Source organism: Sphaerodactylus townsendi, linkage group LG12, assembly GCF_021028975.2.
Source record: "Sphaerodactylus townsendi isolate TG3544 linkage group LG12, MPM_Stown_v2.3, whole genome shotgun sequence".
In the NCBI taxonomy this organism is placed as follows: Eukaryota; Metazoa; Chordata; class Lepidosauria; order Squamata; family Sphaerodactylidae; genus Sphaerodactylus; species Sphaerodactylus townsendi.
In genome coordinates, this window is record NC_059436.1 from 30,552,329 (window position 1) to 30,604,955 (window position 52,627).

The 52,627-nt window shown below is 46.0% G+C and overlaps 1 protein-coding gene across 11 annotated transcripts; it reads left to right on the top strand.

Moving 5' to 3' along the window:
* Nucleotides 1-789: 789 nt before the first annotated feature.
* Nucleotides 790-39,081, top strand: PAX8 (paired box 8). Of its 11 annotated transcripts, none has more exons than XM_048513462.1 (13): nt 790-894; nt 1,182-1,314; nt 13,619-13,681; nt 14,407-14,614; nt 15,964-16,164; nt 16,477-16,565; nt 17,826-17,951; nt 24,384-24,550; nt 24,850-24,970; nt 25,302-25,505; nt 27,822-27,923; nt 35,435-35,527; nt 38,765-39,081. In XM_048513462.1, exons 2-13 carry the CDS (start codon nt 1,290-1,292, stop codon nt 38,833-38,835), a joined length of 1,470 nt encoding a protein of 489 aa, XP_048369419.1. In that variant the 5' UTR covers nt 790-894; nt 1,182-1,289; the 3' UTR covers nt 38,836-39,081. The 11 variants fall into 11 exon arrangements, with proteins under 11 accessions (XP_048369419.1, XP_048369422.1, XP_048369421.1 ...); XM_048513465.1 differs by having other exon boundaries at nt 35,438-35,527; XM_048513464.1 differs by having other exon boundaries at nt 15,967-16,164.
* The last annotated feature ends 13,546 nt before the right edge of the window (nt 39,082-52,627 follow it).

The following is a 52,627-nucleotide window of genomic DNA, read 5'->3' on the forward strand; positions in this document are numbered from 1 at the left end:
ATGGCATCCTCAACTCCTTGAAAGATGGAATACAAATGTAGTAAATAGTAGATGACATTATGAAAATAACACGTATGTTCTCTTGAGTTCTGGAGTGAAGTTTCCAGTGGATGGAACCATTTTTAGGCTTGGAATCCTCCGGCTTCAATAGCTCTATTTTCTAAGCAGGCACTTCCCAAATTCCACCCAGCCTTTTCAAAGCAAGTTATGATGTGTTATATATTATATAGCTAATCCTTCTTTATGCGTGACTATATGCTGAGATGGCTCTCATATATAGAGTGAAATCCATGAACCAACCCATGCAAATCTGAGGATACATGCAGAAGAGACACACATGCTGGGCACCAGTACAAACTGGCACAAATGCACAAATACAAATGCACGGTGAGACCTGCACATGCTAGCATCTGATACAGGCAGGTCATTTTATTCCTGTGCTGACCTGCTCCAAATAGGAATGTCCCAGTTTGGTACTATATGGATCAGGCCATCAGCTGCCGGTCTGGAACTGAGCAAGGCAGCCGGAACCGCAGAGTGGGCCGAGCAAGACAGCAGCCACCAGCGCAGATTAATAAGGTCCTCTCTGGATGGGCCTTCCCGCTTTCCTGCCTGGTTTATGAAACAGCAGCTCCTGAGCAATTCTTTTTAACTCTTAAAGGCACTCAGCCATGACCCCCCTGCTTTCCCTCCCCCTCCAAAACCCCAGGCAGCCAATCCAGTGCCTCTTAGCTTTACCAGGCAGCGCTTGGAGGGGACGGCTTGGGATAAAACCCGCTTGAAATGCCACTCTCGCTGGGGACAAAACTTCCAAAGCCATCCAAGGCAATTCGGGATCGCCTTGGTCTTCTTCCCCGGGACGATCTGGCAGGGACGGCCGAGAGCGCCGACCAGGTAAAGAGCGACCCAGGAGCCCCCAAGCTGCACCTGGGCAGGTGAAGTGGGGGGCGGGGCGGTCGGTCGTAGCTTGGTAGGGACCGTGATCGAATACTGGGGCGGATGGAGAGTAGCCCCCACTAGACAGGATTTGGGGCGCAAGCACCCCTCCCCCAATTCCCCTCTCACCCACGTCTAACCCGTCCCACATCTCAGCAGGTGCCAGGCAGCCTTTGTGGTTGTGTATTTCGAAGCCTCCCCCCCCCCCCCACCGGCTCTTGGTCATGCGCCTCTTTCTTCCCCAGCAGCTCCAGTTGGGGGGCTTGGCACTCCCCCAACCCGAGGACAGACGCCCGTCGGCCTAAGGGGGTTCCTGCGCTCGGCCCAAGAGCCCCCTCCCCAGCCAGAGAGCCATGCCCCATAACTCCATCCGCTCAGGTAAGCTATGCGGCGCAGAGCCGGGGGGGGGGGGTGGTCCGGGCAGGGGAAGCGCTCATGGGACCCCGCTCCGTGGCTTGGCGCCAAACCACGCGCCATGTCGTGGGAGGCCAAAGGACCCTCGACGCGCCGTCCCCTGCCGAGGAGGCTCCGCCTGCACGAGCCCGGCCAACGTGGCCACCACGGGCCTACGCCGGCCTTGAGTCGCGGCACCCCCGCGGAGGGAAAAGAGGCCTGCCAGGCAGGTGGCTCTGCGCGCCCCGCGCCCCGTCGAGGCCTCCGGTCCAACGCCCAGCTCGGAGGGCGCTTTTGGCCGCCCCTTGAGCTCAAAAGCCACCAAACGGGCCCGGCCCGGCTCCACCAGCCGTCCCTGTCCCAGCACGGGCCGCCCGGGGGCTGCCTTCGACGTCCAACTCCCTGCTCACCCTCCCAAGACTTAATTCGGGGGTGCGAGAAAGGACTGCAGAGATCATCCAAACCAACCCCGCCGGCGGTTCAAGCAAGGCAGCCTCCTCGCAGTCGCAGCGAAAGCGGGCTGGAGACATGCCTTACTGCGGGGGGGTGGGTGGGCTCTAGTTAAGGCCGTGGTCATCTAGGGTTGGAGCTCGGGGTGGAAAGAGAAGCCTGCCGAAATCTCTCTTTGCAACTTCGCCAAATTTCCCTGATCTGGGTGTGTGTGTGTGTGTGTGTGTGCGTTTCGTGTGTGCGCGCGCGTGTTTCTAGGAGATTCCCCCATTTATTTGACCGGACCGCGCAGGATAATGGATGAAAAGATGAAGGCAAAGAGCCAGTGGCGGGTCAGGTCTATTGATCCTCAGTCAACAACGTGAGACCGAAATCAATATTTCGGTTTAATTGCGAGGAAATATGAAATCCAGGAGCGGCGCTGACCGCGGGGAGGGCCGGCCGAGCCCTGAGATCTCCATTAGCCCAGCTCTTCTGCAATTGTTGTCTTTTCTTGCCGAAGATCGTTTCTGACAATTCAGAGGCTGAGAAGTTCGTAAAAATTAAAGAGGGTTAGGCTGGTTCCTATCGCCTGGACCCTATATGTGACAGTGTTTTGTTATCAAGATTAAGCTGAAGGCTGAATATGATATGTGCGTTTCAGGTACAATAATTTTTATTCTAAGGATTTTTTAAAAAAAATAGCACGACCGGAACTAGTGGGATAGTCATTAAAAAAAAACTAGGATTTGGTTGCCCCGGGGATTAACCCGTTATATTTGGTTCTCAGCCGATTGATTCCCAGTTTTTTTTAATGGTTTTCGTTAAAAAGGGAGTTGCCACAAATTAAGTTGGTGTTAAAAAGCCAAAGAGTTCCGGCCCTCTGTCCCCAGATACTCTGCAGTTTTGTGATTTTTAACTGCGTGAGATTATAGGGAAAAATCGGATTCCCGGCAGGTCAATTTCACCAGGCAAATGGGAAGCGATTTGGGCAGCTGAGAGGACGTGCAGATTTGATTGATGATCCTGTCTCGCGAAACCTGTCATTGTCGCTGTGCCCGCTTCAAGTCCCGGCTGTCCAAGCTGATGTGGAAGCCGAGACCAACTCGGTGTGCGAGACCTGCTCCCAAGTCAATGTGCAGGAACAGCCCAAAGTTCTTCTCGGCCACTGCAGACGAGGAAGCCGTGGCTCCCTTGACCTCCAGATCTTGATGCGTCCCTTAAACGCAGGAGGCAACAACGCCCCTTCCCTCCCCCCCCCCCAGGACTCTTCCCCTTCTGAAATAGACGAGCGGGGGGGGGGGGTTCAGTGTGGGGCGTACCCCCAAACTCGTCCTTAATCAACAAAGGATCGCACCTTCCAACCGAGCCGTCGGTTCGACCGGCCGGTGGTTTCAAAACGCCCTTTGCGCTTCGCACCACGAAGCATTTTGTGCCCCCTGCCTTTCGCCCGGCTGCGTTTCGCCCTCCGGGTTTCATGCACTGATTTCCCTATTTGGGCGCCCTGTGCCCGTCGAGGAGGAGCACCCTTCCAGCCGCCGCCGACGGAGGGGACCGCGAGTTCCGGCCCTGCCCGGCGCCCCTCCAGCTCGGCCGGCGCCCTAGATGGCCTCTGTGCCCGGGGGTCGTCGGCTTGCAAAAGAGGGGGCTGCTGTCGGGCGTTTTCTCATTCTCCACCCGAGCCCAGCGCTGCCATCCGGGGCGCATTTCTGTGGGGACTCAGCCCCACGGAACAAGGCTGAGGGATCCGCCCGGAAGGGAAAGGGACGGAGGGGGACTTCGGAGAGGAGGGCGGTGGCGGCTTCCGAGGGGCAGGATCTGGCCATTTGCGGCTTTTGCTAGGCGACCTCCCGGCTTGCAACCGGCTGCGACTGTTCATGGGCAAGCCAAGTCTGTTTGCTGGGAAAGCCATCTAATAGGCCTGCAGAGCAAGGCCAGGACTTGGCTATTTAGCAGGGTGGCAGTTGGCCAGACCAGGTTGCAGAGTCGGCCGCCCTGGAGGCACAACCCAGAGGGGGAAGTAGGCCTTGCCTGTGCTTCTCTGCTCTCCTGACTTCTCTTGCCCCCACCCCCCCACCACCACCACCCTTGATTATGACAAAAAATGATAATAATTGCCAGCCTGTCAGACCCAGGGCAAAATTCTAGCCAAACCTTTGACAGGTCTGTTACTTGGGGACAGGATGGGGAGACCAGAGTTGCTAAATGTTGGGCTGTCACCAGTGGACCCTTTTAATTTTCATTAGAAGGTTGATAGCCTAGAGAAGTGATGATTTTCTGGGAGCAAAGGTCATCTGAGCCCTACTCATGGATTCTGGGGAGGCAGCTTGAGAGGTGCCCCCCCCCCCTCAGGATCTGGGTGTGAGCAAGGAGTACTGTTGCCCCTTTAGTGTGAGAGAGAGAGAGCTCTCCCGGGACAATTCCTATGGTCTCCTACAGCAAGGCGAAGCAGTCTAGTTTACTGTGGAAGAAAACAGTGGCCCTGTAAAACAGTGGCCCCTTAATGACTAACCACATTTAGGCCACAGTGAGCTTGCTTGAGTCAGAGCTTGCTGTCATCAGGGGCATAATCAAAGGGAAAGGATCAGGGACTGGGCTGGGGCTCTGTGGCACGGTAAGGAAGAGCACGCCCCCCCCCCCCCATCCCATATCACGTCTTCTGCTTTGGGCACAGGAAAGACACGGATCACCGATCCGCTTGCCATTTCCTGGCAATGGCTCTCTGTGCTGCCACAGCGCCCCTGACGTGCATTCCGGCTGATCGGGATTGTTCCAGTTCTTTGCATCCTGCACTCCAATCTTGAGTGCCTGACATCTTTCTCGGCATCTCCCACACTGTATAAATCCTTTGTCAAACCTGGGTGACTCTGCCAGGCTTATACAAGAGATCATAACTTGTTGATTGAAGCTCAGTCCACCCAGAATAACTCCCACCTCTTACAATCTGTGGGATGCAATCCACATCTCAAAATAGGTATGCATTGAAGGGAGGGGCACCATTCTTTATCCATCCCACTGAGATATGACTGGCTTAGAAGTGTAACAGTATTAACTAGGCTGTGTGCAGTGATCTTGACCGCTTTGATTTGGAGTCTCCAGGCCAGCAGTTCATGATTTAAAAGCTTGCAGTCTTAAACGAGCAGAAATTGGTCCCGTTAAAAAGACAGCTGTCTCTTGTATCTAGCCAGCTAGTGATCTACTATACTGAGTGAAAATGTTCAATGATCTTTATAGTCAATACTGATGCTTTCAATTTTATTTCAGTAATGGCCAAGCTGTGTAATTCTAGCTCCTCCTTGATTCTTTCCATAGTTGTATTTTGGTTTTAAGAACCAGGTGGGCTAGGACAATCAATTCTGGATTTCCTCCATCTCACTGGTGTAGAAGGTGCTTCAAAAGAGCCCAGGAGGCATCACCATTTGTGTCTTCAGGGAGCACCCATTTTGAAATAGTTAATCATAGAACAGTGCTTGACTGGGTACCTCCTAACATTTTTGTTGAATCTCTCAGTGTTTTGTGAGTGGACATAGCCACCATGGCAGCCATTTTGGAATTAGACTCACCTCTTCATTGGCAGCCATTTTGTTGTGGTGTTCCCTTCATGTTCTCAACATTCTAAAAGGGCCCACAAATCGAACAAGATCTGGGGACCCTTGGGGCAGAGAGTTTCACAGGTGGTATAGAACAAGTTTCCTAAATGGACAAATCCTTGTATTTTTCAAGGTGGGAATTAGGCTTCACATTCTAACTTTTAGACTGTATTGGGAATTCTGCATGTGTGTCTCTTCTGTTTTATAGAGATACATACACCTGACACGAATACATTAAAAGAGACGTTGTCAGGCAAGCCAAATTTCACCAATAAGATGGAAGACAGGAAGACTCTGATAAGCATGTCAGGTCTGAATATTCAAAAGAAAACAGTGGGAGCATGTAGGAAAAAATTATTTTTAAAATTGAAACAGTGACAAAACAATTGTCATAATTTCTTGATATTTCTATGTCTCTTTCTGTCTGTCTCTCTCTCTTTCTCTCTCCTGCATAATTGTTATTGCTTGCATGATTGCTCTGGCCTCATATTCCATCTCCCCTCAGAGGCATTCTCAGTTCTGCTGTTATTCTTGTATTAGTGCTGAACCCATTAAAGCTAATTTGTTCACCCTAATCTCCATTTATTTTTCCCTAGTTGATATTAGATTTGCCTCTCTATTGCTCTATCCTGATTTTCTTTTTGTCTTCCTAATAGATCCCTCCCTCCCCTTTTCTCTATTAATGGTATCAACTTCCCTTTTTCCATCCTCCAAATCACATTAACTCTTGACTGCCCTCCTTCCACTGCTCAGACCCCCCTAGCAGGCAGCCTTTGGGTGTTACGCTCATGGGGGGGAAACTGGGTACCTCCAACACCCAAAGCCTTCGCACAGCTAAGCTTGCCTGAGACTGGGATGTCCTCACAGGGTTGGCCCATCACCATTTCAGGACTTGTCAAGTGATATTTTTGTAAGGTCCAGCTGTTATCCATTTGTTGCGGGGAAATCTAGACATCTTCCCTCCAGATAGCTCTCTGTTGCTGGGGATATTCTGTTTTCCTAGTCCTCAGCTTCAGTATGTTGTTCCAGAGAAATGTGACTTACTGTATGGTCGAAGGTTTCACGGCTGGAATCACTGGGGTGTTGTGGGGTTTCTGGGCTGCATGGCCATGTCCCAGTAGCATTTTCTCCTGTTGTTTTGCCTGCATCTTTGGCTGCCATCTTCAGAGGAGCCACTGATGCAGTTGAAATGCCAGGAGAAAATGCTACTGGAACACGGCCATGCAGCCCACAACACTTCAAATGTGACTGCTAGCAAAACACAGAAGATCCTTTCCCTGTCCCAATCTTTAGGGAACAAAAATATCTGGACTGGAGATTCAACAGAAGACAGTGTCTTGTAGACATTTGGCTGGGGTGTGCATCTGGAATAGCCAGGCAGACACAACTTTTGATATGCCTGCCGGGGGAGTCAAAGCTCCCAAGAAGTACAGTTAGGGTACTACACGCCTCTCGGGGTTCAAAACTGTCTTTAGAAAGGCTGACTGAATGAATCCTTATTGCACATCCATAACCCTAGGTCAAGATCTGGCTGGCAAGGACTCAAATGAATATTCCTATCTGTTAGTCATAGATAAGTGAAAGAGAGACCAGCGGAGCAAAAAGGAGGAGGCAAAACTTTAAAAAGCTATTTATTTGAATACTTGAAGCTGAGGCCTCATACTGAGGCCATTTACGTCTGAAAAGGCCAGCATTGCCTAAGCAACTATTCATGTCCCCAGGTAGATGTCTGTCACACGCCCTATACGTGTTCAAGTGCTGTAGAATTTTATAGATATACCTACAGCAAGTAGTAACTTCCTACCTGCTAAATAAGGAAATGAGAAATATCTCTGGACATTCACTTACAACCTTGAAATTTGTCACACTGCAGCCACAGAGTTCCAAAGACCAAGGCTGCTGAGTTAGAACATGTATAGATTTGATGCTATTAAACTTGGGCTCGCCTCGAGTAACCAGTTCATCACGGTAACTCCCTACACAGCTTGTAGTAGACCATTCCTTTTCCAATTTACTGCATTTTGAGAGTGGTCCACACCTACTCTGATTGGATACTTTTATTTTGGACCAGATATTCCCCCTGCATTTTGTGCTCATCAAAATAATGCCTTGGGTTTTCCCTTACTTTTAAGATTATATCACCTCTACTTTTCTCCTGCTTGAATCCACTGTAGATCTAAATTTCAGTCAGCTGGCAGTAACATTTCCAGCAGCTGACAAAAGTGGGTTTTGGTCTCCTGACAGCTTTTGCTGCAATGAATTTGTGAAACTTTAAATTAATCTGTGGCTGCCACAAATTAACTTGACTACCCTTCTGGATTCCCCTCTCCCCCACCCCTCCTTTTTGAGAGAACACTTACCAATGAGAAGATGTACAGGAAACAAAAATATTGGGCCATGAAGTCACCTATGACTCCAGTCCTAAGAGCCCACATTTGATATTATTTACTCTGAAGAAATTGTTTTTGAGTTTGATCAATAAAAACTAGGAGGGGGGGGGGAAACGATATTGCTTATACTTTATTTAAAACATTTAAATACAACCACAACCCTTCACAATTGTTGTAGTTTCCATTATAAAACAGCAAATGGAGCGATAGAAATCAGAAATCAGATTAAAATCTGGCAGCAGAACGAAACACATACCTTTAAAACATAGATTAAAACTGTAAAATAAACAGATTAAAACTGTGAAATAAATCTAAAGCTACAGTAGCTATCAAAACAGGATAATAAAACTGGAACAGAACTAGGTAAAATTCAGCTGAGACATAGGCTCAAAATGATAGTTAAAATAAACATTTAGGCTGGTTATCAAAAGTCAACCAATGTGGTACAGCAGCTAGAGTGCTGGTCTAAGAGCTGGGCGACTCAGGTTCGAATCCCCATTCTGATGTGAAAACTTGCCGGACCAGTCAAACAGTCTCAGCCTAACGTACGTGGTAGAGTTATTGTGAGGATAAAATGGGGGGAATGATGATTTAGTTACTTCATTTATACCCTGCCTTTCTCCCCAATTGTGATGTAAAGCAGGTTGCATTGTTCTTCTCTTATCCCTTTTTCTCTCTCACAACAACCTTGTGAGGTGATATTGGGCTGAGTGTGTGTGGCTATCCCAAGGTCAAGCTCCCAGAGCAAAGTGAGGATTTCCACTGAAGGGCTCTGTTACTGACGAACTCTGAACAAGGTAATCCCACAACCTGCAGTATGAAATGGTGGAGTCCATCCTAGCACTTTGCCACCAAATTTCCACCTCATCATCTTGCGTGTATAGATGAGGCCTCAGTCTTACATGGACTGTGCTTCAGTTTCTTGACTGTGCTTCAGTTTCTTCCAGTCCACTATTTCCCGCAGGCACTAATCCGTTTAGGATGGCCACCGCCTCACCTGACTGCCTGCCATGAAAAAGAGAGAATTGCAAATCAATTGACCCTCGTCTGTTTCAGAGGTTGACAAATGACTTGGTGTTTGTTTTCAGTTTTACAGCTCAGGGTTTGGTGTTTCTTCTGAACTACATTTTTGCCTGCTTGTGGTGGATTATACAATTCTCAAATCTTTTCAGATTTTCAACCACAGTTTGAACGTCAGCAAATGAATTAAAAACTGTTGCTGTTTATTCGCTAACACTCTGCCATTTGCCTTCGTGTTAGTGCTCTTTAAATGTTACACCAATGCTGTGGCATGAACCCGTGGGAAAATCACTCCCACCACTGCTGCTGTGATGTCTAAATAACTTAATCGTGGGCTGGGTCCTGGACTGGGTGCCGTTTGTCAGCTGAAGTTGGATTTTTTTTTTATCCTACCCCTACTAATCAGCTATGGCTCACAAAAGTCTAACAGCGTTTGGGTATTATTATCAGATGAAGTAAATGAAATACACGTCAACAGAATAGTTTATATTTTCTGCACTCTCCTCCTTAGGTAAAGCAAAATACGCATGTAGCCCCAAAACTGAGTTGGGGAGCTGGTGGGAGAAGGATGGGAGCATATCACAGCCAGACTGCTGACTTACCACTCACTTACCTAGAAAAACACTGTCTGGGCTTGCAGCAAACTCAAAGGCCGTGCTTCCCTTGTTTTATCCCACAAGTAGACTCTTCCATTTGCCCGTTCCCTAAATATACTTCAGCTGCAATCGTTCCCAAAAGATTGTACCAAACCAAAAAAAAAAAATCACAGCCAAGGGGCAGAAAGTGGACAAGTAGAGGTCGAGGTCATTTGGATGCTCCGAAAAAACCCCACCCCACTCTGTTTGGTCAATTCCCTACCGGAAAAACGAGGCACAAAACTGGAGCAAGACCCTCCATGTAGAACAGCCTCAGTCGTGTGTGCAATAAATGAATTTTCAAATTATATGTCATTCCTTTCCACCAACTTTTGCATTCTTGCCACCGCAGTTCCTTTTTCACTTTCATTCTTATGGTAAATCTGATACAGGAGGAAACAAGCGACAGAGGTTCTGCATTTTAAAGGCATCCCATATTTGTAAACTTTTCACACTTCCTTACTTCGCACTAATGTCCATTTTTGCAAATCTTTTGAGCATCACAAGGCCACATTGTCAGTGGCAACCTTACATCTGCATAGGGAGCAGTTATGGGGGGGGGTGTCTTATTTTGGAGAAGATAGGAAGGACAGCAGCTCAGAATCAATTGGTATAAAAATTGTCAAGAACTTCCATTTATGGAAATTTCTAATGATGTTGACAAGGACCAAGTCATTTGTGCATTTTCGATCAGAGTATTCCATATCTGAGCATGGAAGAGCTCAGTAGCAGATAATCGGTGGCTGGCTAGTTAGGCACGTTAGGGAAAATTTTTCTCCAGGTTTGCTCCAGTCCCACCAGGCATGACTTCAAAGTCATACAGATCATTAATGGCCATTCAACAGCTCTTTGAGCTGCCGCATTGCAATAGTGGGATACCTTTGCCTTGGAGACTATTGGCAGGACTGGACATGATGCAAAAGGAAGTCCTCCTTGCCCTTTCTCCAGCCATCCTCTGGGCAGACTTATGGAAACAGAGAGTGACTCAGTTTGATGTTTCCAAATCAGGTGAGAAGTTATTAAGATTGGCAGTGATTATACAACTAGGAGGCTGCAATTAGTGACCAGATGCTTGTGTGGGTGAGGGTAGAATTGGTTAGTGTTTAACTTGGGGAATTTTTTAATGTTATTCTTTGCGCACATGAACTTTGAGGATGGGGCACGAAGAAACTGAAATTGAAAATTACTGGTAATAGGTGGAGAAGGAAATACATCTCTCCTCCTGTTCTGTGGGGCTGGAATGTTTGTGAGCACAGGTCACGTGTGGCATCTTTGCTGTTTGCATTGCTTGAGATTGGCCATGTAGTGGGGTGTGTCAGGTGAGCCATTTCCTCCAGTACTTTCGTGCAACCAGGGCTTGGATTGTGTTGCTGCTATGTGGCACCCTTCCCCGTTGATTCTCCCAGAGTTACCAACATCCTTTGGTAGAATCAGCTATGGGATCCTTCTGGACTTCCTCTGGTCTGGGAGGGATTGGAGGATCTGTTGGTCCTGCTCAGAGATTGCTCTTCTGCCCCAGGACATCTTTCCTTCTGGGTTCTGCAGGGTTCTATGTTGTCCCTGTGTTTGGCAACAACATGAAATTATGGGTGAAGTTGCTTAGGGATTTTAGGTGAGGTGTCACCAGTAGGTGGATGACATTCAACTCCACTTTTCATCTGAGCCACGTGTGGCAATGGGCATCTCATGTTGCTACCTGGGTTCAGTGATGGATTGGACGAGGGTTAATGATGTCTGTGCAAGACAAGGTCCTGTGGCTGAGGACAAGGATGGGATTCAGAATGAAATTGCATTCTGTTTTAAGGATTAATTTAAAAGATGCTGAGAACTTAAACATGAACCCGAGCAATAATTGAACTTATTGTGATTTAATTGTTTGTTTGTTTCTGTCCAGACTGCTCTGTGTTTTGTTCAAGGTTTTAATTGGATGTCATATTGAACCTGTGCAGTAGCTGTTTCTATAAGCAACAGAAATGGCTTTATATGCTATGGTCAAGAGCATGTGAAGGCAGCCAATCAAAACAGCTCTTTGTCATGCTGTAAAATGACGGATCAACTACCTAGGAAATAGTGGGCTTTCCCAAAAAATAACTGCATCTCCCATAATGCAGTGTGGGTGTGGGCATGCATGAAATATTCCCAATCTGCACAGTTTTCCTACCTTCTTTGTTTAATAAACAAGCATGTGGGCATTATGGGCCAAGAACACAAACCATGCAGCTCTGGAACTCATTTGGTAGTGGAACAAAGTTTTAACTATAAGAATTTGGGAGACATAGGGGAGGCGAGAAGCTACAGGCATCACATCATTTATACACCTCAGTTTTACTTCCTTTTGTCTTTTTCCCCTCTGCCGTCCAGCTGACTTACTGTGACCCTGTAGGGTTTGCTAGGCAAGAGACGTTCAGATGTGGTTTGCCATGTCTGCCTCCACATAATAATCCTGGTATTCCTTGGCCATCTCCCAACCAAATACCAGCCAGGGCTGACTCAGTTTCATTTCTGAGATCTGGCTAGCTGGAGCTATCAAGGTCAGGGGGCTTGTGTCATTAACAAACTCCAGATCAGGCAGCCATAAGGAACACAGAGCTATCTCACAACTCTTAAGTCACAGTGAAAACACTGTACTTTAAAAAATTAAGAATTTGATGAAGAGTAGGGTGGAGAGGCAGCTGAGAATGAGGAGCTTGCAGGAAAGTAGGTGGGATATTTTTCTAGGAGAACTACCTTCCAAATAGAAAATTTCCAGTGTTGGAATATAATAGAGCAGATCAACATAATTAGACATATAATTAGTAAAAGTGGGGTCCCACAAAGACTTGCTCTTACAGTTTGCTTTTTCCCTTCCCTAGAAGCCCTATACCTCTTCTCCTTTCCTGGTTCCTTATTTCTTTAGCTGCCCTCCCATCTTCACCGTTCCCTTCCTCACTCCCCCTTGCAGCCCCTGCCCCATTTGTGTCATGTTGGTTGCTGGGTCAGGCCCACTTGCACAGTAGGCAAGTTGCAAGGAAGGGGCACCTTGCTTTCCCCTGTAACCCTCTTCCCACTATTTCCTCTTTCTCTCCTGGCAGCTCTTGTATCTTCCTCTCTCTCTGCTTCCTACTCTGTTTCCTTCGCACCCATGGACCAATCTATCTTTCATCTGTGCCACCAGATATTTTTATTTGGAGTCCACCCTTCAAAGCTGTCATTTTGTCCATCTCTGTAATGTGCCTGAAAATATCAACTAGACAGTCTTCAACTGGCTGGGAGTAGCTGAAGCACAAATAGTTATGAGGCTGCACTTTTCAATTCAAGATACGCAAAAACTATTCAAAGAACAGGCTCTTTCAGTTCATAAATAGGGTGGGATAGAAATGTATATAGAGATGAAATATAGCAGAGAACTTGGGAGGGAGGAGGGGGGAGGAAGTGGTAGAAGCTGAAGACATATTACAGGGCGAGATAAAGCTGCAACCCAGGCCTGTTGACAGGGCAGCAGAATTAAGAAAATAAATATCCTCGAAAGAGTATAATTTTCATTTTAAAAATAATAATTTTGATAAGAACAGACAAAAAGAAAACAGAATCAAATCCTAGTTACAATTAATTTTAAAGACTAAGAGAGGAAGAACAATTATACATTTAATATTATATTTTTGAAAATCTAAATTACTGTAATGCCCATTATGCAAATTCTAATAATCCAAAATAAATGTTTAAAACACTGATGGATTTTTACTAGTATAAATTTCTAGAATTCTTCTCACAAAATAAAAGTTGTATCGGCATATTATTATCATATTTCGCAGTGTGATTAATTGTTTATCTATTTCCCTTTAAATCCCTATTATTATATAATAGACGTTATTAATTGTTAATGTACATTATTATTGCTATTTCTTTCACACCTCACCATTTTTTTGAAAAATATAAATAACATTATTTCCATTTATCATTTTCTTAACCTTTTCCCCAAATATCTTCACTTGTTTCTAAGCACAAGCAATATGCAGTATTCTTTCATATCTCTGGGGTATAGAACTTGTTTATTTATTATAATCATACTTTGCATTTCACAGTGCAATCCTCAGCAGTTCCGACTTTCTAAGCCCATTGTCTTCAAAAGGCAAGTGTGTAACTCTGCTTGCGATTGCACTGTTAGTGTGCTCAACACAAGTACTTTAACTTGGAGTCCTTACCTCTTTAAAATAGGTCTGTACTATTTCTTATTCCCATATTGCAGATGGAGAGACTGAGGCTGAGAGAGAATTGATTGCCTTAAGTCCATTTGATGAATTCATGGCAGGTGAAAGATTTGGATGAAAGTTTTCCTGATGCACAACTGAGCCATTATGTTACACCGGCACTCAATGTTTCTGCTTTTTGTTTGTGTTGTATAGTAATGAAACAAATGCAAGCAGTCGGACCCTTGTAGCACTATACTTTGAAATGTCACCACATGCCAGTGCATGCCAGCTTCTGCAGAGGCATTTGAACTAATTTGTCACAAAGAAATTCAGTATGACATGGCCAAATGGGGTGGGTTGGAATCCACCTGTATTATATGGTTTGATTTTACCAGGTTTTCACCTGAATCTAGCCCACTCACCTCCTCACAGCAGTCCCCACCTTGCATGGCTTTTTATCCAAGCAAATGTTGTGCTTCTGGCACAGCCTTTTGGTTGGCTGAAAGTGGCTCCTCCTTTTGATAGAATCCAACCCTGTATGTTCAAATCTAAAGGAGGTTTTAGTTTGCAATACTACTTTGTAAGCCTCCCCTTGGGCAGGTTCCCTGGAGAGATGGCATAAAATTCTTCATAAACAAATATTTAAATACATACCAGAGCAAGCTGGACTTCTGCTCAATTTTGTGAACCTTGTCCCCTCTCCATTCCTGCCTCTGATGTTTTCAACACACACACACACATTTTTATATATATAATATCACATCAATGAAGTTCCACAGTTTGTTTAATCAGGCCTGTGCTTTCTGTTTTGCAAATGTGTCATGCAGTTCCTAAATGAAATCAGGTCTCTTCTTGCCCGCTCGGGACTGGGTTTGTCTCTTAGCAGGACACGGGGGATTGAACCAGCTGGGCGGAGCCTTCGTGAACGGCCGACCCCTGCCGGAGGTGGTACGGCAACGCATTGTGGACTTGGCACACCAGGGTGTGCGGCCCTGTGACATCTCCAGACAGCTGCGTGTCAGTCACGGCTGTGTCAGCAAAATCCTGGGCAGGTAAGCATGAAGGTGGCAGCTTTGAGTCAAACAGCGGTTTATTTCTTTTCTGAGAATCCAACCTGCCATTTTGTAGAGCTCACACAGACAAGGTGTCATGTGCATCTTTCCTCTATTAAAGAATTGTTCTGTGGGCTGAGCAGACACTATCATGCATGGCTAATTTAAATCATGTGGGAAACAACTTTATCGACCCCCAATTTTTACCGCAGAAGGGCAAATATTTCTCTGTTTCCCTTGTCTCTGTGTTTTCCACACACATTCAACTGTATTGCTGTCAATGCACTTTTGCAAATATTTCTGCATTCTCGTCCTTTCAAGGAAACCTTTGGGGGAGCACATTCATTACTCATTTCCTGCCTGCTTTCTCAATGAGTTACTTCATCTGAGCATAAATCCCTCATCCCAGTCCCAACTATATTAGCCCAACCAGTCTGAGCAGTTGGATTCTTTCAGCCCTTGGCAGAGTCAGGGTTTGGTCATTCCTACCATCTTTTATGAATGAAAATGGGCCCTTAGTGCAACCCCCCCTCCCCCCGAGTTCAGCTTCCCGCTTCCCTTTTGCAACAAAGGTGCAGACTTCTGTTGGCTACCCTTGCTCACCCAGATGTAAACAAGGAGCAATAATAGTGAAGTTCTTTGCGAGGCTAAGCAATACAGAGTGCAAAACAGCCACCTGGGAGCCAGCAATGATCAGGTAGACCTCCCAGGGATGGCAGTTAAAAATTGTATCTTCTCCTAAGACAGAAACGAAACCACTTCCTAACTAATTCTTTTTTAAATTAGCTGCTTCTCAAGCACTGACATGATACTTGGGACTTCTTCTGCCGTGTCATTTGCTTTTGAGACCAGCAAAATGGGCAAAAACTGTGTAAACAATGGATTTTATATCATCAGAACACATTTCCTGAAAATATATGATAGATAGTTGAGCAAGTTTGGTGAGAGGGGAGAACTGGGTGAGATTGGAGTGTCTGGTTAACGGCTGGTAATTTTAATCAGCAGGGAATCATTTTGAATTTTAGATCTTGGCAGGAGACATTCTTGACTTTTCTTCTCAGTGGGACCCAAAGAAGCTTACAATATTGTCTCCCCTGTTTATCTGCACAACAACCCAGTCAGATAGGTGAGGCTGAGCAACTGACCCAGGCTCACCCAGCAATCTGCCATAGTGTTGGCATTCCAAGCTGGGTCCCCAGATTCAAATGTGAGTGTCCCAGATCCTAGTCTGATATTCTGACCAATGCACCACTATTAACTGGCCTTCAGCCAATGTTAAAAATCTCTCAGTAACACCCATGGCTTCTCTTCTTACTGGTGTGGTAATCCTATTACTTTCTCTATTGGAGTAGGTACTACGAGACTGGCAGTATACGTCCAGGTGTGATTGGGGGCTCCAAGCCCAAGGTGGCAACACCCAAAGTGGTGGAGAAGATTGGTGACTACAAACGGCAGAATCCAACCATGTTTGCGTGGGAAATCCGGGACCGCCTCTTGACAGAGGGTGTCTGCGACAACGACACTGTCCCCAGTGTGAGCTCCATCAACAGGTGAGAACCTGAGAGGTGATCTTCTCAGGGGCATTACTGATAGTAAGTTCTTCTAGCATCTCTATGAGTATGACTAGACAGGGATCCAAAGTCGATCTTTCATCTCTCAGGCCCACCAGAACTGCCTGTCTATCCAGCCACTTCACAAATTTTTCAGTAGGTGTTTTGAGTATAACTTACTTATAATGTTTAATAGACCAATTGACCTTTATTTTGATGGGTCCTTCCTGCCTCCTCAGTGCTCTGAGTAAACATGAGGCTTTGTACTCTTCCTGAGATTACAACAATATGTCTCTTCCTTTCTCTTTGCAGGATCATTCGCACAAAAGTGCAACAGCCATTCAATCTCCCGCTGGACAACTGTGTGGTGTCAAAAACCTTGAGCCCTGGTCATAACCTCAGTGAGTGTTTCCTCTGTGAACTGTGGATGGTGGGACGGCCTGACCTGTCTCCACTTTGCCCCAGGTTGTCCCTCCAAGCTCAGAGGGCATCACCCTGGCTAGATTACTGTGGGACGATGAATGAATACTTTAGTGAGTCACCTGTGTTGAACCACAGGTAGTGCTGGGTACTGGAATCATATCACTTCTTTGGTGAGCGAGGTTTGCATGGGGATGTTTGGAGACTCATTTCGTCAGAAAGAATACTAACACAACTTGTTGGAATAGAAATCGGCCGCAGCCCAAAATTTATTTAACACATAACCAAGAAACCTTGAAGCTGGGCGAGCATACCAGAGCACATCCTGGCCCCCAGGTAGCAAACCGCTGAACCTGCTTATAGGGCAGCCCAAGCTGACCCCTTAGGCCCTTCGGACAGAACCCCTGTCCGGCACATCCCCCGAGGGAACGGAACAGGAAGTTACTAGGTGCCACAAGGACGAAACCAATTTGTACACCCCTTCCCCGTCGGGTAGTTAGCGCTTCAGCGAGCTCCCTCAGGTTTGGCTTTCGAGAGCTCTATCGCCACCACCTTAAGGAGGCCCCCGAGGTGGGAAGGTCCGCGTAAGCTTCTGCCTTCCCCAAATAGGATGTGCTCTTATGCCCTACCGCCCAGTGAACTGCGACAAACATAACAATATGAACAACCCCTCAAAACCTTCCAAGTCAGCATGCTGGAAGAAGTAATGCATGTGATAGTTTGCAGACTGTCCTTTCCCGGCACTGGATTTGCCAACCCGGGGTTCCCAAAAATCACAGGTCATTATATCTGGCAGCACAAAGCTTCCTCCATTGTGCATAGTTAAATATGGAAGTAAATAGTGAAATAAGGACCATAGTTCTTGTTTGGACAACTAGTATCACCTAGTATCAGTACTTCACTGTGCTCTACTTTTAATGGATTTATTGGGACCCACTTCTTATACTTATCTTTCTCTAAACCTGTGTAAACACATGGTCAAACTAGATATGACACTGGGAGATCCATAAATTGATCTTTCTGGCACTTTTCAAAAAAGAAATGACTGGCTGCAGTCGTGCTTTGAAAAGCACTAGGAAACGGTGTTTACAAATCTCTCACTATCAAGGCCTATTTAGGCTTTCATTTCCCATTCCATTTCCTCATACTATTCCTCAGCTCTGTGTTCCCTTCTCTGGGAGAGGTGGTTGTCTCAGGAATGTTCTGATGCTCACCTGATTTCCTCCCACTGTGTCCTTTAGTTCCTAGCTCGACCGTGACCCCACCAGAGTCCCCTCAGTCAGATTCTCTGGGCTCCACCTACTCCATCAATGGTCTTCTGGGAATTGCGGTGCCCAGCAGTGAAAATAAGAGGAAAATTGATGACAGTAAGTCCTGTTAGACCTCAGGAGGGTGCTGGGGTGGGCTATCATTATTACTATGTTTTATTCAGGTCATGATAATATTGTCTGATTTTAAAAAAAATTGGTCTGAAGCAAATATTCTAAAATGTATGGATGCTGGATGTTAACTCCACACATAAACAACCTCACTTCTCCAGGGCCTCTACACTGAACTCTCAGCCTCAGTTGCCTGTCAATTGATTCACTGGCATAGTAGTATTTAAGAAGACATATTCTTGGAAATTCTACATTTTGGATTATCAGGACCACCCTCTTGCTAAGCTTATCTTCAGCTGCAGAACCCAATTTCGTGCATGTTTAACTAGGAGGGAAACCAACAAAGTAACCGTTCAAGCTGATCAGAACATCAGACTTGCAGATTTGTTCTCCTCTGCTTGTAAACTCTGAAGATTTAATTGATTCATTTTAAGCAGGGCTAGCCTGTGCATGTTTACTCAAAACGTGAGACTTTCTCACTTCCTCCTTTCTCTTGATGACTTGCTGTAGCTGCTAACTTCGACCTATTAACATACTCCAAACCACTTTCCGCTACAATGATCACCCAATCACTGACTCACGCCAGCAGTCTTCCACCAGGTAGAAATCCACCAGCACTGTTTTGTCTGCTAAATTTCTCCTGAAGCGTCCACTGCTCCATTGCTGTGTTAATTTCTGCCCAGAAATTTACTCCAATACATTGGGAATGTTATATTACAACCAATTTACGTAAGTAGGAAATTTGATACACTGGGTCTCTTTGGCAATTGGATAAGAACAATCCTGGCTTCAGAGAAATCAGATGAAAAATGCTTAAATGTTTAAATATTGGAGGATATTTTTTAAAGTGACCTTAATGTATTATAGAAGAAGAAGAGTTTGGATTTATATCCCACTTTTCTCTCCTGTAAGGAGACTCAAGGTGACTTACAAGCTCCTTTCCCTTCCTCTCCCCACAACAGACACCTTGGAGGTAGGTGGGGCTGAGAGAGGTCCGAAGAACTGTGACTGTGACTAGCCCAAGGTCACCCAGCAGGAACGTAGGAGTGCAGAAACACATCTGGTTCACCAGATAAGCCTCTGCCACTCAGGTGGAGGAGTGGGGAATCAAACCTGGTTCTCCAGATTAAAATCCACTTTCTCTTAACCACTACACCACATTAGCTCTCTTATAGAAGTAAAAAAAGAAGAGTTACAAGCAGTGCCAAGTTCTAGTTTCTATTTACCACATGCTCTATTTACCACATACCACATGCATTACCACATTCTCTGACCTGACCTGGATGGCCCAGGCTAAGCCAGGTCAGCTCTGGTTATTATTTGGAAGATCACCAAGCAATACTAGTGTCTCTATGTAGACAAAGCAATGACAATCCATCTTTGAATGTCTCTTTTCTTAAAAACCCCGTGGGATCGCCATAAGACAGCTGTGACTTAAAGTCACTTTCTACCACTGTGTGCTGTGCTCTCATTTTACATAAGATGGGGTTCAAATGGGAACCAGAATTTAATAATTCTTCCTTTTCTGTTTTATTTTATTTTGTGCTCTTATGAAAGAATATATGAAAGAAAAAGCATTCGATATTTAAGCGGGGGTGACACTGGCATTTTTTTATTCAGTTTGTCTGAAATTTCATCCAGGAGTTATTCCAAACAAAGTTTAATACTTGTAGGGCAAATCATTTCTATTTTATAATATATTTGGGGGGGGGGGGCTTTAATAAGACAATACAAACTCTTCTCCACTTTTGTTAGTTCAAAATGGTGCATTTGGCCTAAACTGCCTGGACAGTATTCCCCACTGACTTCTTAATATTCAATTTTAAAGCTACAAAACTGATTGCAGCAAACCACCCTCAAGGAACACCCCAACATTTAGTTAATTTTTAAAAATGACAAAATGACAACAGCAGATGGGAGTTAAGTTCCAGACCTTCCGTCCCCCGAGTAGCTATTGCATTTTTCCTACCTGCACAGGGAGCTACTGGCCCCACACTCCAGCATCAAGTGAAAGAGGCATCAAGAAGCTGTTTTAGAAGATCCTACCTGGTGGTGTGCTGCTAGGACAGCTTTTCTAGAGGGGTCCAGCCAAAGGAATGAGACCCTGATCAGAACATGACATTCTGCTTAAAATAAGGTGTAGCTGCAAGGGGACATCTGGGGCAGCTTACCCCAGACGCCCTCATTGCAGTCATGTGTCGGGGAGGGGGCATGCGGGCAGTTCACCTGGATGGCCCAGGCTAGCCCAGTCTCACCAAGGCAGAGGTGCAACAAGGCAGAGGTGCAGTTCCCCCTCCCTTCATTACTACATAAGAACATAAGAAAGAGCCTTGCTGGATCAGACCAGAGTCCATCTAGTCCAGCACTCTGCTACTTGCAGTAGCCCACCGGGTGCCTTTGGGAGCTCACATGCAGGATGTGAAAGCAATGGCTGCTCCCGAGCACCTGGTCTGCTAAGGCATTTGCAATCTCAGATCAGGAAGGATCAAGATTGGTAGCCATAGATCGACTTCTCCTCCATAAATCTGTCCAAGTTTCTTTTAAAGCTATCCAGCGCCCCTTCCACACACGTAAAATAATGCGTTTTCAAACCACTTTCACAACTGTTTGCAAGTGGATTTTGCTATTCCGCACAGCTTCAAAGAGCACTGAAAGCAGTTTGAAAGTGCATTATTCTGCATGTGCAGAATGAGCCATAGTTAGTGGCCATCACCACCTCCTGTGGCAGCAAGAGGATGCCCTTTGCATTTTAAAAGTTCTAAGGCTGCAAATTACTTTGATCTGGCCTTTTCTCTAAAAGCCATGCCCCCCCCCCAAAAAAAAAAATGAGATAGACACACAGTGATATTTTCAGAGGTTTTTCTGTATTATTTTAAGCTGTCAGGTTGTTATCAGCCTTGGGAATTGTACTACTTGTGAGAAAGTGAAATAGCACCCCCCCTTTCACTGCTGTAATAGTGTTTATCTTTAGAATTATGAAATAGTTCTTTGTGGTTTTGATAAATGTTCTGTTGCTGTTAAACTGGCACTTCCTTGAAGAGGAATGGTTTTTCCTTGCAGTTTGGGGCTTACCTTGAGGATTGCGTAAATCGTTTGTGATGTCCTCTTTGGATATTGTGTAACAAGCCGAGAAGGGGTTTGGCTGTTAATATGATATTTATCTGAAGGATTGTGAAATAGCCCTTTTCGCACTGCTGCTCAGTTTTCCCTTATGGCCAAATTTGGTTTACCGTACCTTTAAAATAGTGTCTCCCATCCCCCTTTTCCTTCACCCCTTGCCACTTTGATTACTACCCTGGCCATGTGCAATAACTCTTTATGATGTCTTTTTTTATGTAGTTCAATAATTATTGGTGATGTTGTCATGTCAACATTTATCTTTTGCCGTTCTGTAAGAATTTTTAAATGTTAGAAATGGTGTTTGCTTTTGAACGGAGTGATAATTGATACACACTTTAAAATGCAATCCTGTATACTTACTGAAGGCTAAGCCCAAAGCATTTGGTGAGCTTAAACTGGAGTAACTCTGTGTAGGGTTGCACTATTTGTTAGTTCATTGACATAGGGAAGTTGAAGCTGTATTCATAGGATATTTGATTGATTGATCTGAAGTTGAGTGTGGGATGGATAACTAGATTCACAGGATCAATGGAAAACTCAACTATCCTTACAGCAATGAAGAAAATTAAAGTTCGTTGTAGAGAAAATAGTTAAATGAAATATCCAAGTGGGTTGTACTTTTAAGCCACTTTTTCTGATGTTCTGAAAGATCTATTAGAAAGTTTGTGGAATGAATGTTTGAATACCTCTACATTCCTAGGCAGATTCCAGGTTGGGTGCAGGGGTATCTATAATGTATAAAAACAGCTAACAGCAGTTGTGGCATACAATGGAGCAGTATATGATAAATCCTGGAGTTTAATTAATTATTCTTCATAAAGACAAAATGGCAACTTTGAGAAACATTTATACTTGCAAAACCATGCTCAGGCCCCTTCCACATATGCAGAACAATGCACTTTCAGTCCACTTTCAATGAACTTTGCCGCTGTGCAGAATAGCAAAATCCACTTGCAAACAATTGTGAAAGTGTGTTATTCTGCATGTGTGGGAGGGGCCTTAGAAACTACCAGTGCAGTCCTAAACACAGTTATACCAAGTCCACTAAAGTCAATGACTTAGCCGTTTGGGTCCTAGATGGGGTATTTAAAGACTGGTGGAGGTGCATAGAGAAGCATGTATGCATGTATGTGTGTGTGTGTGTGTTTTCCACCGGTTGTGTACAGAGCCCATAATGCTCTCAAGCTCTGCCCCTTTGTACTTTGGTTGGGTATGTTACTTACTGATTTGGTTTGCTGTGCTATTCTAGCTTTGCATGGTTGCACTCAGACAGTTAAAGTCAAAACAGACAAGTCTAAGAGTTTGGCAGGCTTGAACTAGAGCAGTTGCTGCACCATCATTCCAGACATGCCAGCACAGCCAGGAGGCAGAATATGACTCTCTGAGAACCAACTCAGTTGTCTGAAAGGTCAGATCGAGTTTCTAGCCCTTATGGCAGCAAATGTATGCTTGATTGTGTGTGGGTTTGGGCTGCAGGAATAAGTTTCCCATCAACTGGGAATGGTGCTTGAGGGACCATGCTTAGGACTAGTTAAATCAAAATAAACTAATCAAAGTAAAAGAAATTCTGCATATTAGTCTACATCATTCAAGTCACAAAAAGGAGCTTTTCACCTGTTAGGCAGAAGCTGTACTATAGCTTGGTAATTTTAAATGATTCTTGATTTGGTCCTTCTTTCTTAACCCTGGAAATGAGAAGGGAACCGCCCTACTACATAGTATCCTCTTGGCTTCTTCAGGGGTGAAGGAGTCTGCAAATACCTATGTCTAACTTACGAATGCAAGTGGCTTTGGGCTTGCACTGTTCTGATGGAGTCAGAATATGCCCCTTAGTCCTGGAGACTGTGGGTCTCCGGCCCCTTCCACACATGCAGAATAATGCACTTTCAATGCACTTTGCAGACGGATTTTACCATGCTGAATAGCAAAATCTGCTTTCAAAACAATTGTGAAAGTGGATTGAAAGTGTATTATTCTGCATGTGCAGAAGGAGCCTCCTTCTCCGTCCCACCACAGTCACCTTTACAAATGATACATCCATGCATAAGGGGAAGCTGGCAACCATGTGCAGATCCTCCCAGTATGGACTGTCACCGGGTTATCTAAACAACATATGTTTTTTACCCATGCAAGGACCTCTTCAGTACTCTCAAACTGTCTGCTGGCTTTCCCAGGGTTCTGGTTTGTATACGGCAGGATGCAAGACATGTGCATTGTCCCTGCTTGAACAACACTGCAGCCGCACATATTGGGAGCGCCATGAGTGGCACTTTCCTAATGCATACAGTTGCCAGACTCTCAGGTCATACAGATTAACAGTCTGAAAAGGGCTGGTGCATCAGGGGAATTCATGGGAATGCACAACATCTCTTCTACCTGAGTGAACAATCCCTGGGTTTTTGAAAAAGCATTTGAAGGGGTCAAGCAGAGCTAGCAGGAGAACATAAACAGGCACATTTACAGAAGAGAACATCACTGAGCAACAGGATACTAAATGAGTTCATGATGGCACCTTGGTAACGAAACAACCACCATCCTACGCCTTTATATCATGAGGGCATGACCTGGCAGGAGAGGACAGAATTAAACACAACTGGGACTGTTGCAAAGAATGTGCCTTTGCAAAGCTGCTACATCACTAGGGGACTGTTGTGTGAAACAGCAACAGATAAAGGAAAGTGACCTTTCATACAGGTTTAAATCCTGTGTTGTGTTCAGTGAAGTTCTTAGCCAGGTGTAAACTGGTCAGATCTAGGCAAGAAAGAGGGAAGGGGTAAAAGACTTTGCCAACCAAGTAACATATCTGCTTTCCCTCTTCCTTTCTCAGGCATTTTGTAAAGCATAGGTGTGACCAGATGCCCAAGCCCTTGGATGTAAGTCAAAGGGCAAGAACCAAAGGGCTATTGGCAGTGGTGGGATCCAAAAATTTTAATAACAGGTTCAGTGGCGCCGCCGCACACACGCACCTCCAGTCCCTAATTGGGCAGGGAGGTTGCTTTAGTAACTCCTTCTCGGCACTCAGAAAAAATTAGTAACCACTTCTAGAGAAGTGGTGAGAACTGGTTGGATCCCACCTCTGGCTGTTGGTATTTTGGGTAATAGCCCATGGCTCGCAGCCTGTCTTCTTCAAGCCAGGCACTGATCCCAGGACCAGCCCGAAATGTGCTTTTCATTTGTCATTTGGTTTGTTCTATTCGTTGTGCTTTGGCCTATTTAGGTATTTTTCTAGCTGTAAGACCCTTTAAGTCCTTTTGGAAGAAAAGTGGGATATAAACACATAAATCAATAACCTTTTGGCAGGCGACCAAGAAAGCTGTCAGCTCAGCACAGACTCCCAAGGCAACAGCAGCACCTCCCACAAACACCTGCGCAGTGAAACCTACGGGCAGCACCTCCTGGAGTGCCCCTTTGAAAGGCAGCACTGCCCGGAGGCCTACGCTTCCCCCAACCACGCCAAGGGAGAGCAGGTGCGTAGTAGTTCACTGGGCTTCTGACTGTTTTTAAAAGGGTATTTGATGGGGAAGGGGGCAGCAGGGGGCAAACTAGAGGTTGAAGAGGTAGGAAATGAGGCTGAGTCGGGGGCTTGGGTATCTTTGATTCATCGAGGAACTCAGTCCTTGTTGATACCAGCGGGATCCAGGAGAATAAACAGGGAAGGGGCTGAGGAGCTGGCAGCTTGTGAATGGCCATAGGTCCATGAGACAGGTGGATGGGCAGAAGACTTTGATCTGAAGGGAGTGCTGAGCTCTTATTCCTCCCCTCCCAGGGTATTTATGCATTGCCCCTGCTGAACAGCTCCATGGATGATGGCAAAGCCATGCTGACACCTTCCAACACACCACTCAGCCGCAACCTGGCTGCTCACCAGACATACTCTGCTGTGACAGGTAAGGGTCTCCCTTTTCTACGACCCCAAACCTTCTCCCACGTGTGTTGCATGCCATGAAGCAGCCTAGAAGGAAGTTGCAAATTGCTAATGCACAGAACTTTGGGCCCAGAAGTGGAATGTGGGATACCCTGGACCAGCTCTAGGCAGACTCCTGGGAACTCTGACCCCAGTAGGCCACACGAGGGCTTGTGGATCCTGAAACCTTCTCTGCAAAGCCTCACCCTTTCAGCCCCACTCCATCCCTGTGCTGCACCAGGGTCATAGATTTCTTCTCATTTTCATTTCATGTCTCCCTCCCCCACCATTCCTCTTCTTCCACCCCATCTTAGTCCCGTCAGATCCCTCTTTGCCCTTCCTTGTAAAGCAGGAACCCCCTGAAGTCTGCAGTACTCGCTCCACCCCTTCTTCCTTATCTAGCTCTGCATTTTTGGACTATCAGCAAATTGGCACCGGAGGCTCTGTCCTGCCTTGTACTGCCTTTTCCCACACGACCTCTGTCTATGGCCAGTTCACAGCACAGGCCTTTGTCTCAGGTATGACTATACAGCTAATACATTGTGGGATAGTTTGCCAAAATGCAACATGGGATGGATGCCCGGGCACCTATCATAGTTAGCTGGGGTGTGAAACACGGTTGCTATAAATGTTTAAGTTCTGTACAGAGACAATTATTCCAGAGATCTACCAGGCTATGTAAAAGCAGTCTGTGATTCTCAGCAATTATATAGAGACGATACAATGAAAAGTCTGAAGGTCTGTCATTTTGTACAGTGATACTGGGGAGGGCATGAATGGCATCCCAGTCTTAAAAATCAGGTTAAAATCTTTCTCGACACCCCCTCTGTATTAAACGGTCAAAGTGTCTGTCTCCTTCCACGCACGTGGGAGTGATGATTCATTGGCATTGTTCCATATCTGTCACGGAGGCCATAACTTTCCAGCCTGCGGTGTAAATATTAATATCTGGAGGAAGCCTAAAAGGTTTCAACACCAGGCTGAAAATTACAAGATAAAAAGCACACACACACACCCCCAAAGCCAAGAACAGAACAGACATGGCAACAATAAAAAGCACAGTCAATCCTCCAGATTGCCTCCAAAATAGCTGTTTAACACACCAAAGCACTAAGGATGAGGGAGCAAGCTGGAGATCCTTCAGCAGGGCGTTCCGGAACCACAGCACCCAGACTGAATCGAGACGGACTGGCAACACTCCACGCTCCAAAAGGAACAGGGTGGAATATCGTCACCTTCTGTGTCTGGTCATGCAAGAAAGGGAGGAGCCACCCAGACCCAGCCAGAAAACTCAGAAGAAAGCCATGGTCAAAGAATGCAAATGCTGATCAGAACACAAGAAGAACCAAGAAGGGGCGCTTTCCTTTCCACCCACTTATCTCTCAGTGCAGGCTGTCATCTGAGAACTACCATGCTTTGCTCTCTCGTTTCAAAGAAGGTTGGAACTCAGGGTGATGCGGAATCCGGGAATTTCAGGAGCCACGTTGCCCTCCCGTACTTGAACATTGAAGGCAAAAATTGAATGCAGGAAACCACCCAAAAGTTGTTGCAGTTGAAATAGTTGAGGGAAGGTTTCTTCCCAAGTGACCTTACTCATCTCAACCTCTTTCAGGTGAGGAAGCCTTCCTCCCTCTGCAACCAGCCCCCACAGCTGTCTCGCCTGTGAGACATGGTGAGAAGATGGCCTCAAGGGCCTGGTTTTAGGGGATGGCAGACTCTGCCTCCACTACTGTTGCTGCCCTGGCCTGCAAACCACAAAGGGGTAAAAACAGCTGGCTCCCCTCCCCTCCCGGTTCCCCAGGCATCTTTAAAGACTACATCAGGAGTTCAGGAAGCCCCACTGAGCTGTCTTCAAAGATGAAAACAAACCAGAATATATGTACCGCCTTTTCTTAGGACTGACTGCAATGACACAAAATTGTGTGCAAACCTTTGAGTTCACCAGAACTCTTCCTCAGGCTGGATGTTGCAACATTTTCAACATGTAACAAGAAACTGGGAGGAAACTAGATGCCCCATGGTTTTGCGGGCCTGATTGTGTCATCCTCTTTTTGCTGAATGCCAGTGGGCAAGCAGATATGCATCAGTAGTACCCCCGAGCCTGGAAAACAAAAACATATTCTGTCCCTCCATTACAGGTGCAAACAACTTTTGCCTTTAAAGATGCCTTGCAGCCAGAAAGGAAGGAGTTCCAGCTCCTCTGGCTTCTGCCTATCAGGAGGGATGTGAGAGGCAGTGGTGTGGGTGGGTGGCAGATTGGGGCAGGCGTATTTAGGGATGGTGGCAGGAGGCAGTTGCCTCAGGCAGTACCCCTGTTTGAGCTGCTATTGCCACCCCACCCCATCTAGCAACTCTTGCCAGCCAGGAGCAGCAAGGGTCAAACGTGCAAACAGGCTTCACTTCTGCAGAAATCCTCTCTTCACAGTCACCCTTCAGAAATTAAAACAGAACAAGCTTGAGCTCCTTCCTTTCTGGCTGCAGTGAAGAAGTTTCAGACAAAAAAACAGAGGGAGGACTTTTTTTTTAACCTAGCCTTAACATGAAGTTTTGAAACTGCTGGGTGGCAGGTTTTTTCATCAGATAGACCACAGAATGGCAGATATTCACACAAGAACCTGGTAGGTTCTTCAAGAATAGGCAGGTTTTAGAGATCCCTGTTATCTGAGGTCCTTATGTTATCTCCTTGACTACCCTAACTGGTTCTCCTGTATTCAGACAGCTACTTATTCTCTTTCCCTTGCTCAAGGCAGGTAGGAATGGTTTCGGTGGGGCATCTGTCTGTGCCACTGCTGGTGACTTTTGGCTTCTCTCAGTTGTGTTTCTTCCCCTTGCAGGGCGTGAAGTGGTTGGTTCCACCCTGCCTGGCTACCCTCCCCACATCCCAACCAATGGACAGGGCAGCTACAGCTCTTCTGCAATTGCCGGCATGGTGGCAGGTAAGGCACTCCAGAAGAAGAAGTGGGAGGCTGGGAGATCAGAAAGGGCTCTCTTTGGTAAAAACCTTTGGCATTTCAAGACAGGTCTCCAATCTATGGCCCTCCAGATATTCATGGACTGCGATTCCCATCAGCTCTGCCAATTGGCCATGCTGGCAGAGGGTGTTGGGAATCATAGTCCATGAGCATCTGAAGGGCCATAGGTTGGAGACATCTGTTTTAAGGGGTACGTTTGAAAGGTAGAGGGAATGGCTGCTACAAAGCCATGGCAAGGACTGCCCCAGTCATGAGAGCAAAGATGCTGTCATCCCAATGAACCATGTGTAAATCCAGCTCCAGAATGATTGAGTATAAATATTAAGTCTGGAGTTCTTACCCCATGTAACAATCAGGTTGACTTGCAAGATTCTTCACAATTCCTCTATACATGGTGCCTGATTTGGATCAGAAACATAGGCCCTTTCCCCACTTACCCTTTTCCGAGGGTTGCTGCGCACAATTCCCAGCGCGCGGCATCCCTGGCGCGCGCCCGGGCGTCCCCACGACGCGCGGGGTCATTAAAAGGCGCCCTTTGAAAGAGCGCCAGGAATGCCTCGCGCTGAGGGGCACGACAGCAGCAGCGTCGGGGCGGCTGCACTGTCGCCGCCCCTCTCAGTGGGGAGTGCCGCGGGACCCCAGCTACTCTCCTCGAGTAGCGCGGGGCTTAAGGTAAGTGGGGAAAGGGCCACTGTGTATATAGAGAAGGGTCTTCAGCGTTCCCTGTTCTACTTTTCTAAGCTGAAATGGCCTGGGGGACTTTTTGGACCACCGAGCAAACCATAGGGACCCCAGACTCAACTTGTGTACTCCACAATATGTGAATTGGACTCAAACCTTTGGATACCCCTCCTTCTAATCTCAATTTAAGAGTGTAAGGTTTGCAGATCAGAAAATAACAATAAATGTCTTCAGTAAACATCCCTAATTTATCCCTTCTGAGATGATACTGCAATATGTATTCTAGTTCAGGAAGGAATTAGTCGTTTTTACAGTGAGGCAATTAATCCATTAATATACTCTTTTTGTAAATAATGTTTTCCCAATTCTTGCTGCCTGGATAGGAATGTGGATTTTTTGGGAAGTCTTGCCCACATCAGTGCCGCTTTCTACTGTCAGCACCTGATGGCTGCCTTTTCTCCACGCTGTGTCACTAGAGGGTTTTTAGAGGCCTTTAATAAATTGCTAATTGCTACAGTGTTGTGGTGTTGAAGTGCTGTAGCAATTACCGATTTTTAAAGTGCTCTCAAAAGCCTGCCAGTGACATGATGAAGAAGAATGGCAGGTATGAGGGGTGACACAAATTGCTGAACGTGCAGGTTTAACACTAAGAGTGCTCTAAGAATGCAAACTAGACTACAAATAAAGCCAAAATGTCACTATACATTCAACACATCAAAAGTGTGCAATCAGGAATCATTCAAAAGTCCAAAAATAGGACAAGCTTCCCAGTATTGCCCGTTGCCTGGTTGGCTTTTCCCACTGTATCAGCAGTCTAGTTGATCTTGCACCCAAGGCCCCTTCTGCATGAGCCAATAAACCTGGGCTGGGGACGGGAAAAAACCTGTTCCAGAAGGAATTTCGCACAGCTCCCGCTCCTAAAGCGAGGCTGCCCCAGGTTATCTTCCCTGAAATGGGTTATTCAGGAACTGCGCTATCCACAATTCTTTTGTTTTAATGCACTTTAAGCAGCCGCACTTCCCTCCATTTTAAAGGTCCTACCTCACAGGGACACAGGCATGTTTCAAGGCATTGCGTGATGTCAGCATGACTGTGGGGTCCATGCCTACCTGCCCGCGTAGCTACGCAGCTTAAGGGAGGTGGATAAAGCAAAAAAGATGCAGCTCTGTGCAAAGGCGCGACTGCAACCCGCATTGTCTCCCTGGGCTCCCGTTTGCTGTCTGCATGGAGGCATGTGAACGGGTAAACAGGAGAGCGGGTTACTTTATCCCAACTTCAACCCATTCTGCCTGTGCTGTGTGGAAGGGGTCTAAGTCTTGGGAGTCACTCTCTCATGATCTGTCCTAAAAGGCAATGCCATATATAATATTCAGCATTCAAATGCTAGGATGTGAAATCCTCCATTGGGCTAAAGGCCTTCATTTGTACATTTCAATCTATTTGTCTTTATTTGTCTCCATGTTCAGCACTTTGTGTAGCCTTGGTATAGTATTGTTTCTAATTGTGTTGTTTCCACGTTGCATACTATACCTTGTTTGTTCGATTGCCTTTTGAGTTATGAGGCGTTGACAGTGGAAAACTGCACAGAAATCTCCCGTGTGGAAAGCTGCGTTGCCAATGAACAGACCTCTGCAGTCACTCAGATAATAACACCAACACAGAGTATCTGGCCCATCTAGAAGCAGCCAAAACTGGTTTTTTAAACAGTATTCAAGATAGCATAAAATTGAGAACAAAAAGCCGCCACTTGCTGATAGAAGAGAAGATTGTCTTTACTGTGGTCTTTACCCTTCTCTGTTACAGCAACGCACTAGAACCAAAATAACGTTGACAATCAAGCATGACTTGTGGCTGTAGCAGTTTTGTCAATGAAAGTTCAAGGGAGCATCCATCCCTAAGAGCAAGATGAGGCTTGCTGCTTCTAAATTAACTGACCTGGAATTATTAACAGCTCATCTTGTTGCCTTATATGTGTCCACACTGATCAGAATCTCTCTTCCACAGCCAATTGTGAAATTCTCACCCCATTTTGCTCTCCTTGGTCATCCCGACTATCAGCCAGAAGCATCTGTAGACACTTATCCCACCCAAAATAACATCCTGTGTTTTCGGAAGGTGCTTCTATCAAAGATTTAGGTCCTGCAGTAAAGCTGTGGCTCCAGCCCAGTCCTGGGCCGGCAGAGACAGCAGGAACAAATCTCTTGCAGAAGCTATTGACCTCCTAGCCTCCCTTCTCTTCCTTTGGCCATACAATTTAGCATCACTCCTTCACCTCTGGCCATTCTACTCCTTAAAAAGAATATGAAATATTATATAATAAAAGGCTACCTCTGAGCGCAACACGGGCTGTCTTTCACTCTCCACTATAAAACTGCAACTTTGTCTGCAGACACTGACTGGAAACCAGCAGAATTTTGGACAGGACAGATGGTAGAGCTTCCATACAAGTCTGGGTCAGAGCACTGCTGCCCCTCCTCTTCCTGGAGTGGCTTTGAGACCACTGTCCACCCCCACCCCATCTTACAGCCTCTGGTGGTACCATTGAAGCTGGCAGTCTGTCTCAGACCATGTCTGTTGCTTTTCGTTATGGCGCCACGGCAGTTCTCTGGGGAGGAAGGGTTAACTCAGCTCCCCCAGAAAGGTTTGATTTTTTTTTGCTGGCAATGGCACCTTGCCAGGTGGGCTAGAAGCTGGCACACAAGCGCAGTTCCCTTGGGCAGGGACGTGCTGAGCTGGCGTGTTGCTGTGTTACCTTGGAGATGTGCTTAATGCAGCGTTGAGAATACAGAATCTTCTCCCCCTGTGTGCTCCCTCCCCTCAAGCGTGAAATGAGATTGGTCAGGAGAAGAAAGAGAGATTGGGGGTTGTTTTTGCACTGCTTGTAATGAGGACACTCAATCAAATGCCCCTTGAAGTCCAATCCTCCTCCCCCATGGAAGCTTCTGCCTCTCCCCCGCCCCCTCCGAGAGACAAATGTTTGTATAAGTGGCTCTCATACCTGTGCAAATTCCTTCCTTCTAACTACCTATTTCTTTATTACTTTTACCCTACTATTCCTTTTCGGTCCTTCTTAATGGAGTCCATAGCACTTTCTTCCATTCTTCCTTGCTATGTTGTATGCTTACAACAACCCAGTGAGGTAGATTAGACTTGGGGGTAGGGGGGCTAGCCAGAGCTCACCAACTTACCGTATATACTCGTGTATAAAATACACCTCACTCGCGTATAAGTCGAGGGGGGCTTTTTCAGCACAAAAAATGTGCTGAAAAAGTCGACTTATATGCGAGTATATACGGTACCTTCACAGCTCAAGGCAGATTTCATAGAGGTTGTCTTTTAAGATCATGGCCTGAAACAAAGTGTTCTCCCCCGCATCCGCAAGCTTTTTAAAGTTTTGTAACATTCACCTGATGAAGAGTTCTGATGGGGTCAAAAGCTTGCACCATGTTTTGTGTCACTTTGCTTGGTCCTAATAAAAGCTATTACCTGAATTTTACTCTTGCAGTTTTGAACCCGGGTCTCCTCAGGAACTTAGTACAATACTCTAAGCACTGCATCGTACTGGCTGTCCCAACACCACACAGGCTGATCTAGTATGTTTAATTTTCTTGTGGTTTGCTGGATGCACATGGCATAAAACAAAACATTTAAGACATTTTGTAAGAGTCTGAAAAAAATTATAAAACAGAAACCAACAGAGTTAATAGCCAGCGGTCATAGCAACTTCATTTAACTTCAAGCAAACACTCACCAGCTTTGATAAAGGAATAAAAAACTTTCTGGAAAAAGTCCCAGTACCCAGTACCCCATGGCACAGAGTTGATAAGCTGCAGTACTGCAGTCAAAGCTCTGCTCACAACCTGAGTTCGATCCCGACGCAAGTCAGTTTCAGGTGGCCAACTCAAGGTTGGCTCCATTCTTCTGAGGTTGGTAAAATGAGTTCCCAGCTTGCTGGGGATAAAGTATAGGCGACTGGGGAAGGCAGTGGCAAGTTATCCCATAAACACAGTCTGCCTAGTAAATGTGGTGATGTGACACCACTCCATGGATCAGGGACTACCATTTACCCTGTACCTTTTCCTCAATTGTGGGTATGCTAAATCGATACCTTGAGCCATGCCTCCATCAATAAGCTACTTCTTCCTCCACCCCATTTGTATCTTGAAAATGTACAAGGATAATGTACGTGGAACATTTTTAGGAAAAGGCTTCCGCTTCTTACCATTTTGCCAGGAGCTTTTACGCAAAACCATTTACTTTACAAGAATGGCTTTCAGGGAAAGAGGCTGTCGAAAATTCAGGTAATCAGAAGTCTACTGAAATGGGACTGGTGTTTTCTACTCAAATGCCTCAATAGGCAACTGGCCTGGGGCCATACAGTCAGTATGTCTACAAGAGAGATTAAGGGCTCTTTCATATAATCAAGAGCATCTCAACTCTGTACATGAGCAGAGGGCTGTATCTGCCCAGGGCTAGTTTTCTGACCAGCCCACCCAAGCAGTAATGAGGGGGCAACATCTGCACTGGTCAAGGCAACAGATCCTGGGAGCCCTGTCAGACTTGGGGTGGTTCTGCCTTATTTTGTTCTCATAGGAGAGCAAGGGGGATGGCTGGACCCATCTCACCATCCAGCCACTCTTGCACAAATCTTTTGCTTGCCTGGAACATGCGATGGTTCTCCTGCTAGGCTGGCATTTGGAAGGATTCCCGAGAGCCATTCTTGGTCCCTTGGGAGGCTTCTCTACTCCTTCCTGTGCAGAACTATTGGTTCTCTGATGGGACCTGCAAAACGTTTGGCTCCCTGCTGGAAAGGTGTGAGCTCTACCAATTGAATTAGCCCAGCCCACCATGCAGAGAAGAAATAATGAAGCAGAGGTAGGCTGCCCACAGGCCACTCTAAGCTGCCCCTCTAGCTACCCTAGGAAATCTCCCCACTTGCCTTGGTTTCTCCATAGCCTTCATTCCTATTTCCCCTTCCTTTCTCCCTCCCTTATACTAATGTCTACAGGCTGGTCCCCTGCCTTTTGACATGCAAGTCATTCTGAGGTTAGGAGGGTTTACCAGCAGTTATATACAAATGTAGCTATAATTTTGTGTTTCTTTTGATTCTTTGGGAGGTTTCTCTCTCTCTTTTTCCTTCCCCCGCCCGCCCCCCCCCCCATATGACTGAATGTTTCTTGCAAGCCAGGACAGCTGCACTGCAGCTAGTGACTGTTTAAATCTCAGTGCGGTGCTTAGTTTCTCAAATGAGGAAGCGCTAGAGCTTAAAGTCACATTCTCTGCCAAGGAAACGTGCAGCTCTTCTCAAATTTCTAACATGAGAAAACTGGACTTTATCCAGGATGTAGTGGGTTCCAGAACCGGGTCTGCATTCTGTCTCTGCCTGTGACTATTACTCTGGGGCAACAGGCTGGCCTTTAGATTTAGCAGCGAGAGTGCTGAGCTGTATCTGCATGAAGATGATTCTTAGGTAGCCTCCATTGCTGTTGTAAACACCTTTCACCTGCACTGGCAATTAAGCATCTACCTACCTTGCCTACTTTGATCATTTAAGGCAGGGGTGTCGAACTCATTTGTTACAAGGGCCGGATATGACATGAATGTGATTAGTTGGGTCCAGCCCAGGGTGGATGTGGCTGCCTCAGCTGGCGAACCCCCAGTAGGCTTGTAAGGCCAGATCAGCACCGGGGCTGGGCAAGACACTGTTGGCACTGGGCAAGGGCATGGCTGCCTCAGCTGGTGAGCCCATAGTGGTCTTGCCAGCCCAGATTGGCACTTGGATAGGATGGCTTGCCAGGGCAGATTTGGAGCAAGGGGAGGGGGTAGCTGCCTGGTCTGGTGAACCTGCAGTGAGATTGACAGCCCAGATTGGCACTGGGATTGGTGGTTGGCATTGGGAGGTTGGCTGCCTCTGTCGGCAAGTCTGCAGCAGGTTTGCCAGCCCAGAGCACCACTGGGGGAAGGATGTGGCTACTTCAGCTGATGAACATGCAGATTGACTCACCAGGCCAGATTGGAAGTGGGGGGTTGCCTCATCTGTCTCCTAGGCCTGATAAGCCCTCTCAAGGTGCCAGATCTGGCCCCCATCCTGCATGCTTGACACCCCTGATCTAAGGCAAGGGAAACCTTTTCTCCAAAGACTGGGTGCTCCCAGAACAGGACAGGAAGCCCCTTCCTCAGGTAGCACAGTTCCAGAGCGTCCTTTTCTCAAAACATTCTGATCTGGGCTGGTGCCTCTTCACTGTCATGGACCACCATCATGGAGGCCTCCTATTGGCAGCTTTGGGGTCAGACAGACATTTTGACTTCCGTAAGGTCACCACACCCTGCACCTGCACTCATCTGGCATGCACTCTGTATTGGAAAGCACCCTTCAATTGTACAGCTTTGGCTGGTAAAACATGTGCTCATTGTTTCCTGGGTAAAACCCTTTTGAAAGGAACTCAGCTTTGAAGTACCTACCAATTTACTGGGCGAGATTTACGGTTGCGAATTGGACACCGTGTTTCAAAAAAATTTCTGGAAATGTTAACATTAGAGTGTTTGAGAGCTTGATTTGTGTGACATACTGAAAAGATTTGTGATGACTACAAAAATGCCCCTATGTAGCCACCATAGCGCAAGCAAGCAGGTAAAGCGATCTGCTTGCTTCTGGCCTAGTTTGGAAAAGCTGCTTTCACACGTCTCGCAAAACTTGTCAAACAATTGAACAGCCTTTGAAACCATCTTTTTACTAGTCATGACCATTGAAGAACCTTCTGCAGCTGACGCTCATTCCCTCTTTTTTCTGTCAGCAGCAGGAAGTGATTATTCTGGGACTGCGTACAGCCACACCCCTTATTCGAGCTATGGAGACACCTGGCGCTTCCCTAATTCAGGCCTACTGGGTAAGTATCCTTGGAGTGCAATGGGCAGGCATAGGAGAATCTTGATTTCTAGATTTGCCTGAAAGCCCAGGGAAGAAAGAGACCTGTGCCAGCTACTCTAGGGCACTTTATAGACCAGTGATGGCAAATCTTTTCGAGACTGAGTGCCCAAACTGCAACCCAAAACCCACTTATTTATTGCAAAGTGCCAACATGGCAATTTAACCTGAATACTGAGGTTTTAGTTTAGAAAAAACAGTTGGCTCCGAGGCGTGCATTACTCAGGAGTAAGCTTGCTGGTAGTCGGTGGCTTTGCTTTGAAGCAACTGTGCAGCTCTTCCAATGGGTGAATCACGACCCTAGGAGGGTTTAGAAGCAAGCCCCATTGCCAGCAACCGAGCTTACTCCCAGGTAAAGGATCATGCTTTAGCTCTTCGCATGAAAATCAGTGGGGTTTAACAGCACTTAACAGGGTTACCTACACTGCTTCCCCAAAACTAGGTCTTAGGTTTAATGCTAATAATCGAGCCCAGCGGCCCAGGCCAGTTTAGATGTGTGTGTGTGGGAGGTGGGGGCAACTCTGTTTGCGCGTGCCCACAGAGAGGGCTTTGAGTGCCACCTCTGGCACCCATGCCATAGGTTCGCCTCCACTGTTATACACCAATACAAGGACAATCACTTCAGCTACCTGAGCTTATTTTTGCTCAAGTCTCACAGGCACTGGGGAATAGGGGTGGGGAACACTGTCTTCCTCACCAATATAAAGCCTTTCCATCAGGAAGGCCTGGAAGAAATACTGGGAGCTCTATATGGTGCTCTTCCTTGGCTAAAGAGTAACAACTTCTGCCTACTGGCTCCAATTTCATCAGTTCCTTGGATTAGACTAGACCAGTCTAAATTAGACTCAGAGCTGGAGAATAAATGCACAAAGACTTCAGTCCCAGGCTGTCTCATAGTAACAGTCTGGCCCTGACGGATTGGTGGTCAGACCTTAGACTTCCAGGTGGTGAGACCTCCACAAGAGCAGGGCAAGGGGGGAAATATAACTGACAGCACTTGCTAATGTGTTTCTGCCCCATGGCTGGAAGGGAAGAAGCTCATGGCTTGTAGCCAATCATCTGCCCATGGGAGACATGCCGATTTTCCCCATGTTCCTCTGCCCTTCTGTAGGTAGCTAAAGGTAGTCCCTTGTGCAAGCAACAAGATCATTTCTGTCCCATGGGGCAACGTCACATCATGACGTTTACTAGGCAAACTGTGTTTACGAAGTCGTTTGTCTTTGCTTTCCCCAGTCACCTACACTGGGAACTAATTTACCAACCTCAGAAGGATGGAAGACTGAGTCAGCCTTGAGCCGGTTAACTGAAACTAACTTCTGTCAGGATCGAACTCAGTCTGTGAGCTGAGCTTTTGACTGCAGTACTGTGGCTTACCACTCTGTGCCACAGGGCACTTCTGTAGTTCCTTTCAGACAAGCAACACTCTGGGTTGGTGGGCTGTAATATTGTTGTTGTTGTTGTTATTTCCATTTATTTCCTGTCCTTTACAATAGTCTCAGGGTGGGTTACAATAAAAAAAACCCTGATAAAATCCAAAATCTGAAACTCCTAACTCCCCCAAAATTGGGCAGAGTATACAAGACACCTCAAGCAGACGGTTAGTGGCAATGACGACATCCGCAGCGACTTGTACCGGGTGCCGCCATTGCTGTCACATGTCAGGGGTGGGAGGGGGCGTGCAGGCAGCTCATGTCCAGGCGCAGTCCCCCTCCGTCACTGACTTCGAGCCAACTCTCCCATCCCAGTAGGGGGCATCAGCTGGTCATCGCCAGCTGCTGAAACTCCAAAAGAGTAGGCACCTGGTGGGTCTCTAGTGGGAGGGCATTCCATGGTGCTGTGGCCACACTGTTAAGAAGGCCCTGCGGACAATCCCCTCCTCACCTCCAAAGGAGGCAGACAAGACAAGCAGGCCTCCCCCTTTGCCCTCAGTATCCAGGCAGGAATATATGGGAGGGTGCGCTCAATATGGACTGAAATCCCCTCACGGGAGCCTAAACTGGGGAAGAGAAGAACGTGGAGAAAAGCAGCTTCCTACAGACAGCTTCTTTGTTTTAAAAAATAGATCTCTAGTACATGATGAAGAAGTCTGAATATTAAACAGGTGTTTTTTTTAATTTCCGACTTGTCTGAACGATACAAAGGAAATAAATCTTCCTTATTTGCATGACCTGGGATTCTGATGATGTACAATTCCAGATTCCAGAGTTCAGCCTCATTTCCTCCCATGCAATTACCAGGATCACTGAGGAGTCTGACGTCTGTTTCCCAGAAGGCAACAGCATGTGACCTCTGCCTGTCATTCTGTGCAAGCTGAAACATCTTGTCTTCCCATTCTGGCCCAAAGCTGAGAGGACACGCCGGCCCCTTCTCAATATATTTTACCCGTCTTCTAAAGAGCTCAGCATGGCATGAAAAATCTCCCCTTTTTCATCTTCAGAACTACCTTGTGAGGTAGTTTAACTGAGGGAAAGTGGCTGGCTGAAGGTCACCTAGTAAGCTTTGTGGCTGAATGGAAACCAAAACAAAAGTGTCCATGATCTAAGTCCCAACAGCTTAGCCACTAGATTGCACCACTTCTCCAGCCTTGGAGAATAGAAAGAATCAACAACTTGTGACCAACTGGAAGAATGCAACTTGACTGATGTCCTACAGGCAAGGTGATGGTTAGTGTAGCTGTTGCAAGAGGGCGAGTCACAAGCTCTGTGAACAGAGAGACACTGACTGGAAACCAGCAGGACATGGCTGCCCCTTTCCCCCTCTTTCCTGAAAGAAGGAGACTGGGGCAGGGTTATCATACCCAGGAGCATTTTAAGAGTGGTAAAATGTAAGGACTGTTGAGCCATGCAGAAAGTGGCAGGCAAGCAGGTGGCAGGGCAAGGTTTAATTATTTATTTTATCATATTTTTATCCTGCCCTTTCCCCGGGGTGGGGGGTGGGGGCTCAGGGTGGGTCACAAGTTAAAAACACACTAAAACACTGAATAAAACAGAACATTAAAAGTTATAAAACACCTTCCCATATTCTAAAATTCCAAATACAATTAAATAGCGAATAATGTATAAAAAACAAAATAGATGGCGACTTAAATAGTTCCATCCCAAACTCGTTTCCTCACACACACACCCTCTGGCTTTGAGCCGCTGTGAATGCTTCATCTTGGCAGGCATCTCTTTGGTAATGTGTGTTTCCTTGTCTTTAGGTTCCCCGTATTATTACAGTTCACCATCGCGGGGTCCAGTGCCCCCCTCCGCCTCATACGACCACTTGTAGATGATACCATCGCTGAAGGAGCCGGGGCAGCCCTAGTGAATCAAAAGAAACTATTTATTGCCCAGCAATGAAGGGACAGAAAGAGACTTACTGCGGCCCAATGCCCCGGGGCCTGGCACACTGCATGCAGCCCTCCAGCTGAACAAGAAGTGCCCAGCATGGGCCAAAGAATGAAGCCAAGCAAGCAGCTACACAGGGCTATTTGCATGGATGTGCAAGTCATACTGTGACCACTGGGGCAGGGGAAGGAGGAGGGGCACCGGTGGGGTTAGTGGGGGACTCTGGGAGATTTAGAGCAGCAGGACAGGTGGTAGCGTGGCAAGGCAGGAGAGGGAAACATCAGGGATTGTGAACGGGCTGGTAAGGAAACAACAGCAGGTGGCAGAAGGGCCAATGGACTGGAGCACCCTTGGAATCCAATACGCAGCATAATCAGGGATGAAAACAGTTGGACATGACAAACACCAGCCAGTAAAATGGCCTGGTCCTTGGAGAGCTACTTGCCTCAGCTTTCTGTTTGCAGAAAGGCAAGGGAAGACGACGGTGTCTTAAAGAAACAGTGCAGAATTTTCAGCAGTTTCGATGACTTTTATGGGAGGAAGATCTTCAGGATCTCCAATAAGCCACTCTAAGAATGGTGGGCAAGTTGAAGAGAGAGGCTGTGTGTACGTGCTGCAGCAATTGGAAGGTAGTCAGCTGGTTGCCACACAAAAACCATATCTGTGCTGTTGCTTTTGCATAAACCTGCACCGACCCAGCAGGATCTGTTTTGAAGCTGTGTCCATGTGCAGGTCTGTCCCCTGTACCTTCAGCTGCTACAAGGGCCATCCCTGCTCTCACCCGCTTTCATTTCTGAAGGATCTTCCACCCTTCCATTGAGTCTGAGCATCAGGAAAGGCAGGCACAAATTGCAGCTCTGCATATAGAAGATGACAGGTGAGCTTCTCTTGTGGCTGCAGCAATCAGTTTGACTAGCTGCTGCCGGCTGCAGGGGTAATGGGCCAAAACCCTTCTTTGTTAGTGAATCAGGCACTGCAGTGGTCTACAGCTGACACAGTTGCAGGCAAAATCAGAACGTGTGGAAAGAATCTGAGACTTTGCACTGACCATAATACGATCATCTAAAACCAAACAGTGGGAGATAACTTGAGAGGGGTCAGGAAACAAGGGCGGGGGGGTAGTCAGGATAAGAGTACATGTTCAGAACAAAAGAAAGGAGCAGCAGGAAGATGAAGAGAAGGGAAGCTTTTTAACTTGCTGTCGAAAATCCTCCCCATGAGTGTGACCTCCTGCCCCAAGCCCCACTGAAGGCATCTCTCTTTATCTGTGGGTCTCACAGACTGAGTCCGTGCCGTCACTCTTGACTGTACTTTCCTCACTGCTCTCGATCGCTTCTCCTTGCTGGCCTGTTTTCTCCCATCCTTTTCCTGGCTGCCTAGTAAAGGATCTGAGTACTGAGTAGAGTTCCTCTCCAGAACTGATCGCATTTTAAAGCTCGTTGTCACTGCAAGTCATGAAGACAGGTGCTAGAAATTCTTGGGGGAGTGGGCTCATTGAAGTCACCACGTGAGTTCCTCCTGTGCCCCATGAATCAGCTGGGGGTTGAGATGCTGAGTTTCCATGTATATACATATATATATGTTACTGTTCCCCATTGTATTATACCTTCCACAAGCACCGCCGTTGCTGCTTTTGTGGGGGTGGGGGGGGAGTTTCACCTGTTGGCAAGAAAAATAAGGAAGCAGAAACTGGTATAGCTTAGCATGCAGCACATGGTTTGTATGCAAAATACTCAGGTGACAGGGCTGGGACCATAGAAATCACCTGCTAACTGGAAGGGGTATCATCTGGGCTAGAGCCAGCGTGGTTAAGAGCAGGTGGATTCTAATCTGGAGAAATGGGTTTGATTCCCCACTCCTCCACCCGAGTTCAGAGGCTTATCTGGTGAACCAGATGTGTTTCCGCACTCCTACATTCCTGCTGGGTGACCTTGGTCTAGACACAGTTCTTCGGAACTCTCTCAGCCCCACCTACCTCCAAGGTGTTTGTTGTGGGGAGAGGAAGGGAAAGGAGCTTGTAAACCACCTTGAATCTCCTTACAGGAGAGAAAGGTGGGGTATAAATCCAAAACTCTTCTTCTCTTCTAGATAGGTGCACAGTACACCATTTGGATGGTAAGTGTATACACAACCGTGGGGGAAAGTCATGATCTGCTTTTTCAAGTTACCCTGCCCTGTGTTTGCAGTGAGATCTTTCCAGTTCTATTATAATTTAAGATTCAAGGTGGGAATGGATCAGGTCATGACTGATTTCCTTTGCAGATTCTTTTCTTTCTTTTTAAAGAAAAGCTGTGGAGAATATTAGTGCAAGATCTTGGGTTATCCAACTGCTAATTCAGATTCTGATCTTTCAGTGTGACGAATAATTGTCAAAGGGAGGTGGGGCCGGAGAGCTTCTGGGACCGCAGCAATGCAGAAGGTGTGCTGGCAAAGTTGCATGAAACATCTGGAGTTCTGGGCTTTTGCTACCAAAAAGTTATGTTTTTAGTTCCCAACACTTGTGGAAATGATCTTGGCAATGTAACTGCTAATGATTCAGCCATTAAAAGAACACTTCAAGCAAAGCGATGAATAACAAACTCGTTTTTAAGAAGCTGACGTCCAGATTTGAACTTCAAAATTAGCAAGGCTATCTTGCCGCCACCACTTTTGCCAGCCTGCAGTTGCTCGTGGGCAGGAAGGGTGAACGTGGCACCTTAAGCAAAGCTCTGTTCAGCTGGCAAATCAGCCTGGAGGGTTCTGGCTTCTGCAAAATCCTGGAACGTAGCAGTTGCCACTGGAGCACACCATACATTTGTATGCATTAAGAGGTTTGAGATTGCATGCTTGTCAGTCTGCAACTGGAAGTGAATCCTTCATGATCTTCAAAGCATTTGCACACTCTGTGATATCCCCGACCCCCATCCACTCTGCACCATTATTAACTTCGTAATTCCCTGGCAGGAAGAATAGGAATAGGGTGTGTCTTCCAGCTGTGCGGTGATATCTAAGGCTGCCCCAGCAACATCAGGACACCTAGTTTTACATGGACTTCCCATTTGCCCTCTGGTTTGTGCAGTCCTCCCCCTGTATTCATCATGCCTGATTTGCGTAGCGTTTCCCTGATCTCCGCATCCTTCCACAGCGCCACTCTAGATATCTTAAGCTTTGGAGCCCCTTGCTCTCTTTCAAGGTGAATGTTCATCTGTCCATGAAACAAATGCAAATCAGTAAGAGAAAGTGATTGACTCAGTACACGGTGGGGGGAGGGGGCTCAGAAGAGCAGGAAAACCGTATATGCAAAATCCATTGCATTGCGCTGACCAATGTGATACTTCCAAGGAAAGGGGTCTTTGGGGAATCATAGCGGGGAGAGAAATATCTTGCTACCAGAGTGACTCTCTGAGCTGACAATATTATTTCCACGGAAGCAGTTTCTGTGTATATACCTGCTTTTGAGGCAGTTGCGTTGGTGCTATCAACCTATCAATTTAAAAAAAGACTCACTCTTAGGAACAACCATTATATTAAAATGACCTGTTTTTGAAAATGAACCCTGAACCCAAGAAAGAAAATTGTCTGTGTTATTGTGCTACAGAACCACCTTGACTGTCATGCTGTTATGGTAGGTCTCATAAAGAGCCTTTCCTCATAAGAGCTCTGCATACAGTCTCTCAGTGCATTTCATAGAAATTGTCTCAGATTAGCTGACATTAGCCTCACTACTCTGCAGATTAGGCGCCTTGCCTAAAGCCAAACAGCGTGCTTAAGACTTATTCTGGCCCACAGTTGAAACTTGGGCAGGAGGGGGCAAAGGGACTGGGAATCAGCACAGGCACAAGTGCCAAATGCGCCAGCAGAGGGGGAAAAGAGATTGGAGGGCTGTGCCAGCCTAACCCAGCCATCAGTGCAGCTGTAAGTGGGCTGGGGCACTCCTGGGGGCACAACAGACCATAGTTGGCTCTTGGACTTAACCAGCCTAAAAGGGTGTTTTGGCCTAAGGGGGCTTTTGGGACAACTGGGGGTCTTCCGGCTCCATGATGCCTTGTCACACTGCCTCAAGTCCCCAGCTGCCCAAGCCCTCTGTATTGGGCTCACTACATTATGTCAACTCCCAATTCTTGTCTTCAATCACACCAAAGCATGCCATCTGTATACCTGTGATACTTCAGCAAGGAAGCAAAATAATTCAAATATGTGTTTTGTCCCAGGTCATCAGTATTTCTAGCACTATGGTCCAAGTGCAAACATTAAAAAGTGGTTGAGTAACTTGATTTATAGTGCAATCCCAATCGATGTTACTGTAGTTTGTGCCCCCCTGAAACCAATGAGCATAGTCTGGAATAACTCTTCATAGGATTGCACTATTCAGTGCTTTGATTCAGTTTACCTGACAAAGGAAGATTTGACTCTTGAAAGCTCACACCCTGAAAATCTTGTCAGTGTTTAAGGTGCCACTGGATATAGATCTTGCTCTTTGATTCAGTATAAATATCTTTCATGCAGAATAACATAATTCTTTTGCCTGTAATGTAACTATAAAATCAACATAACTATTTAATCTGAGGAAAAACATGTCATCGTTTTGAACCACTTTTTTTTCACGTAGTAGACTGAAAGAAGAGAGATGAGCACAGAAGGTCTCAGTTCGATCGACCTTCCGGAATCTTAGCTTGTTTCCCATGTTTTTTTAAAGAAAGACACAGGAAGGTGGCCAATGGCTACATACAGAAGTCAAAGGCATTTCCTTACCTATGAATAATTAATGACATACAACCAGATCAAGGATTGCTGGTTTGGCTTCTGAAGAGTTTTCCCCTTTCCTTTCAGAAGGTACCATTTTCTAGAAGCTCTTCTAACCAAATGAAGAGTATTTTTAATTTACCAGTAATAAAAAATCCTATTCAGGTTTGAGCATAAGTCCTATATTCAATAGGATTCAGTTTGGCCACCTGTGATACAGAGCCCACCTTCCAAAGCAGCCATTTTCTCCACTGTCACCTGGAGATCAGAGGAGGCAGGTGGGGGGGGGGGCTAGGAGCAGCCTGTGTTGATTGCTCTAATGGACCAGCTTCCGGTGAGTTTATATTTTGCAGATTTTGAGCTGAATCTGAGACAGTGGCTTGCCCATAACTGATGCAGTAGGGAAGGGGATAACAGACAAGCTCTGAACTCAGAAATGTCTGCTTAGGTTAACTGGAAGATCTCCTTGTCACGGATTTTCAGCATCATCTTTAACCCATCGATAAATAATCTATTATGATTTTTATAGGATGGCAGGCAAAAAGGCTGAGCAGCTACTATGGCATCTCTGCCTGTGCTGCTGAGGCTTCTAGATGTTATGTTAGGAAGCTTTAATTCCATCTGCCTTCAGTTTCCAAACATTTGCCGAGAGACCCTCTGAGGTACATCGCTGCATGGTCCTAGAAGCTCAATTTTGGGCATTTAAGGCTAAGTGTACTCCAAAGAGGGAGCTAATTGAGATCCAAGAACAGTTAAAAAACACTTTAGCAAGAACAAGTTAGATTCTGCCCTTGATGAAGCACCACTGTTCAAAATGCAGAGTGTGCTTAATTCCCTAATAAACCATTGGTGATGTATCCATTCCCCCCACACACATACACATTATTCTTGCTGCTACAAAAACTGCCTCATCCGTGATCTGTGGAATCTGCTGTGAACTGCGAGTCACAAAGTCAAAGCACTTATATGTTGTTCCCGTGTGGGACAACAACATCCTTCCACAATGTAGAATTCAGACTTGTTGGTAAATTCCAGATAAAGCAATGCATATCCAGTTGCTGCTTCCTCCTATATGTGCCGATATGTACAATTTTCAGTATGAAAGAGATGGGAGCTTCTGGATGTTCAAACACTCCCAGGTACCAAATATTCGCACCCCCACCCCCTGCAATTGCAAAAATATGAAAATGTACACTCCACCACACAATCACTCAACACTGTGCCATGGGCAGAAACACACCTCACCATGACCTCCTCTGAAGATGCAAGCCATTGATATGGGTGAAACATTAGGAGCAAAAACTACAAGACCATGGCCACACAGCCTGAACAACCAACAATGCCTAGAAAGGCAAGATCAGTGGACTGAAAAAGTAAAACAAACGATTGGAATTTTGAAAACGAAGAGTAGAAGTAACAATCTATGATTTAGAGGGATTTTAGAAGATTTTGGGGAGTTAAGCTTAGAAGATATTTTTGTAAGCTGCTACAAGACTATTTGAAGATTCAAGGAGACTTTCCTGATATTGATCAGATATTATGAATAAATTAAACTTTTGCATTTAAGGATATTCTGGACAGATTCACACACAAGAAAACAAGAGAAAATGAGAGAATCCCCATTTAAGGAATGCAGGGAAAGGAAAGAAGGGAAAGGAATGCAGATCTTCCAATACAAAAATCTTCCAATACAAAACTGGGCAAACAGTATTTGAATTTATTTTTTTAAAAGAGTCATGGTTTATATAAATAACTTACATATAAATGTTGTAGAAAAATTAAAAGACCTAGTGGGAAAATATATAATTCTAAAGATTAGGCTCCCAAAAGGCAATATTTATACATAAGCTACAATTTATACCCCTAATAATGCAAGAGGAAAAAAAAGATTTTTTTTCCCAATCAATATTAGTCTTTCAAGAAGAAGAGATAATATTCTTCAGTGACATTAATGGGGAAATGGATCCAAAAAAGATAGCTCTACAAGAATCAAAGGAGGCAGACTTCCCAAAAATGTGTTTACTCATATGAAAATGTTATAGTTAGCAGATGCTTGGCAGACTAAAAATCCGAATACCAGTGATTATACCTTTTTCTCTGCTCGACATTAATCATATTGAAGGATGGACATATGCTGGAGAGTGTGAATATACAACCAAAGATTTTTGCAGACCACAATCCAGCAGAAGCAACTTGGCAACAAAACAGAGGCAGAAGGGGAAGGTGACAATATTTTACTACCAAAGGAAATAGTAAAGAAATGTAGAAAGGGATCAACAATGTAGCTGATATCCCTATTGCAACAATTTGGGAAACAGTAAAGCTTACATGAAAGGGAATTCAATAGTTATAGCTACAAAACAACATTTAACAGTGAGATGGCTCTATAAAATTGTGGCAATGATGCATTGCTACCTTCTTTGTGAATCAAAGCTTTATGAACTTCTTGCCACAATGATGACAATACTTTCTCTTTGTTTCATTCATGACTTTTGACACACACACCCCCTCTCTACTTCAATAATGGCAAAAAGGTTAAGGAAATGTATAACAAAATTAATCCATGAGGATCTGACAGGCTTGGTACCAAAAATATATAGAGAGGATAACATCCATTTTGTAGTTAACAGAATTGGGGAGGGGGGTGTTTATTGTTTTAGAGAAAGAAAAAAGCATTTGATAACATAGACTGGTCTTTTTGTTGGGATTTTGCAAGTGTCTGTCATAATTCAGTTATAAAAGGGTTAACTGTTTGTACATAAACAAGTTTCTGAAGTCACTGTTTATGACCTGATCTATTGATTAGCTATTGGTCAGTGAGATTGCAATTGCTTACATGTTAGTACATCTGAAGTTATAAAGTTAACTCTGTCGCCCCTTCCACACATGCAAAATAATGCATTTTCAAACCACTTTCACAACTGTTTGCAAGTGGATTTTGCTATTCCACACAGCTTTAAAGAGCACTGAAAGCAGATTGAAAGTGCATTATTCTGCATGTGCGGAATGAGCCTGTTTCTTTGTTTGAGCACACCACCACCACGACCACCACGAGCATGAGACAGCAGATCGGTACCAATAAGTAACCAATCATATAGTAATGAAGATGCGTAACAGGAAACAAATGATTTTTTAATTTTATCTCCATGTAACTCTCCCTTTATAGTTAGTAAACTCATATATAAAAAGCAACTGAGAATCTCTCTCTTCTGTTCTACTCTGCTAATACACTTTTTTACTGAAGACACCTGGGAATTTAAATTGTGGTTCAAGATTTATGAACTGGATACAACGTATTTATGCAAAACAACAAGCAAAGTCCTTAATATATAGTGTCTTAACTGCTGGATTACAAACTGAAAAAGGAACACATCAGGGATATCCATTATCTCCATTTTTATTTATTCTTGAACTAGAAGTATTGGCTACTTAGATCAGACAAGATTCCAGAATTAAAGGATTGAAAGTGGACGAAGAACAGTTTAAAATGGAAAGCTACACTAATGAAATGGTACCGACAATTTTAAACCCACAACTATCAATGCAATATATAAGGGAACACATTGAAAAATTCTGATCCCTTTCAGTCTACAAAATTAATAGGAAGAGCAGTAATAGTGCAATCCGTGTGGGGGACGACCCCTCAAGAGGCAATGTGACCCCAGTGCAGATGTAAATGCTACTTATGTCAGCACAAGGGGAATTTATTTCAGCACAGGGGGACTTATGCCAATGCTGGGAAGCCATATGGTACTGAAGGGGGCATTCGCAGGGCAGAGCCAGCTTTCATAGACTTCTTGAACCCTTTCAGGCCAGCAACTCCCCTTTTGCTGGTAACAACTTGAACCCTTTCACGCCAGCAAAATCAGTGGCGCAGCCCAATGAGCTGTATATACCATTTGTCCAGGAACGAGGCAGCATCTTCTTTGTTTGATGGCTGTGAACATTCTTCTGAAGATGCCAGCCTTAGATGTGGGTGAAACTTCAGGAGCAAAAACCACCAGACCACAGCCATACCACCTAGAAAACCCAGAACAGCCAGTCAATTCCAGTTGTGAAAGCCTTCAACAATACAAATCAGATTTAAAGTTTTACAAGATGAGAAAAAGAGAGGAGGGCTTAGTACCTAATATTAAATTATATTACAAGCAGCTGGTCTGGTTTGGATTGCAGATTGGATTAGAAACCCAGACCACAGAGAGAGAAAAAAATGGAAACAACAGACCTGGAAGAAGGACTACATAATTACTTGTGGACATACAAATCATTGGGGGGGGGGGGGGGGGGAAACAGTCCACCTCTGATTACATGGCTTCCATTTTGTATTGTATTTTTTTTCCAGACAGTCCCTCATGGATGCCATTTTCCTACCACTTTTTCCCTGCATTGCCACCAAAGCTTTTTGAAAATTTTAAAACAAATCAGTGACTGTTACAGTACTGCATCTACTTAAATTTCAAATTTTGATGAAGCTATTATAGTGTCATAAAGGGATACTATTTGTGTGGTACTTGAGCCCAACAAGTCACCACAGCAGCCATGTCTACCACAGCTACAAGAACCAATGTGGAGTCACTATGGAGCATTTGTTGGAAGCCAGTGTTAGCGAAAAGTCAAGAAAATGTCCAACCCCCACCCCCGCTCTCACATATGGAAATTCATCAACACACATGACTCACCTTTGGCAGCAGCGACGAAGCCATAAGGAAATAGCTTCAGAGTCAAAATCATCCACCTAGATTTGGATATTAGATACGTCAGCCCACTAGCCACTGCTGCAATCTGAGAATCTGACAAATTGTAACCCAAATTGAGGGATGAACAAACAGTTTTTGTGGACCAAATCTAACCTCCTGAGCTACAATTTTTCTAGCGTCCTAGCTACTTCTGCTGTTGGGCTTAGAGACAAAGTAAGCCCTTTTAAAGTGGTTAAGGGTCGTGGGTCAGTCGGAGCAAACTACTCCGGACACAACATCCTCTGCCACTAAAAGTTACCAGAAAAAAAATCTTCCCCTTCCTGGGACTGCAGGAATCCTCCTATCTAACTAAGCAGATGTGGCTGTACTACGTGCTTTGTCTTTCTATCAAATGTTGGAAAATGTCTGGCATATTCCAGCTCATAAATAAGGAAATAGGCTGATTTAAATTTTATATTCTAAGTTAGAAAGAAAAAGCAGAAAATTAGTTACACTTCAGAAACTGCCGGTTTCTGCCTTTTCCTCTTACTCAGACATTTTCCTGCTCCACTAACATTTTATGTTCAAAATTCTTGATCCCAAACTGCAGTCTCAGGTCAAATCTCTTTAGTAAATGGCACTTGGAAACACCCCCATCAAACCACTCCACTCAAGCCCCCAAACCCATTCTGTTATGTAATTTACAAATTAATACACCAAGATTTTCCTGGAGTTCATTAGATGGGAAACTGAGGCTAGCTAATAAGAAGGCAGAAAGCGCTGATAGTTATATATTGATCCATATTACAAGAAAGGCTTTTGATTTCCAAAGTAGAAGCAGAATAATATCTCTTTTTGTGTGTGTGTTATCAAGTCACAGATAACTTAATGGCAATCCCATAGGCTTTTCAAGGCAAGAGATGTTCAGGTTTGCCATTGTGTGCCTTCAAATCGCATCCCTGGTATTTCTTGGAGGTCCCCTTTCCAAATACTTGCCGGGGTCAAGGCCCAGACTGTGTGACTGGCCAAAGGTCACCCAGCAAGTTTCCATTGCAGAGTAGGGGATTCAAACTGGGGTTTCCCAGATCCTAGTCTGAGACCTTAACCACTACACCATGCTGGCCCTCAGTACCACTATTAGGGCCAAGCCTAAGTCAATCAAAAATCACTTAGATTGGATTTTAAAAATAACTAAATAAATGGAAGCAATATGGAATATTGAGCAATATGGAAAGCCCAAATCTGTAAATTTTAAGATGAAGCAGAGAAGGTGTGATGAGTCCACCTTGGGGACGCCTAACCAGGTGGAGAAGCAGCATAAAAATGTTTTTAAAAATACATAATAGAGACTTTATTATGGGAGCGAAAACATCTCCAGAGGCCGTGGCTCAGATAGAAGGACCCAGTAATTGTGCTGACATCCAGTTACAAGGCCCAGGTGGTTATGTGAGATATGAAAGATTTTTAGCTTACGCTGTGTTGATATGATATACCAACAGTAGGAATATCAGGCAATGTCATGACCAAATTCCCCTTTTCCGACCCTCTTTCTCCTGTACTGCCACCTGCTCAGAGCACCTATGATTGCTTAGTTAGCAGCAGCACCGGCGCAACGGCTGGGGGTTTGCATCCCAGGTGAGATAAGGGAGCGGCGTTCCCACTGGGGCCCTGGAGCTTCTGGGTCCTTTGGGGGAGAAGGCACCTTCAAGGGTCCCTCTCTGCTGCTGCTCCCCTGGACGGATTTAGGGAGCTCTTTATTTCCATTTGCACCCTTGCCTCCCGCTTTCCTCTGCAGTGGGGATCCTTTAGCTGGGGCGTGGGTGGCTAACCCAGACCGACCTCTCCCGGAGTGGGTCAGGGAGAGAAGCCTAGACGGGGCACGGCACCGGCCCTCTTCGCGCCCGCCGTCCTCCCCACCCTCTTCCCCGCCTCCGGCCACGGGGCGGCAGCAGCGCCTCCCCGCGTGGCCGTCGGAGGTGCCCGGGGGCGCCCCCTCGCCGCTCCCCCTCCGCCTCCCCCCTCCCGGCCGAGCGTCTTTTGGCACTTGGGATCCCAACGATGCGAGGAGGGCGGCGGAGGCGAGGTGAATAAATAACAGGAAATAAAACTTCATGAAGCAGAAAATAAAAGGCAGATTATACAGATGTGGCAATTTGAAGGATCATTGCCTCTGTCCTCTTTTTAACTGCTGCATCTGGAGTTTCCAAGCTGCAGCCAAATAAGTGCAGCGGGGACGGGGGGGGGAGGGGTGCCAGGCGCCCCCTTTGCAAGCAGGGCTCGGCGACAGCCAAGCTAAACTCCGCGCCCCGTGCAGGGTCCCTGCAACGCTTTTGCCGACCGGCCCTCTCCCGGATGGGTCCCAAGTTCCGCCAATGCCCCGAGGCTCGCTTTTTACTACCCCGGGAGCCCTCGAGCTCCAGCAGAGGCCGCGGCCGGACGGGCGCCTCTCATTCCGGCTTCTTCCCCGCTTGCATTTCGCTCTGGGTTCCTTGTAGCCGCTCCGAGCGGGTAAAGAAGCCGCTGAGTTTCTGAAGTCCCCGCCATCCTCCTTTCTCCTAGTTATCCCCCACCCCCACTCCCACATACACACACAAAACACCGCAACGAGGGAGGATTGATGTTGAAACACGCACCCTTGCGTGTCCAGAGCCTTGCCAGGCACGTGTGAATGCGGATAAATGCGGGCCAGGAGCTGCTGTTGGCTGTTGCGCGCCAAGTCTTTTTCCAGGATGGCCGTCTGCCTAAGGGAAACATTAGAAGGCTTTGAGGATGCCTCGACCTCATTGCGGGCAAGAGGGAAAGCAAAAGTCCTCTAGGCAGGCTCAGAGAACCTCTTTTTCAGTGGTCTATCAGTGTATTTTTCCGACTCCTTTTTGCTTTATAATTGATTGATTGATTGATTATTTGGTTTTATATACCGCCCTATCCCGGAAAGGTGGTATATTGTCGTTCTCTCTCTATTGCCGTTCTCTCTCTAGCCCTGTCAGATGCCACAGTTCTGGGTGTGTCCTGGCTGGCCAACCTAATACCACTAGGTGACTGAAACACAGAATAGGGCAAATAGCGTGGATGAACACCCCTGTATGTTGCTGTGACTCATGTATGGCATGCTTTTTAGTCTAAAGGTGTTCCGACATAGGTGGGATGGCAGAAGCACAAGCCTGGTTTCCAGTCAGTCCCCTTCACCTACGGTTTCTTTGTTCCCAGGGCTGTGTCTAAGGTGGAGCAGCAAGGTGTGTGCCCTGGCCACCACCTGAAGGGGGTGCCATTCCTGCCTGCCACACCACCTGCCCCCAAGTACGTACAGAGTGGGGACGCCATGGTGCTGCTGCTGCAGTCCAAGTTCAAGGTACTGCCAGCCGACAAGTTGATTGAGAATGCACCCTTGCGGGAGGCCGTCTCACACCTGCCGCCCTTCTTCAGTCAACCCTGTGCTGACCCCCAGCACACACACGCACCCACTGGCCCCCAAGAAAGCCCTACCAGTTCCTTCCTGATGTGAACCTCTTCTGCACTGATGTGCCTGCTGCACGTGGGCAGTGGCTCCTGCCGATGAGACCTGCTCCAAATTATTTGGCTGACACCCCCGCCCCCCCCCCCACAAGTCTAAGGCAGCAACAGTTGCATAGCCCCTTCCAGCAGAGTCAACCCTATTGAATGCTGAGGCCATGGCGGCACTTCCATCATGTGCAACACCAGTGAGACACATCTGTGGGGCTATTCTTCACTAGTGCACCTGCCCAGGAATTACAACCACAGGGAGGGGCTCTCCAGACTATCCCATCAATCAAATAAGTTTGTCTGATGGGTACAAGACAGGGGCTTTTCAGTGGCAGCCCTGCAATTATGGAATAACCTCCTCAGAGAGGTGTGTTTGGCCCCCTCACTTCACTCTTTAGGAGGCAATCAAAGATAGTGTAGACTGTATTTGGTGAAGTTTAGTGACAGCCCTGAATTATAATTTTGGTTTATGTATGTAGTAAGCTGCCTTGAACTCCATACAGGAGAAAAGCTTAAATAAGTAGTACCACCATATGCTGCTCCGAAAGTACCGCTTGGGCTGTACTTAGGCCTGGTTTAAACACGAGGAGCGTTTCCCTGTGCAACTCTGCATGGGCTCAGTGCCTCGTTTCAACCTGTGCAAAAATTGGAGCTCAGTTTACAGCAATGGCTGAGCCTATAAAAGGTCTCACTGGGAAATACCAGCATCGGGATAAAATCAGACCCTGGTTTACTGTCAACAAGAGTGAACTGCTCGTCATAATCAGCCTATTTGATCAAACATGTAAAGTTGAACTCTTAGGAGATGGGGGGGGGGGGGGGGATATACCGACA

Excerpts from the sequence above, each read along its gene's own strand:
- PAX8 (XM_048513462.1), top strand. The coding sequence starts at position 1,290 with ATGCCCCATAACTCCATCCGCTCAG. Across the intron at positions 17,952-24,383 it reads TAAGAGGAAAATTGATGACA|GCGACCAAGAAAGCTGTCAG; the intron begins GTAAGTCCTGTT and ends ACCTTTTGGCAG. Across the intron at positions 27,924-35,434 it reads AATTGCCGGCATGGTGGCAG|CAGCAGGAAGTGATTATTCT; the intron begins GTAAGGCACTCC and ends TTTTTCTGTCAG.